At 36.8% G+C, this 72,089-nt stretch overlaps 3 protein-coding genes across 3 annotated transcripts in view; all 3 read left to right on the top strand.

Moving 5' to 3' along the window:
* Nucleotides 1-753, top strand: part of LOC130630039 (uncharacterized) — a 1,865-nt gene extending 1,112 nt beyond the window's left edge. The window contains exon 3 of the mRNA XM_057443438.1: nt 1-753. This exon is cut by the window's left edge and continues 291 nt beyond it. Within this exon, the coding sequence (XP_057299421.1) occupies nt 1-753 (753 nt within the window).
* Nucleotides 750-3,022, top strand: LOC130630038 (uncharacterized). Its single transcript, XM_057443437.1, has 5 exons — nt 750-1,104; nt 1,201-1,588; nt 1,671-1,761; nt 1,864-2,903; nt 2,989-3,022. The coding sequence occupies exons 1-5, from the start codon at nt 750-752 to the stop codon at nt 3,020-3,022; spliced, it is 1,908 nt and encodes a 635-aa protein (XP_057299420.1).
* A 38,457-nt stretch (nt 3,023-41,479) lies between these two features.
* On the top strand, nt 41,480-44,879 carry LOC130630037 (uncharacterized protein K02A2.6-like). The gene is made up of 4 exons (XM_057443436.1): nt 41,480-43,587; nt 43,635-44,039; nt 44,206-44,339; nt 44,695-44,879. The coding sequence occupies exons 1-4, from the start codon at nt 41,480-41,482 to the stop codon at nt 44,877-44,879; spliced, it is 2,832 nt and encodes a 943-aa protein (XP_057299419.1).
* Nucleotides 44,880-72,089: the final 27,210 nt, after the last annotated feature.

The following is a 72,089-nucleotide window of genomic DNA, read 5'->3' as shown; positions in this document are numbered from 1 at the left end:
CCTACTTTGACTGAGCCGCTACTAGGAGTTTTATTGCGTTTTCGAGCCGAAAGAATTGCTTTTATCGCCGACATCGAAAAGGCCTTTCTAAAGATTGAGTTAGACTCAGAATTTCGCGAGTTCGTTAGATTCATTTATTTTGAAGATATTGACAGTGTAACTCCGAGTAACATCATGGACGCTCAACTTTGCAGCTATCGCATTTGTCGTTTAGCTTTCGGATTAACATCGTCGCCGTTTTTATTATCGAGCACTCTGATTATTCACGCTCATTCGTACGATAATTCTGACCCGGATTTCGCTTCATCGTTTTTGAAATCGTTACACGTGGATGATTTAACTAGTGGTGCAGATAACGATAGTCAAGCTTATAAATTTTTCAACACATGCAAATCACGATTGGCCGAGGCGTCATTTCATTTACGCAAATTTGAATCAAATTCCGAATCTTTAGAGTTTATGGTTAACAATCGACCATCATCCAATCATGTTACGAAAGTGTTAGGATTGACCTGGCACAAAGATACCGACATTATAAACCTCTCTATGGAGGAGCTTTTATCTTCAGTGTCCAGCATACCAACCAAGAGAGAATTATCACGATATACAGCCTCGATATACGATACAGTAGGCATCAATAATCCAGTTATATCTAGGTCTTGTTTCAACGTGTTTGTTAAGCTAAACTTTCGTGGGAGGACAGGTTGTCGGCAGACTTGTTGGTTGAATGGGAAGCCATTATTAAGGATATGAGGGGTAGTTTGGAGGTGTGTGTCTCAAGATGGTATGGTGATTTTCGAAATGCGTCATTGGTTGAACTCCATGGATTTTGTGATGCTAGCCAGAAGGGTTACGGTTGTTGCACATACTTGCGTTTGATTGATGCGTTGGGTCATTGTCGTGTCATATTGGTATCATCACAATCTCGAATCGCTCCTTTCAAACCGCCAACCATACCTCGTCTCGAGTTACAAGCATGCTGGTTATTAAGTACCCACATCGATGTTATTTTTAACCACTTGTCATCGCTTCTACCGATATCTAAAGTTTACTGTTGGTCTGACTCAACGATTGTTTTGTCATGGATCACAAATCACCAGAAGCGTTATGAGCCATATATTCAGCGCCGTGTTGATAAAATTCGCTAAGTGGTTTGTATTTCCTCTTGGTATCATGTTACGTCCACTGAAAACCCTGCAGATATCATCTCAAGAGGTTGTTTGTTGTCAGAGTTAAAGGACAGTAATTTGTGGTTCGGTGGTCCGGTTTTTTTGTCAAATGCTGATGTTGATTTTCGCGGGTTTGAAGTTGGTCGTGTTGTTGGATGTAGTGATATTGATTGGGTTTGTAGAGATTCTAGTGATTCTTCGACGGGGGTACTCCATTTAGTAAGTCACACTACACAGGTAAGCCCAATTGAACTGATTTGCGTTAATGTTGTTAAGTTTAGATCTTTAAGAAGACTGATTCGTGTCACCGCCTACGCACTTCGATTTATTGACAATATCAAGAAGAAGAAAGAGGATCGCCAACTCTCCTTAACCATCACTAACGATGAATTCGCCTACGCTGAACGATTATGGATCCGGTATACGCAACAGTCCTTGGTGCAACAAACGGATTTTGACCAACTGTCACGAGATCTACGTGTATTCCAAGACGATCTATAGATGTAAGGGACGACTGAAAAATGCACCGATTTCCTACAACGCTAAATTTCCGATTTTGCTACCTCCCGACCATCCGTTCACTGCGTTGTTAGTATATTTTTGTCATGCAACGGTTGCACATAATGGTTTACGCGAAACACTTAACGAATTACGATCACGATTTTGAATTCCTAAATGTCGAAATTACATCAAGCTCCTCCTTCGTAAATGCGTACTTTGTAAATTTGTCGATGGACAACCGTATTCTTATCCAGCTTTACCTGATCTTCCATCTGCACGAGTTAACGACATTTTTGCCTTCACTTGCACTGGCCTGGACTACGCTGGTCCCGTTTATGTTCGAAGTATCTACGCTCCTGTTGACGCGGCCACCCTTATGTATAAATCATGGATATTTTTATTTACTTGTGCCTCGACAAGAGCTATTTACTTGGACTTAGTTCCTGATTATTCCGCGACTACATGCATCCGTGGCTTATCTCGATTTTTTAGTGCACGTGGCGTTCCCAATGTTATTATATCTGATGATGGTTCGCCATTTATCTCAGAAGAAACACAGCTCTTTGCTGCAGAGAAAAAGATTTTATGGAAATTCAACTTGCCAGCTGCCCCGTGGTGGGGTGGGATGTTTGAGAGAATGGTGCGATCAACTACGAGATGTCTTAAAAAATATTTGCAACATAAAAGAGTTGATTACGAGCAATTGTTAACAATTCTCAAGGAAATCGAAGTGGTAATCAACAATCGTCCATTAACATTTTTATACAACGAACCAGGAGTCGAAGTGTTGACACCAAATCACTTACTCTTTGGTAGGAAATTAAACACACAAGCTTATACGATCGAAGAATCTGTTGATATCTCAAAAAACTTACGTTATTTTTGGGAATCGTGGTACAACGAATATCTGCTAAATCTACGCGAATCGCAAAAACGATCCAAGTTTCAACGAAGTGGTGAAACCATCCGAGTGAAAAATATGGTGTTAATAAACGACGAAAAACGGCCACGAACGTTATGGAAAGTCGGAATTGTGGAAAATATCAAGCCTTCCTCAGATGGAAAGATTCGAGTTGCTAGAGTTCGATACGCACGCAATGGAAAAACGTTATTCGTCAACCGACCTATCAACAAACTCGTTCCACTCGAAGTGAAATCGAACGAAGATTTTCAGCAATCCAAGGTAGACGTTTCCTTTGTTGACGATGCAAACATTTCAAGGGTCAAGAACATGTAAATATTTGTGGACATTTGTTTTAAACTTTTTATTTTATTTTATAGTTTATAGGTTTTTTTTATGCTTTACGGTTTATTTTAGGCTTTTTCTTTTGCCTGGCGGGGGAGGATGTTAGGTTTTCTTTAGTTTTTAGATTCGCTTCTGTTAGTCCCCAGTCCTCTTCACGTTTCTTGCGCCTTCGGCCTTCTTGTGGCAGTTCGTTTATAACTCTTATCGCAATCAGTCGTTCTTTCTGTGTACGAGACAGAAAAGATTGACCTTAACTTGGCCATATCTTCTAAAAGGTTTTGCAAGTTGCTTTTCGCAACTGGGTTTGATGTGTTCTTAAGAGTTCGGAGTAGGTCGTTCTCCTCGTTCACCAAACTGATACGTTGTGCTGGGGAAGTGATCTTACACCAAACATGTTAGACGTATGGTAGTAAATTGTTGATTCAGACCATTTAGTGAGAGCCGTGTGATCGCACGCGCACGTCCCAACACACGCGCAGATTTGTTCAGGCGTGCGAATCATCGCACGCGCAAAACGTTTATTTAATTAAAAATTATGGTTTATAACAAAAAATGCAAACCTTGAAAATAAACTATCATTCTTTTATTGAACTTACAATAGATCGCACGTGAGCGGTCTTTCATAAATGTTGATAACGTGAATTTAATTGCTACCGTTCGCTTTTTTTTTCTTTTTTTTGGGAGTGGTAACCATGGGGTATTATGCACAACAGATATAGGTCGCTAACGACCTAGCGTGTGGCCGCTATCTTTTGAACAATTTTGTTTCTTTTTTCTTTCAAATTTTGCGAACCAATGAAAACATTGAGTTAATGGTGAAAATGTCGATATTCTCTTTTGATTGTTCAGTTTAGGTAAATGTGGAAATTGTATCTGACTTTACCCATGGCTCAATTATAAGTATATTAACAGATGGTCTCCAAGCAAGGGAAACTGGTAGCGACAAAGAAATAGTTCTGACAAGAGCAGGATGAAACAGTATGTATTAAGTAATCACAACCTTGTTAGCAGTAAACCTCATTCTTAGGGCCATTTGTCTCTTTTATATCTGGTACATTTGTCTCGCCATTTCAATTTATATAAAAAAGACTAGTGGAAGCGCTGTTTTGTTTGGAATACGAACTAAACGATCAGTAATTAATTTTTTATTGGATTAGGAATCCCAGTTTATTTTGAAGCACAGCTATTAGAAATTTTAGAGTTTGATGGAACTGACGCATTTCTCGTTAAAAAATGGTATTCACAGCATCTTTGATGAAACAAATAGTCAATAAAACTCGATCAGGAAGTTACCACACAAAAATATTGGATCCGATGGTGTTGGTGTAAATTCTGGCAGAAAGTCTGGCCTAATGACTAGGGTGGCCTGTACTCGTCCCTGGCTTATCAAAATACATTGTGCCTATTACCGTATTGAAAATTCTGTTAAGGATGCAGTCAATGGGACTGATTTTACTAGCATTGATGATTTTTTTATAGCAATTTTTTAAAAAATTCTGGAAAGATAAAAAGCTAAATGAAGCAAGCAGCTAAGGCAATCGAAAATGAGGTGACAAAACAGCTAGCTGTAATGATAATTCTTCTCTAATAACAGCTGGTTCTACTATAGTTAGAAGGTGCAACCCTCTAAAGATTTTTCAAAAAAGCAAAATACCCCTTTTTGCAAGGATTTCCTAAAAACATTGACCGCAAAGAGGCAGAAAAATACAACAGCGACAGAACACAACAGAGAACAATAAATATTAAAGCAATTCGAAATGAATTAAATAGGTACAAATGAGATAAATAAAACTTATCATAACGTGAATATCCTTAAACAGCTAAATTTAAAATCTTTCTTAACGAAACGTGTTTAAGTTAAAGCGAACAACTATCTGTGCGCCAGGACTTGGGACCCTGGGTGTAGCTTTCCACATGCGTTACGGAGCTCCAACACTCAGCCTTACACAGGTAATTGTTGCTGTGGACCTGCCTAATGACAGTACCAGCCTGTCGTAACTGGGGTAATATGCGTTGGCGTAACACGATGAAGACCAGATAAGAAAATCTAACCCCATTGCAAAGCTTCTTCTAAAATTACCAAGGGCAGCAGGATTGTCAATCCTGAAAGCAAAAGGAGCAAACTCTGTCTTCCTACTGGACTGGGGTATTAAGTGGGATCATCAAGCCCGAAGACAAGATATGGTGTCAAGCCCCCTTGCTGTGCTCCTTAGTGTCTCTATACAAAGAGAGGAGTGAGCAAACCCGGCTTCATGGTGCACTGAGCAACCTAATCATAATAATCAGCTGGGGCAAATAAAATCGCTAGGGTCATGGATTCCCTCCCCCATTTGTTATGTGACATACAAATAAGTTAACCTTTGGAGAAGAAAAGTATGTATGACGAAGAATTATTCAAGTGGAATGTGTCTGCTTGAGAAATACAGCGATCGTTGCATTTGAACCAGGTGTTTTGTTGGTCCTTCATGAAGGCCCAATGTACCTGAGTGGTTAATGGTAGCAACCAAGTTGTACTTGTTGTTGAAAGACACATCGTCAGTTGGGTGAGATGGTACCTTTAGGACATGATGTTTTTTAAGCAAGCAATTGACAACTTGTTGTCTTTAAAAGAAGACTTATTTACTGATGTGATCTTAACAATTGTACGGCAAGGAAGTTACCGCAATTAGAAATCTGAGTTTCAATTGCGGCTTCTTGATGCGATGAACACTGGGGGCAGAACCACTTGTTGTCACCTAGAAGTTAGAGGGATTAGATTTGTAGGCCATCGCAGAACTGTGTTTACTCGACTTCTTTCACGGTGGCCTGCAATCATAACCGCGTGAGATAATGTTTCCTCAATCGTTAGTGAAGTAGCTTTAAACATCCAAGACACTATTGACGAAGATACGCTTTCAAGTCACCCCGTGCCTCATTCCGTGTCATTGACGGAGAGCTATCTTCATCATTTTTAAAAAAGTGGAGGACAAACATCGTTCGAATAGTGATAAAGAGAGAATAACTATACCATTCTTGGTTATGACGGGATTAGACAAAAAAGCAATAGAGGTCTCGTTTAAAAAAAATGCCTTAGCCAACTTAAAAACAATATTTCTACACAAATTTGACGATTTTGAAAACCCCGTCTTTAAAAACATGCTATGGATTGATATAAAAAACTGGTCAGCCAATGCTTCATATGGTGTTGACCAAATCGAGGAGTTAGCAAAATATTCTGAGGAATCGGCTCATTTTGGCAAATGTGTTCTTGAAGCCGCTGTAAAAGAGTTCAAGCCTTTGAACGTGTAAACTACACAGGTTGGGAAGCTGAAGCTATTTGAAAAAAAATTTTGACTTATAGGAGAAAAGAATACCATACTCAACGGTGGAGAGCTTTCAGCTTGTTAACAGAACTTTTGTGTGATAAGCGTTTATCGATGAAACACGCTACAAGGGAACAATTGTTGTTGATAAACATCAAATTGGGCACAAAAAGAGCGAGAAGAAGTAATTAACTCAGTAGAAAATAGTTTTTTGTGTAAGCGCCGCAGTAAAAACATGTACGAACCACCAACAAATGTAGATTGAATTTAAGAGCAAAGTTGTAAAGCCACTGCGAACACTTCTTCTGAAGGTGAAGATGGTGACGACCACTCAGTCATTATTTGTTCAGACTCGGATAATTTAAGTGATTAATATGTTTTACTTTTGAAGACTGATATTTCTGTAAATATCTAACACGACATGCAACTTTACTTTAGGATGTCTTTTTTCCCTTGTCTCTTCCCAAATGTTTCTAAAATAGTAATTAAAAGCAGCAGAACAAGTCCTTATTACACACAAGGCTATATTTAGGCTTTGCGAGTTTCATTTTAATGATATTATCAAAAAATGCAACAATATTTTAATCTTTGTATGGTCGCCTTTTAAAGAATTTAAAAAAATTACAGCGTTATTTAGCTTAAGTAACTAAAAAATAAAGGGAAAACAACTCGTCAATAACGAAATATTCTTTTAGGTAATAATTTTTATTATTTATCGAACATAAGGTTTATTGAATATCATTATTAAGGATACTGTAATGGTATAAATATAATTTTAATACAATTTTTTTTTAATTATGTTGAGTTTGATATTCTCTACCAACTTCTGAATTATTTTTTTTCAAAATGTCAATTGGAAGTAGGTTAAAAAAGGATTTACTTCTTATGGTCGGGAAGCTTCAAACACATTTTTTTTTAAAAAGCGAACTAAATATATGTGTTAATCTCACTTTGAACATTCTATAAGTTCTGACGATCACGGTGTGCATATTATTATCTAAACAAGCTAAATTATTCAGCATAGTTCATAAGCTTTCTTCGAGATGGGTAGATTTAATGTCGCAAAAGAACTTTTTAAGGGAAAAAAAAGAAATCGAAGTCGCATGTTGAAAACTAAAGAGTTCAACATAGAATTGAAACATCAACTTCATAATTATAACAAAGCGTCATGGTAAGTAAACGTGATGATAGAAAACGAATAGTCAAACCTAAGTTACCGTAAAATTGTTCTCCCAGAGGAGGATATTTGAGATGAAAATGACGATGATTTTGATTTTGACCATAGCGAAGGAAGTGAAGGTGATTGCAATGACAAGGATGAACGCTCCAAAAGATTTTTAATTAAGGACATGGCAATATTAGAATAAGCTGTAAAAGAGTATCTTGGCTGGAAAAATTGCGTTGGAAAAAATAAAAATACAAGAAACGAAATTATTTCAACAAGGGTTGGGAACAAAATGGGCATTCCAATGCTGTGAAAAATCGTGCAGTTCAAAAGATTCTGATCACAGTTTTTTTTCAACCAGAAAAGTTTGTCTGAAAAAAAATTTTCATATCAACCCTGCTACGTTAACTTTTCGTATTATTGGCGGAGAAAAAGCGGCAGTTGCGAAATTGCTTGCGATCTTGAACCTCGGACGGATGTACCGCTCTTCATGGCGAAATAATACGGAAATATTGAAGCCAAGCGTGGAAAAGATTTCTGAGAAAAATATGTCAAAAAGCTGTGAAAGATGTAAAAAAAATTGTGTTGCGATAACTCGGCTGACTATGTTCGAGTTGGAGTGAGCTTTGACACTAGCTGGAGCAGCCGTAGATGGCAGGCTAAAAAAGGCGTAGTCACCGCAATCAACCAGGATTACAAAAAAACTATCGACATTGCCCACAAATATCCTCTTCTTGCGCAGAGTAAATAATAAAACAAAATAAAAGAGGCAAAGAGACAATAACCTCTCTCGATTATATGGAATGGTTTATAAAGCATAAAATTTCTTGCCCAGTTAATCATACAGGTAGTTCTCAGGTAAAATTATTTTTTTGTAAGGTTAAAGTTAGAAAAGTAGATGGCACCAAAGTTGCTATTACATAATCGAGAGATAGGAGATGCAAGCAAGGAATCAAGAAAAAACAGACCTTAACCCTGTTTGAGAGGGAAGAACTCACAAGAGAAGGAGAACATTGGACTAGAATGGTCAAAAGAGCGGATAAACCAGAATTAAAGCAAAACATCAAGGAAAAATTCAGAAGCTAACTAAATTAACCTAGAGAATAACTGAAAAAGGTTGACTGAACATAAAAATGAAGTTCGAAACGTCAAAAAACTACGGGATAATTCAAAACTAAATAACGAATTGGACAAAGTAAAGAAAAACAAAGCTGAAAAAGATTTGAAATAAAGGAGTTACTAACAAGAAATAAGAAAGGAAGAATAAAAATTATAAAGTGCAAGCACAATGATAAACTCGACCAGTTAATTCTTAGATTTAAAGTCTAGAGGCTTTGCTTCTCTTAAGAATGTGCTCCAAGAGACACAATTCTTCCTTTTTCCAAGGAGTTAATTGTCACATACGAACAAAACTTTGACAAGCAGAGAGCAGGACATGACTTCTGTAAAAGGTACAAGGGTTTACAAGTTTAGAAATTACCGCGGAAAGATTGATACACGAATTAAAGCTTAAAGCTAAAGAGTTAGACAAATGAGAGACACCAATTAAAGTAAAGACTACAGATAAGTACCGACGCCGGCATCAACACCAGCAACACTGCCAGCAACTTTAACTTTTCGGGCAAGTAGAACACTGACAATTTAATAAAAAGTCGACTGCAATGCTCAAAAAGCAGACGAAACTCTTAACGATTCAAAGAAGTCAGGAAGAATCGAAAAAAAACTTGTCAAAAAAAAAGATGACAGAAAAAAGCATACTGGTATTTGAAGGGAGAAGACCTAAGGAAGAACACAATACAATAAATTACTGCACTACAACGAATGAAATGGGCATTCCAAATGCGGTACTTAACAATAAAAATTGGGGCAAAGTAGCTAATTTAGGAGACAAAGGAATGTAAAACATGAATGTAAATGATTTTGAAGCCTCTGATTAATTTATAAATCTAACGGAAGAGGAAGATGAAGGCTCACAATTTTGTTTCCCAATTAAGGATAAGATTATGAACTTATTTTTAAAGCAGGTGTCAAGGCGGAAAACAGGTATTGAAAGTGAAATGAATAGAGTTGACCTTGAAATGTGACTGTCGACTGAGCATATATTTAAGTCTGGAAAGTCTATTGGTTATTAACGGAAAAATGACAATGAATCTATTAGCTATTATCAGGAATATGACAATGCTTTTGTTCATCAGTGAAGCCTTGTTTTATTGTTTTGATCGATTTTTGTCAAATTGTTCAGTGGCGCCTTTGACAAATTGCGTGGCAATCATCTGAAGGAGAAACTCACATAAGGATGTAAAATTAATATATGTGGATAACTTTTGTGATGAACTTTACCACTTCTATTTTCCCTATGATGATATAAAGTTAAAGCCTTAAAGTTTTATTGGCAAAGTTTTCGCTCACATCTTATTACAGAGAACTACCATCGGAAGCCGGGTATCGTGAAGGTAGAAATACTATCGACAGTAATAACTGATGGAACAAGATTGACAGCAGGAATATTTACATTATGTACATCGTGGATTTCAACAAGGCATATGAAATATTGAACAGGGATCTTCTCTCTAAAACATTGCGCAGACTCAGTTGCTCATTAAAAGTTTGCACAATTAATAAAAAAGTCGTACTCGAATTTCTACACACAAATATTTGTAGGAATATTAGATCAGCATTGTCTAGGATGAATAATGGTTGACAAGTTTAAATGCTTTTAGATGGTGACGTTGATAACGGGACTGGTCGGTTGGTATTCCAGAATCATGATACAGAGATACATGTAAAAGCGTGTTGAAATATGGTATTGTTTTGGATTAACGTGCTTTATTATAGAGTTCTTTGGAGGTCCACCATTAAGGATATTTGTAAAAAACTTAATGTAGCAAGAGTTGGCAATATAGACTAAGCACAGAACATAAAGCTTGTACGAAAATGAATTTAAGAGAGTGCTAATATTTTTTAACATTATATTAATTACTTATTTCATTCTATTACAGGTGTTTCGCCTGTATCAGCGTAGGCGTATTATTACTACTTTTTTATTTAACTTGTTTTAAAGTATTTCTTGTTATCTTGAGGATAAATAGGACATTTGTAGACAACAAGCTTCCGTTTTGTTGACATCATAGCTTTAACCACTTTGTCCTAAGTTCATCGTTACAGGTACTTTAAAACTTTCAAAAAACTAGTCTGAATTGACTCAAACTTGGTACACTTCCATACGCCATGAAAGAAACAAAAAAGAGTTGGAAAAAAAACGGAAGGCGCCTCGGAAACTGCACGATGGTAAAGAACACATATCTTGAGACGAGAAATCTTAGCGCATTGTTGCGATCTTTTAAACTGGAAGCAAATAAATCTTTTCGTTTTCTGTCACCAAGGACTTAAATTGACATCCTAAAAGCAACACCACTAGCTGTAGCAGTACCAGTAGTATGGCAAGTAGCTATAATTAAAGTGAAAACAGTGTTACAAATGAACCAAACCTTACGCAACCAAGAAAGGAGATACGAAGATGGTGGGCAAGTATATGTTTGCAGACGATGGATAGGCATACAAGGTCGCGGACAAGGGACAGGCATATTACGTAGGCGAAGAGGTGAACAATGTGGTCATGGTCAAAGTGGTCGTGGTCAACGTAAACTGGGAAAAGGTGAACTGCTTGTTACTTTTTTAAGAAAGCGACGGCATAAAAAAACAGAATGTTCCATAAAAATTATTTACATTGTTTTATAGTAGTTTCATTATGTTTTTTATTATATGATTGTAAGTTAAGTTCATTTTTATCAATTCATTGGCGATTAAATTAAGTTTGTTTTCAAACAATTAATTGCAAAATCATTCTGTGAGCAATATATTTTGCGAAAGCAGGTGAAAGTCATTCCAGGTGTTGCACAAAAACACAGGGAATGTAGTTCCATACTTATTATATATTTTGCCATCAATTCCTTTTGAATTTTAAAGAACATCCAGAGCTCCTTTTAGCCAGCCGATTTCAAGCAGTTATAACATGTGACCGATCGTCCAATTACCATATCGTTTCGATTTACTGCAACAAACAGATTATGGAATGTGTGAAGGAGGAAGTACAGGGCCAAATGCAACCTGAACAAGGTGCATTAACATTTCTGCATTATGCTGATTAATAACATACCGAGCCAAATGCAACCTGAACAAGGTTGCATTTGGCTCGGCATTTGGCCAAGGCATTTACATTACCGCATTTAGCTGATTTCACGATTTTTTTATAAGCAACTTAGGATTTTGGTCAGATCTCGAGATACTTTTTAGGAAATTTTCTTAGTGTAATGAACGCGATAAGACAGAGAGAAATAAGGTTGAGGACGTAAGTACCTTTTTTTATCGATTTAGTGCTAACAATAGCAAGGCATTGCCAGGATGCAAAATTTTAAAAAATGCAAAATCTTACCCTTTGTCCAAGCCACTGATTCATTTAATTAATATCCGAACAAATGGAAGATTGCCAAAGTGCCTCCAATTCACGAAGGTGGAGCTGTCAGTGATAACAACAGCTTTCGCCTGATATCAGTGTTAAACGTATGTTCAAAACTCCTCGAGAAAACAGTACACAAGCAACTTACCACCTATCTTGAACAAAATAATACCTTATCAAAAAAACAGTTTGGATACCGAAAACAAAGATCAACGGAATTGGCAACCGTCCCGTTAACTGACAACTTCCGCAAGGCTGTATATAAATCAATTTTAATATATTTATGAATGATTTATTTTATTTTATTGTAAATAGTGACCTACATAATTACGCAGACGATAATACGATATCAGCTTATTCAAACACTATTAAAAATCTCATTAAGACTTTAGAAAGGGAATCCGAAATTGCCCTTTCTTGGTTAAATAATAACAAAATGATAGCAAATCCAAACAAATTTCATTCGATCCTTCTATCAAGAGCCAAAATTGATAACTCGAAGCTTGAAATAAACATTGGCGATAGAGTCATACAATCAGAAAGGTCCGTAAAACTTTTAGGAGTAACAATTGATGATAAATTAAATTTCAACTTGCACATTAGTAATCTTTGTCGAAAAGCCTCAGCCCAGCTGAATGCATTATTTAGATTTAAAAATGTAGAATCTTCGCAAACAAGATCTATTTTAGCACAAAGCTTCGTGTATGCAAATTTTAATTATTGTCCCTTAGTTTGGCATTTCTCTTCTTCGAAATCTCTTTTAAAATTGAAAAACTCCACAACAGGGCTTTAAGTTTTATTCATGATGACCCAAGACCAGTTGATTGCCTCCCAAATAAACATTATATGGAATTACTAAGGCACAGATATTTATGCATAGAAATATTGAAAATTCGGAGAAACATTAGTCCTTCTTTCATGAAAGATATTTTCCTTCTTGAGGAAACTGATAGGCCAGTAAGAAGTCAAAACATGAACAACCTAAAAACCATCAGTGTAAAAACAAGCACCTTTGGTCTAAACAGTTTGCGATGTTTAGCCCCAAAAGTTTGGAATAAACTTCCTTTTCATACGAAGAGTTGCGAAGATCTAGTTAAATTTAAGCAAATGATTAAAAAATGGAATGGCTCTCACTGTTCACGCACAGAGTGTCGGCAATTGATTCCATAACTTGCGTAATCAATACGAAAATGGGAGAGGGGGAATGTTTATCTTTTATTTATTATTTATCCATTATTTATTTATTATAGTTTTCATCTAAATTGTAAATATATAAAAATATTTGGTCGGTTTTGATTAGTTTTTTGCAAAATATTATTTTTTTAAGTTGTTGGAGTGCTTTATATTGATTTGTCAAAAGCTTTTGACACTTTGAGTCATTTAATTCTTCTACACAAACTACGAAATGTGGGCATAAATGGTACTACTCTTGACTCGTTTGACTTGACTAGATTATGTATTCAATAGGAAACAATTTTGTATGGTTGAGAAATCCAAATCTGATTGTATGAATATCGTTTGTGGGGTGCTCCAAGGGTCAACTTTGGGGCACATACTATTTTTGTTTTATTTTAATGACTTTGAACATTGTTTAATTAATTCAAAATCTTTGAACTTTGCTGACGATACAGTAATTTATGTGAAAGATAAAAACTAACACTTGAGAGTGAAGATCAATTAAATGAAGATCTACAGTGTATTGCTTCATATTTACTTAATAACGAATCAGTGATCAATCTGAAAAAAAAAAGAGAAGCGATGATCTTTGGTACGGCTAAATGATTGACTAAATGTGGAAAAGATTTCTTGTTACATTACAATGGTGAAGAAACACAGAATGCAAAATCGTAAAGTACTTAGGGACAATCTTGGATAGTTCTCTATCAATGTCCACCAACTTACTGGTAATTTCAATTTGAGTGGCAGACAGTCGCAGAAACTTCGATCTATTGACAAACTGGCGATCAAGTTAACCGGTACAAAACATCAGTCGCGAATGAGATTAAAAAGCAATCTATTTTACTTGTTCGAAAGTGCTTAGAGAAAGAAAAAAATTCACAAAGAGGTGGCAAGCCACCACAATGATGAACTCAACCTGTTAGGTCTTTGGAAATAAGCTAGAGGTTGTACTCCTCTAGAGAAAATGTCTCTAAAAGCACAACTCTCCCTTTTTACAAGGATTATATTAAAAAATACAAAAAGATAAGAAGGACACAACACATTTGAAAAGATGAACAGAACTTTAACCAAGGGCAGGTAGGTTTCGACCCATATTTCTGAACCTAAGTACCCTGGATGTCTAGCTGGGTCACCTCGAAGAGTTCCGCGGACGGTCATCAGCAGAAACTAGACATCCCTATCTTCCTAAAATTAACTTTGACCACTTTCTGTTCAACTGTGCTATTCTTTGTTTTTAACTCAGGTAATAAGTGGAGTCGTTACTCTCCAAAGACAAGATCATGTGTGATCAAACCCCCCTGCTAATATTTTTTTTATTTTTCATTTATTTTTTTATTTATTTATTTTTTAACTGGGGTAATAAGTGGAGTCGTCACTCTCCAAAGACAAGACCTAGTATGATCAAACCCCCTTGCTAACTTAATTTTTATTTGATTTTGTTTTATTTTTGACTGGGGTAATAAGTGGAGTCGTCACTTTCCAAAGACAAGACTGAGTGTAGTCAAGCCCCCTTGCTGACTCATTCCAGTTAAAATATTCTATCTCAGCTCTTCTAAAAAGAAAACATATGACTCGTGACTGTTAATAAGGCGGTCATCACAGAAAATTACTGCTCTATCGTTGCAACGTATCCACCTGTGTACCATTTGGTCGAAGGCTATGGTTGTGTAGTGACCATTATTTAAGTTGCCGCAATGGTTGATAATAGCCCTTAATTGGAAATGTTTACGAAATTTCACTTCTCCATCTACGGTTAAAGGTATGGAAAAGGTACCAGGGTAAGCAGTAATACGAGAGGCAATTTTTGACACAAGGCCGTTGGCACTGGCAAAACGTTTTAGCTGTAAAATGAGATGGGAACCGCACAACACTACTTCTTTTTCAACTAGAGCAGTTTGATGAGCGTTGCAAACATGGCAGAAGTAGGCATTGGTGTCTGACAACTCCTCGCTTTCGAAGAAATTATCTAAGGAAGATTGTGACGTAGGGTGCAAAGAAAGTTGGATGCATGGTGATATAACTTCTGAGGAGCTGGTAATATGACATGAATTGCAAGTGGTTGATGTCTTGATGCCAATACTAAAAAGACTTCCAAGAAATGGAAAGTCTAATGACAGACCAGGTAGGAGATATTCAAGAACCTCGGGGACGTCGTGCTGAGCAAAGATATTAAATGCACTTCCCTTCGCAGCTGAGATATGATGTTTCATAGGACGCAAAAAATGGGAGGGATCAACTGGACTTCTAGAAACAGCCAAACTTTGAAGAACACCTACAAATGCTTCGCCTAACTTTGAGGTTGTTTTGCTGACAGAAAGTCTACAGAATAAATAAATAAAAAAAAAATGTTTACACAAAGAGAAAACGTAAAGTTATATTGTTGTTCATTAGCCTTTTATTAAATTAACAACCCACTTGTTCACAGATTCGTGCGCAGGATTTATGTCAGAAATAACGACAACTTCTCAGGACTATTTGTCTTCTTGGGTGCTGGTTATAGACAAAAAGTATTGGAAGATAGGTTTGTATAACAGTGGGTAGGAAGATTACAAAGTGAAAGCAGTTTTTATGGCGTTAGGTTCCAACAATTTTATGCTCTGTTGGTCTAACGGCTATGACTTTTATGCAAAAGAGAATCCTGGACAGAGCTGGGGGAAAAATTATCATGCACACGACCAGATAATCCGTGAGTCATTATGATATATAGCTATATTGAGAATATAATCTTTATGTTGTAGAAGAGAGAGTTTCTATTAAGGTGCATGCCCATGCCATGCCTTTTGCAGTGCCTGCCTTGCCTGGTTAGTTCCTCTTACTCCTGCCTTAGGTTGATAATCCCTCTTCTTGTTTCCTTGCCGTGCTTAAAACCTTTGCCTGGCAACCTCTTCGCAACCCTTTCGATATTGATTTGAAGCAGATCGAATCTTGTAGAAAAAATTAAAGCTACCACAACACCACATATAGTTATCCTCTACTTAGTTTTTTCTTGACTCTATTCAATCATAAGTGTATCATATTGACAGAGGATGACATTAGTGACACACATATTCATATAGATTTTAAAAAACTTACAAAAAAGCAGAATTTTGAAACCGTTGTAGAAAGAATGCTTCCATCAGTCCCATTGAAACTCAAAGCTGATATGCCAAACCCAACTGATTTAACTGATTGGTCGAAATTCTTTAAAGAAAAGCAAAATTTTGCAGTTGAACATATTCAATTAATTGATTGTGAGATAACAAAACAGCAAGCTGCAATGATGGAACTCGTCTACTGACTCTTTTTTTGAATTATAGAGGTTACACAGATCTATATTTAATGCAAGATCTCCCATTTTACAAGGATAGTCTGCAGAATCAAGGTAACTAAACTAAAGACCCTCTCTACACAATGCATAACAAACACCTTCTGACAGTTACATAGTAGTATACAACATAGAAAGAACAAAAAAGTATAACTATAAATAAGAGCAGACAGCCACCCATGCGCCGGGACTTGTAAACCTGGCAGTAGCTTTCCATGTGTTACGGGAGCTTAACACTCAGCCTTACACAGATGATTGACGCTTGGGAACAGCCCTATATGTCAGGACCAGCCTGAAGTTACTGGGGTAAAATGGGAGACCTGAAGACCTGAAAAAGACATTTTAAATCCCCTTGCAAAGCTTCTTCTAACAATAACTGTGGGTACATTAGGATCGTTAACACTGTAGACAAAGTGAGAAAACTTGGCCTCCTCACTGCACTGGGGTTAAAGTGGGGCCGTCATACCCAAAGACAAGACTTCTTTTGATTAATTAAGGTAGGCTGCCGGTGAAAATAACAGCTAAGGTAATAAAACTGCTAAGAAAACAAATCCTCCCCCTTTTGCAAAGCGAAACTTGCGTTTTCACAGCTTGAGAAAGAACAACACATACACTGTTTGATATTTATCTCACATGGCTTAACCTAAACTACTGCCCTGTCGTTTACATTCCGATCTTTAATAAATTCCCAATAATGACCTGCTGCTAGTGTGCCTAAATGATTTATAGTTGCCACTAGTTTGTATTACCTTATCGGTAAAAAAAAAAAGTCGGTGTAAAAAAAAGTCGGCAAAAAATTTAGTCGGCAAAAAAGTTAGTCACTTAGCAAAAATTAGTCACTTTTTACCGGTTAATTTTTTTAATATTGGTCACTTATTGCCGACTTTTTTGACACCGCTGAATTAAAAGAGAACAAAGATTTTACAACAATCTAATCTATTTCAATAACATCTGTATTAATGATTTTAATCAATAATATTTTGGACATCTCCCGGCTCCTTCGCATTATCTTCTTCTTCATTTTCATCATTTTTCTCTTCTTCAACACTCCCTTCTGCCTTATCATTGTTAATAACAATATCAATTTCGTCGTCGTCACTCTCGCCGTCGTCATCACTTCCGTCGTTTTTTTTGTCTTCCTTCTCGCCAGTGTAATCATAGTCGTATAGGTTGTTGATAGTCTTTCATTAGAAAAAAAATTCTGTCTTCTTTCACTGTAAAAGTAAGTAAAAGCGGTACTTCAAGTCCTCCTGCAGGGATCGGGGACACTTTGTAGTTGGTGGAGAGCAATTCACCAGAAATACTTCCACCTTCTTTGATGAAATAAAAACAGTGGCGTGAAATTTCCCTTGGAATGTGCCCAACAGTCATCCAGTTGTCAAAGAAATTATTCTTTATTTTAATGGCACATATAAGGATCACATTCTTTGGACGATTTGTTAGTCTCAATTTGTACTTGGACTTTTTGACCTGCTTCAGCATTTTTCCACGTTGTGTTCTTGTAAACATGATAACCTCTGGCTGCAATCTTTCTGTCGAATGAAGGCATATTTCTACGAACATGAATCAACGAACTTGCCTTGTGAAAAAAATGAGTGCAAAAAAACACGTTCGAACATTCGAATGCTTTCGAAATCTATCGTGACATAATAAGTTGCTCTCCACCTTTGTTGTTACGTTATAAAAACAAAAGACGATCGATTTCAATTAAGGCGCGAAGGAGTTAAATCAAATTATGTAACTTTTCTGTTTCATCACTTTATCAATAAAAACATTGATAAAAAAGAATAGCAAAATGGCTAAAGTACGAGATTTGAGAGATTTTTATAAATCTTCATCGAGAAGCTGTAATGGGAAATCTCCTGAAAAAGTACCAACGTTTTTAACTTCTGCATCTGGCACTGTTAATGGAGCAGAAATCAACGCGATTAATAAAGAGATGAAAGCGTTTGTTCAATCAAAAACCAAAAAGAAATACTCATCAGTTCCAAGCAACATAAAGAATGAAGTTGGAGAATACGCTCTTTTGAATGGCACCAAATCAGCACTGGAGAAATTCAAGAAAAAGTATCCAAAATATACTTTCTTCCGAACGTCAGTGAATAATTGGAAAAAAAAGATTCAGAAGAACAAAAATCACTCTGTTTCATCTACTGTACACGAGAAGAAAGGTGGGCCCAACCTCTTAACAGACGAACTTATGCTTAAAGTGAGATATGTGATAACTGGAGTACGTCAGGCTGGAGGTGCTATTTCAAGAAAAATGGTCATAGCAATTGGTAATGGAGTCGTCAAGGCAAACTGTCCATCAAAACTTAAAGAATTCGGTGGTCATATTGTAGTTACAGAAGGCTGGGCTAGAAATGTATTGAAATCAATGGCATGGTCTAAACGAAAAGGAACGACCGGCAAAATCGAGCCAAGTGAACAATTTTTACTTGAAGAAAAGCTCACATTTCAACGTTGTCAGCGACGATGATATTCCTAAGGATCTTATATTAAATTTGGACCAAACTCCTTTATCTTATGTGTCTCCTGGAAAATACACTTTCAATTCAAAAGGAGCAAAAACTGTTCCAATTAAAGGCATCGATGATAAGAGACAAATAACAGCTACTTTTGTTATCAACATGACTGGTAAGTTTCTCCCGATTCAACTTATCTATGAAGGCAAAACAAAAAGATGCCTCCCAAAGTTTGATTTTCCAACTGGCTTTAATGTTACATTTTCCAGCAATCATTGGTCAAATACTGAAAAATCAATGGAGCTATTTGAAGATATTATTTTTCCGTACCTGGATAAAGTCAAGGTAAATCTGAATTATCCAAAGGAGCAACTATCGTTAATAATCATGGATACATTCAAGGGGCAGGATAACGAAGCTCTTCAACTTTGCCGAAAGAATTCTTGCAGAGTTATAATAGTGCCCCACAACCTAACAAATAAGTTTCAACCACTGGATATAACCTTGAACAAGCCAGCAAAATCGTTCATTTCCAATTGTTACAATGAATGGTTTTCTCATCAAGTTTCCCAGCAGTTGGAGAAAGGCATAAGACCTGCAGATATTAAGTGTCGCTTAATCTAACCGAATTAAAGGTGATGCATGCTAAATGGATTTCAAAACTTTATGAATTCTTATGTGCTCAAGATAAAATGATATTAAATGGCTTCAAAGCTGCTGGTATAACAGAAGCAGTGGAATCTGCTAATGCTGTCTTGGAAAGAATTGAAAACCCTTTTCGTTGTTAAAATATTTACTTATTTTTCTCTGCTATTTGTATGAACAGTTTGTTATTGTTGATTATGTTGTTTTTGATGTTTATATTACAAAGATACCATTGTTAGCATTAAATTAAACAGTAGGAATTCAAAAGAACTTCTTTAATTTTCTTTCTCCTTTACCAGGTTTGGTTTTACAGGATCATTATACACTAACTCTGTGAAAAAGCTCTCCACCAAATATGGTCATAAATAATTGAACCAATCATTAACCGAGAAATTATTTCCTTTTATCATCTCACGTGGGTTTAAGAGCAAGCTATTGGTTCAATTGGTTCAAACTTAGTGTATACAAAGACATAATATAGCGGAGCTCCGCTATTTGGTGTATACTCCGTATAATATTGCGGATGAGGCTTCATAAAACGACAAAGTCTAAATTTGATTAGAATCCCTGGAATCACTTTGGAAAGTCAAAACACTAAAAAATTGGAGGTTAAAAAGTAATTCAAAAAATCGGCAAATATTACTAGTCGGTAAAAAAAGTCGGTAAAAATTTTCGGTCGGCAAAAAAAATGTCGGTAAAAAAATTGGTCGGTAAAAAATTTAGTCACCTAGCCAAAATTTGGTCACTTTTTGCCGACTTTTTTTTTACCAATAAGGTAGTTGGTAAAGAATACATGGTCTGCAGGATGTGAAGGTACATCCAATATGTTGCCAGAGTGATACGTACAATTAACAAATTGGTTGTTTTTCACTGATCTTCCCTCGAGACAGGTAAGTCTTTTTAGTTAGAGAATTAACAAATCTCTCTTGTACTATCCTGGAGGGAAGAACACTGTGGACAAAGCCACACGTATTGCCAGTCAGGTCTTGGGGTTGGAAAAACAAGTGAAAGGAGTAACGCTACTTGAGGTAGCAAGTGGCAAAATAGTCATCCTCTCCTCTCAACTAGATGAAAAGAGATACGACTTGCATGACATGGTTCTTGTTAAAGTATTAGTAATGCTATTGTTTGCAATAACTGACGGTCCTGTTAATTCATTCAAACTGTGTAAAAGGATATCTGGAACGTCCTGTTGGGTGTTAGCATTAAATGAAGCATCCCTAATGCTTCACATCTTACACTGCAAAGCTCTGAGAAAGTTGGACGGCTCTATATCAGAGCGAGATGTATACAGCAGAGATAAGTTCAGTAAAACAGACTTGGAGAGAGAAGCAACATAAGAGGACTCAGATGCACATTCTGACCAAAGTGTAGGAGTTACAGTTAAAGCTTGCAAAATAGAATTTGGCGTAGCACGTACTACCCTTATTTATAAGCTCTACATGCAAAGTTGTTGATGCAGTCTTGCGGGTAGGCAAATCTGGGAAAGGCTTTTCAGACGAGTTGCTGTTACAGAACTCAAAATATCGGTCTGGGCTAGCTGAATAAGCTTCCTTAACCTTGACATTTGGACTTTTTTGGTACCTTACAATAAATCTAAAACTATTACATATTTGCCCTGGCACAACGGCGTAGTCAGATTGCAAAATCGAGTATTTTATTTGTCATTTTTCACTTTGGTATATGAAATGATCGCCAGCTACTTATTTCTTTGCAAATACTAAAGCAAGTTCTCATTCACGTAAAACAATATGTTGACAAACTTTCTACCCCATTATTTTTTGCACTTTTCTTTAAAAAAATTGAGCCCCATCCCAAAATCTTCAACACATAAACAAAACTTGTTCAAAACTCGAAGCGCCTGATCCTGAAAATTTCACTGACAGCCATTATGTTTTTTACGACAAAACAAATAAAGATGAACCAATCAGACAGCAGATGTTTCGCAATCGGTAGCAAATCGCGGGAAACTAAATATTTTTATCAAAACAAAAAGTTTGAATAGGATTATTTTTGGCTTTATTTAATTAAGAAAATTTGGGCAACACATTGGCCAACATTTATAAATTTTAACAATACATAATTCTTACTTTTGGATGTTGTAAATGAACACTGTATAATCAAGATATAGGTCCAATTTTAAAAAATGAGCACCACCCCCCCCCCAATGAAGCCTAGCCAATATTTAACGATGCTTATAATGAAAGGAGGAAGAAAGAAAGTACATATGTATAGAGAACATAAAACTACGGGGTCCCCATTTCATAGAATTCACTGATAAAATGACTGAAAGTATACCATAAAATAACATCTTATTTTGAACCGAGGGGAGCCAAGTAAGCAGCACCATTCTCGTTTCCATAGCCCTGGGGACGAGGTTAAAGGCAATTTTTTATACTGAGAAAATATGAACTACGGGGTCTCCAATTCATAGAATTCACTGAGTAGATGACTTAAAAGAATACCACATTATAAAACCTCTTTTGAACCGAGAAAAGCCAAGGAAGGAGTACCATTCTCATTTTCAGAGCCCTGGGGACGAGGTTGACGGCAATTTTTATAGAATTTGCTGATTTAAATGATTAAAACAGTGTTTACAATAACATGATATCTTATTGAGACATGACCCAAGACAATTATATATATATAATATATATATAAAATATATATATAAAATACTGTTGTTTGAGGCCATTTTTACAAAAATTACACTTTTTTATAAAAACAATTTTATAAGAACATTGAGGCTGGGAATGGCTGATAAATGAGAATAAGAACAATTGCAAGGCTGATTTTTACTGGTTTTCTATTTTGGAACAAAAAAGACACACACACAACAAATATGAAAATACGCCTTTTAGCGATGTAGACACTTTCGCAGAATCAATTTTATAATAAGAACAATTTCAGGTTAAACATTTTTATGGTTATTTTTAAAAAAGTGTATATATGTGAAATTGGCATAGAATTCTGACTATCAAATCAAAAGCCTTTTTTAATAAAACTAATAATTTTACACATTTATTAGTATTAATAATATATATATATACATATATATGTAACAATGCTACAAACATGAATCAGATGACGAAAAGTCAGAAAAAGAATTTTTTTAACAAAATACACGTATTTTTTAACAAGAAACTGGTTAATAAGAAACTTTTGGTTTAAAATCTCTGCTATGGCGGAATATTTCATGTGGAGGGAAAAGTTCAAAGATTCTAATTGGCTGTCAGAAATTTACACCATTCAAAAGGTGCCTATCAAAATTATTGATATTTAACTTAGTAAAAACGAGCCTTAAAAAAGCGACAAGAAGTGAAGAAACCTTTCGAAATAGAGCCTTTGCTAGGTTTCTTATATATAAAAAATGTGTATTCTGCAATTTTGGTATTTGAACTTATCCTAACAAAAGGTCATCTCTTTTACATGTTATTCATTCTGTTATTTGCAGTATATATACATTATACATAAATCATGTCTATTTTGGATCCTGTCGCATGTGGTTATGCGAAAATATTAGCGTACAATTTATTTGTTGATCCTCCAAAACTTGAAAAAGAACCTGGTGAACACGATAAGCACTACAAAAGGCGCATCCTTCAACAACAATATGCAACATTCAACAAGACTTTTGAAATGGGTAATAACGGTTATAAATCCTTTAGGACACACTTTCCATCAATTGTCACAACCATTCGAGGATTAAGAAAACGTCATTCTGAAAAAGTAAATACAATTTTAGAAACATTTTCAAGCGAGAGTTGGAATAAACTCACTGGGACACAAAATAAGTGTCATTCTTTAGTAAATTGCAAAGGTTGTTTACAAGATGATTCAAAAAAATCAGTTTTAGGCATGCTACCAACCAAAAGTTTTGCTGCTAAGGCCAAAGCTGAAAAGTTTGACTTACACAACACAAAAGAAACAAGAGTGAAGGACGCTGTAGATTCCGCTGTTAACAAGTTAAACAGTGATTTTAAAGAAAAGTATGGTGTTAGTTTTAGTCAACAGCCGACCAAGATACAAAAAAAAAAAAATACCTTAGAAAAATCAAAACAGCTGGTCAAATCAATGAAAGAAAATATTGCAACTCAATGGAAAGAAACATCTATTCAAAGGTAGCCATGACTTTTATCAAATTCATAAAAATACGTTTGGCAAACAATTCACAAAAAACAAACAAACAAAAATTTATTACATAAGTTAACTAAAGATTAAACTAACTTTTTAGAGCATATGGATTGCCACAATAGTTGAGAATGCGAAAGAAGTTACGTTTAACTCAAGGCTTTAAACCAATAGCTGCAGCTGGAAAACGAACCAAAGAGACCATCCTAAAAATTAAAGAGGTATGAATAAACTATATTAAACTTTTCCCATAGAAGTCCTAAAATTGGTAAAACTACAACCTGTTGATAATACTTAAAATAACTTTTGATGCCTTAACATTTACAGGGGAAAAAAAGACCACACGATCATGTTGGTAAAAGAGAAAACTACACTTGGGCTAAAGATGAATGTATAAGAGAGGTTTTGAGTTATAATGATGGTAGTTATAAATTGCAGTGACTTAGCAAGAAGATTTCAATTGAAAAATGGAAAAGGTACAATGATTAAAATTTTAAAAACATTCTTGTTTTCCCATGAAAATTTTGAAGAAAGTTCTGGAACCTTTTTGCTAATAACAGGGTTAAATAAATAACCTGTGAATCATATTTTTGCGATCAAGTTTTTTTGCCAAAATGTGTAACTTATTTTTGCGATTTGAAAGCTTTCGTGAAAAAAAATATGGAACTGATTTTGAGTTTTCCAACAAGTGCTTTTTTCAAGAAAAAAAGTGGAACATTGTAGCAAGGTTATACGTCAATTAAAATTTTTTATGTCTGAAGTGTTTTCAATATTAATTATCTTTACTATATAGGAATGGTACCCAAAAATGCTGGCCAAATAGTCAAAGTGCTACTACAGGAAAGTGGATGCCAGTTATCAAAATTTAAATCATGTTTAAATAACAGCACAATATATTGCTACAATGAACACGAAAAATTTGGAATTCCTCGTGTACGTAGAAAAAAAAGAAGGTGACGGCTGTTTTATGAAGCTATAATCTTGTTTCACAAGCATTTTAAGTAGCCAAATATTAATATAAAAATAGTACCACAAACTCCTTCAAAGTAACCTCTGATAAACTCTTATAACTTATATATTTACATTTATAGGTTGAATTTGCCAGGTTTAACAGATACCTCGATACCTATTGAGGAAACAAATGAAGAGCTCAACAAAAGACTTCACCAGCAGATAAAGGATGGTGTGTACTCTTTGGGTGAATTAATAGTGCCTCAAAAGTTTGATAGAGTGCAGATTGTCAACAATAAAACTTGTATAGAAGAAATCAGTGTTCCAGGTCGCAAACTAGAGTTATACAAAATTCGAAAAGAATCATTAATTACACAAAAAAAATATATGAAATCTTATTCTGACGATTATTTGAACAACACGACCAGAGACACAGTTATTCACGAATTAACAAAAATTAATGAGTTACCGTATGATCTAATGAATTATAAAGATAAAGAACTGATTGAAATATTGAAACACTTCAATAGAAGAAGACATCTAATGTTTTGGCATGATGGTTCCTCATTGGCTAGTCATAGTCACATTCTTATGATGGTCTTAACACTTTATGATACTGCAATTCACTTAACAGATGATGAATACTACGAAAAATTTAAAGTCAAAACAAATGTTCAAGCCATCATAGAAGAACCCCAGTTGTATATCCTAGCACGTTGCCCAGCCACCGATCAACAATTGCTCTATACAGAAGATCGTGTTGATGACCTTAAAGATCTCAAAACAAAAGTGAAAGTGGAAGATATTGAAATTACTGACATAGTCCGTATATTCAAAGAAGATTCCCCAGCTGCTCAATTCGAGACTGGTCAACAAAAGGGAGGGAACTACTTTTGTCATTCGTGTCCTCTGCACGCATCTATGTCGAAGTCAATTACGCGATCTTTTAAAACTCGTTATATCACCTTGCAACAAAGAATTGACAAAGTTTTGAAATCTGTGGGTGCTCAGCAACGAATCAAACAAGGAAAAGTGAAATTACTTAACAATCTACAGAAATCCGATGTTATTGATGAACTGCATGAAAGGAATGTTAAATTTTCATGCCAGATGCCTGTGAAGCAGTTGCAATTGCTATTGGAAGATGAGATGCGAGGAATGCAGAGATTGCCAGCACTTCTGTATGCCAATCCATTCACAACTCTGGACGACCTGAACCTTGGTCAATATGAAATTCTCCAAAATGAACCTTTGCATGATGTATCAAACCACATTAAGAACTTATATTCTGAACTTCCACAACAAGTGAATAATAAGATTAAAAAAGAAATCACGGAAAGAAGATAAGTTGTTATTATATTTGTGTCAGAAAATAAGTTATAATATTTTCTGTCATTGGAGGAAATTAAAATAAAAAGGAAGGATTTTATTCAAAAATTGCCAATGTGAAATAAACTTAATTAGAACGGCCGAATTATACCTCACCCAGTAAAGCAAATGAGAATTCTTTTTCAATAGCCCATTAGTATTTATAGGGCAATAATATGGCAAGATTGAATAAAATAGAAGGAAAATAACAAAGTACGTGAGTGTCCCGTACGAATGAAAAGAAAATAATAAAGTACACGAATGTTACGTACAAATAGAAAAAAATATAAAGTATGTGAGAGTCACGTACGAAAAGAAAAAAAATTAAAGTACGGTCACGTACAACGTATGAATAGCCACTGAGTAAATAATATATATACTGATAAATTTTTCGTCGGAGAAAATTTATACCTCAGCCAGTAAAGCAAATGAGAATTCTTTTTCAATAGCCCATTAGTATTTATAGGGCAGTGTTTATAAAAGTAAAAAGATCATCAATATATATAAATATAGCTAGCTAGCTATAAATATAACATATTCTTTTAAGTTACTTTCTAGCCTAGCTTAGCTAGCCATAGGTTATAGCTACACATGTTCTATTATATTTCGCAGCATATAGCTATAGCTTTATATTTTATTTTTGTGGTGAAAAACAATCTTTATTTATTAAGAAAAGAAAGCATCCAGAAGACAAAATGTGGGGATCGCCTAAAAGCTACTTGAAAAGTCTTAACCAGTTACTTACACCTATCTAGTTCCAAGTTGTATTTCCTAGTATTTTTTACACATATAATTATGAGTAGAGAGTTCCAAATAAATAAATATTTACTTACTTCGTACTTGCTAATATTATTCGACCATCCATCCCATTTCGTTGACTTGCTTGCGTTAAAAAGGAGCATGCTACCAGCTGCCATTTACGGCAAAACGCCACGTTAGGCACGCAAAAATCCAGACCAGATAAGGCGAGTAAAAACTCGCAGCTACGCGGCGCGCGAGTTAATTTAATTCCCGGGAAATGAAATTTCCTTAATATCGACGAGTAGTTGAAACTAAAGGATGTACTTCAAAGTCCTGTGTCTGGAATGTTCTGCTATCCAGAGATAGAATAGAAAAGGTTCCTGACCTTAAAATGATGATCAAGTGTCCTTCATCGAAAAAAAACAAAAAACACAACGATGTTCAAGTCAAAAAGGGTATTATCTCATCTCTTTACAAACCTCGAATAATTAAAAACATTTGATGATAGATAATATTGATGAGACGATATTAATTTTCTCATAAGACATATGAAACATAAAACACGAACAGATATGTGCACCAAATTAAGTAATCCCGATCCAGTTCAACAGAGCCAGACAAAATTTATGAACTTTACCATCAGGATCATACCTCACGTATCTGTGTCCAGTTTTGCCGCCCGATTTCACAGCATACTGTAGCATTGACAGACAGGATGAAAAAGAGTTCCTATTGTATTATCTACAATTTCCATTCCAATCATCGGGCAATGTTATAAACACTTTCACTAAGGATCTCACTCTAAAGGTGTTAACTTGATTAAAACAAATACAAAAAATCAACCTGGTAATCCGAACTGGTTTTTAGATCGCAAAAATAAATTTACAGCATCTTTATGCACCAAATTGGGTAAAATTGGACGAAAAACTAAAAAAAACTTCGAAGATATTAGCCAATATGAAGTTGAACAATTTAAACATAACTGTAGAACAATTAGGTTAAGTCTCCATCAATTTTGTGTTGGGTGCTACACTTGATGGTAAAGCTATATGGGATGGTTGTTTTGGTATATTGGAGTTTAAATGCAGGAAACAGTACAGGGATGTGAATACAAAAACTATTTCCCTTATTTCACCAAACCCGTGTATAGTTTATAACAAAAAAAGAATCAAATTACCATAAATAAAAACGACACGTATTATGACCAATTATTAACTGATAGCTACTTTTAACCAGTTAATATGGGAAATCCGTAGCGCTGATTGGCTTTATAACTTTTAACCTCTTAGAAACCATAATGGTAGCTATAAATGCAAACAAATCACATTGCCAGAGAATCGTAAAAACCTAGCTACATACAAGTCTTGAAACTTTAATAACTATAATTTTACAAAAGAGCTTTTTTAAAGCTCCAAAAAAAACATGATCGATTCAAGTATCATTAAAATAATGGCTTCAAGTAAACAGCCAAAGCACATGTCAAACCTAATCAGTTTGAACAAAATATCGCAAACACTACATCCATCTCATCATCAAGAAATGTTCATAATTTTAAATCCATGTTCGATGGTGCACATATAAATAACTGCGTTTCTAACATAAACATTGATCAGCACAATGAGCAATAAGCAAAAAGACGTAGAATTTGTGTGATGGACTCTTCTTCTGATGAAGAATAAACTTTGGTTCAAAAAACGTTTAAAAAAATTCTAAATGTTTTGTTTTCTCTTTGTATATGTAATTGAAAAATTGAAACAATGAATTCTAATCGCACGTTTTCTTTTTTTAACAAAACCTGGTTTTTATGTCGCAATTAAATCTTTAAGGAAATCATCCTGATTTCCACGTACATTCGGAAAATAGCATCAGTTAATAAATACAATATAAACTGTCGCAAGCTCGGTCTATACTTTTGACCTCGGGTAATATTTCTCGGTATAGATAGGCAAAACAGTTTATATTGTATTAGTACAAATGCAACTTGCTATAACACATGCACATGGCGTGACTTCATATTTAGCACATCAAAAGGATTAGCCATTCACAGAGTTTCCTTCGACACAAAATATTAGGACACATTGCAGAACGAATCTTGAAATTTCATGTTATCCGAAACTGTGAAATTGGAGGAATGAACATATCTATACATTTTCAGATACTTTACATATAAAAAAATTCTTGAAACATATCATAACCTCGTAAGTTATGAAATATACCTTAAAGGAAGGATTGATTTTTACGTGATTGGGATATTATGACAAAAAGAAGCTGTACAAAAAATTAATTTCTTAAGGTATATCTTATAATTGTGTGCGTAGCAGTAAAAACGTTTTAGATATTTTTATGCATATAATTGTTAAGATTTTCTTCTTCGAAACATTCTATATCTTTAAAATTGGTTCTTGAAAATTTGCTTGCTAACATTGCACAAACATTGTTGATCTTGGTAAGAAAGTCTAGCATGCTAACAGAAATAACTGGATCAAAAATGTGAAGTTTCCACTCTGTATCATTCCTTTGACACATATTCTTTCATAGCAATTTGTTGGCTTTTAATAACTTCCCTTTCACTGAACTGGTTTCGTCCTTTTAAAAAAGATGGTATTATTAGCTCCACAACAAATTGATTCACATATTCTGCTATAAAAAAAAAACTCAATCTGCTATGATCGCATCACCAGGCTCTCAGAGTTCTGGGAATAATAATTCATTATTCACTACTATATTGCTATGAGATATGCTCCTAGGGTGGCTGATAATATAAAATTGAAGCCACCTCCTGGTGCAATTTCAACCAGAACTTTCACTGCAGTGTGACTTTTGTAATCTGAATACATTAATTTACGGACAACAAGTGAAGCAGAAAGGTAGACTTTGAACCCAGCGGCGGCAACCCAGAAAACCATTACATATCGTCTCGAACTTAAACAAGGAATTCACTTGACCACCCAGTCAACTTTAATAGTTCGAAATCTGCCACACTCCATTCTTTGGAAGGTGTTATCAATCGTCCCGAGATTGCCATTGAAAACTCATCCAAACCAATGAAGAACACATACTCTTCAGTCACCAAAAACAAAAATATTGAAGTTTCTTTTAATGCCTAACAGGGTCAACAAAAAACTTACTAAAGGGGATAGCCTTTGGGGCCTCCCTCTCAGTTAATCACCTTTTACCTTGTGGTTGTTGTATAATGCCCCATTTTCTCCATTGTCACCAGTATTCAAAAAATCTTAGTATGCCTTTGAAAACTCTAGCATTTGGTAAACCAATGGAGTGGTTACATGCGCCGTTCTGACAAAAGCTCATGTTCAACAAATTTACATTTTGTAGACATTTTTAGGTTGTTCATTTTCCTTCCGCAACGCTTCGATTTTGCTTTGTGTGTCAGAAAAGCCTTCTTCTGTTTTGTTTGACATATCACAACATCTGGCATATTTATCATAAATGGCTCTGTCGGAGGTTTATAATCTGACACAGAGTTTTTAATTTTTTTGCAGGGAGAGTGTCTGTTGACAGGAGGTTTCCTTTACTACGTGGCTTCAAACATTATACTTTTCGCTCCTTTTTTAATCTTCTTACTGTGCTACCAATTGGACGACTTTTATCACATTTTTGAAAATGTTTTTCGTATCATTATAATTTGTTTTTTATTCACTCTTTGTATAAGATTAAACCACACTATTCTAAGACCAGGATCTTTTAAAAACTTAAACCAATTGCGATACGTTTCTCCTCGAATGCAACTAAACCTTTGCTATCACATCCCAGGCAGCGCAGAGTCACTACGGTGTACCATCTTAAATATACAAATGTGTTTAGTAAGCCTTAATGTTTTTATAGGGAGGACTTTTAAAAACTGAAACCTGTTTCAAAATGAGACAGCCTTTTTTTGTCCGATCGTCTTATTTTTTACTAATTGATACTTTTTTGAACTAGTGTTTTAGATTATTTTCCCTATCTGAAACAAAGAAATTTTTTGCGGTACCTTACCGTTACGGCACCTTACCGTGAACAGTTTTTGTTTATATTAAGTTCAAATATTTTAAGTATAATTAAGTAGAGGATGACGAGTCATTAGCATTAGTCGTAACACCTTGGAACAGTTTCCCACTTTTTGATCAATTTTTACATTGGTCGACTAGTCCGAATGCAAGGGCAACTCGCTCCAAGCTTGACAGCATGAACACCAAGTAACCATCATTCTAAGAGACAGTGGTAACGATACATATGAGTTAGTTTCACATTTTGACAGAAAAAAGATTCGTGTTCATGGGCTGATCAGTTTTGAAACAAAATATAAATCGGTTACTGTTAAGAGTTGCATCAGCTCTGCGAATATTTTACCACTTAATTACTACAACTAACTGGATCTCCGGTTATCGTAAAAAAGTTAAAAAATGCTGATGGGAAAGAAATATGGTGCAACTCATGCCATTGTTTAAATCATTAGAAATTAAACAATATAATAATTCAGAGCTAATATCATACTGTAAATCAGCCCTGAAATGTTTCCATTGCCAAGAAAATCAGCCAGCACTATGGCAATTTAAAAACGTGAGAGATTTCATCCTCATGAGCTTTTGTTTGGACAATGCATCACAGACAGGATCATTAGCCACTGTGAAGGAGCTTGAAAGGGCAGTGGATAGTTATGGGTGTTACAGAATACAGGTGTTAGAGCATAAAACAGAACAAAACACCCGAGGAGAACACAAAAGTCACCAGTAAAGAATGAAAATTACAAAGTGCACGCACAATGATAAACTCGACCAGTTAAGTCTTAAAATTTAAATTCTAAAGGTTTTGCTCATCTAAAGAATATGCTCATATAAAGGAACACAATTCTTCCGTTTTCCAAGGAGATAATTGGCACAAAAATTGAACAAACACAGAGAGAGAGAGAGAGAGAGTAGGACAGGACTTCTGTAAAGGGTACAAGTGTTTCGACTCATTCCTGAACCAAGGTACCCAAAATGTCTAGCTGAGTCACCTCAAAAGAGGTCTGCGAACAGTCTTCAGCAGGAACTAGACCTTTCTTTCATCCATAACTTTACATGTCCTACTCTGACTGGGGTAAGAAGTGAAGTCGTCACTATCCAAAGATAAAACCAGTGTAGTCAAACCCCCTTGCTGACATAATTTTTATTTTGTTTTTTTGTTTTTTTATTTTTGACTGGGGTAATAAGTGGAGTCGTCACTCTCCAAAGATAGGACCTGGTACAGTCAAACCCACTTGCTGGCGTAATTTTTTGTTTTTCGCTTTTATTTTGACTGGGGTAATAAGTGGAGTCGTCCCTCTCCAAAGACAAAACTACAAAAAAAAATATATAAAAAAATAAAATAAAAAAATAAGAATAGTCAAACCCCCTTGCTGACATAAGCCGGAAGTTGTGGCGCTGACTGCAATCTACCTAAGCTCTTCAAGGAAAAGCATGTAAGGTTGTACACCATTGAGCAAGCTTTGTTTGCAAGGGACCACTGCTCTGTCGTTGCAATGGAACCACTTACCATCCACTTGGTTATAAGTAACAGTAGTGTAATGGCCATTGTTCAAATTTCTAGAGTGGTTAATTATAGCCCTTAGTTGTAGTGCTTGCGACCAGAGACTTCACTGTCTACAGTGATAGGTATGGAAACAGTGCCCGGGTAAGATGTGACAGGAGAACAAACCTTAGACACAAGACCTTAGTTATAGGCAAAGCGCTTTAATTGCAGAACCAAAATTGAACTGCACTCTGCGACCTCTTTTCAACTGTTGCAGTAGTGACAGAAGTACGAGTGGACACCTGACAATTCTTCGCTCTCCAAAAAGTTATCTATTGAAGATTGTACAGTCGATGTCAAGGGAAGTTGAAGAAATGGACTTACTTGCTCAGAGGTGCTAATATTATTGCAAGCGCTGCAAGTAGTGTAGATTTTCACACGAGTGTGGAATAATCTACCAAAGCAAGGAAAGACTAAGGATAACTCTGGTATGAGATACTCAAGAATCTCTAGGGCATCTTGCTGAGAAAACGGATTAAAAGCAGCACCCCTTGCATAAGAAACGTGGCCTTTTAATGCATTTAGAAATGAAGAACTGTTTACTGGAACCTAGGAGGAGGATAGTTTGCGTAGAATACTCACAAAACTTTTGCCTATCGCCATATTGGAATCATTTGCAGAGATGGCTGTGGCGACTGCGGGTAACACATACAAACATTGCAAGATGGAATTGATGTAACATGTGTTGCCTAAATTTAACAAGCCGCTGTTGCTGCCTAGTGATTCCTGTGCAGGCAAGGTAGTGGAGCTCTTTGTTATGCCCTGCGGATTCGTGTCCTTAAAGCTAGTGGTCAGAGTTGCTTATGACTTGGATAAATTCTTTGAAACAGTTGGTATCAATTGAGTGGTATGCTGTGGATCCCTACCAGGATGAATCTAAGACAAAGAATCTCGAGATAGCCAGATGTAAAACGACTATCGCATAGATGACTCAGTAAGAGATTTCAGAGTGGAACGCACAGACATGTTAGAAAAGCCGAGGCGACGGAGGCAGATTCTAACTGTTTCGGAACAAAATCCCCTACTCCTACTTCAACAGCAAAGAAATGCACAGACCAATTGTTTAATCTCATGACGGAATAAAGTGACGAGTATTTATCAACCTTAACTCCATGCCAAGTCTCCAAGTTTTCTTCGCATGGGCAAGTTAATTCAAGGATAATTACAGTTTTGGTCATGGCAGAAGTTAAAAGTATGTCCGGACGAAGTTACAGCAACATAAGGTGGTACTATTAAGGTCGAATCTAAGTCTGACAATAATCTCCAATCAGAGGCCAGGTGAAGGATTCCCTGAATTTTTGAACGCTTTTTGGTGGGAAGACGTGTACCAGCTGGAAAAAAGCATATTTTATGACGTCTAGATGGTTTTGCTGGCTCATAATCAGATAAGAACTTCTTAATGGCTGTCACTAACACACGTAGAACAGTATCGTGGCGGTACGTAAATCTACCTTGTGAAAGGCCTAATTTACAAGCGCCTAAAAGGTGGGACACGTTACAAGAGGGTTTTTTACATAGGGTGCAACTTTTGTTATTTTGAATTCCCCACCTGACAAGATTTGTAGGAGAAGGAAGCGTGTCATAGGTTGCGCCGATGCAAAACGAAGATAAACTTTGCGGCAGAGACAGTAAGGAGTCCGATATTGACATAAGCGTTGGTACAGTTAAAATGGGCTCCTTTTGGGTTCTTGAACATGAATAAAAGCAAAAAATACAGGACGTTGTTGTAGTCAATGTTACCGAGAGAATGTCATCCAACAAAGATCCGATCGGCTTATCAATAACAACTTGTAAAATTTCAGGGATATCTTGTTGGCTGTTGTAAAAGAGCCTGATTATATGAGGCGGGTTGGCTCGCCACATGCTCAGCATGATAAAATTAAACAACTCGGCATAATTATATGAGGTAAGTCAACCCGCCTAGGCGAGTTCGCTGGTTTTTCCAACCCGAGACAAGGTGAGTTGACTCGGTTCATATATCACATTGCCGAGCCAGGGCCGGGTTGGAAAAGACAAGCATGCGCATTGCCATCCAAAACAGAAGAAAACAATAATGGCGAGCGAAGCAGCAGACAAGAAGTTTAAATGGACTTCAGAACTTGTAGAGCAGCTAATAATTTCCCTAAAGGAATACAAAGTCACTATGACATTTAATAATAGTGATGCTGATAAACATAAGCAGTATGAGGAAATTCGCGCAATGATGGCTCGAAAGAATATAGAGGACGTTAATCTTTTTGGCCCAGAAAAAACTACAATGATAACAAACGATATGTGCAAACAGGACAGGAGCAACATTATAGCTGCCATAAAAATCGAAAAAGGACGAATTAAAAAGGGATACAATCGTGTTATGGAGAAGATTAAAAAAATTAGGCAAGCATTTTCAAGTGCTGTATTAAGTGGTTCTAGAAGTGGGTCTGGAAAATTAATGGTGGAGTATTACTATGAACTTGTTAGTATTTATGGTGGTTCAGCTTCCACACAGCCATTACGCTTTGGTTGTCAATTTGTAAATGTGAAACAATTTGTAAACAGTTTTGAATAAAGGAAAGCAAAAGAGACCTCATGCAAAGGACCCTTTCCAACTAATTGACGACAAAAGGCAACATCTGGAAAAAAGTTTGTCGGCCAAACAGCGGGATCAGTTATTAAAAGAAAGTAGGGAAGATGCAATGTTCCGTAAAGAGTTTTGTGATTCGATCAAGCAATCTAATGAAATGTTTGCAGGAGCAATACGTGCAATGAGTACCTCTTTCATTGAAGTAACCGAAAGTATAAGAAGATCAGTTGAGGCTTTATCAAACTCTCCAAGAAGAGAAACTTCACATAATATGGTTTACCCGCACCTCACTTTTTTAAGTCAATCTAATAGTAATAACAATGCCCCCAATAAGACAAATAGCCAAAGCACACAATCCAGTACCACATACTTGGATTTTTTAAATTCCTAGACATTACAAACTTAACTTTTTAATGTTTTGCCATGTATATTTATTAACATAAAGTTTTTGTTTTGTTTTTACATCATTAAAGCACCACATTAGTTAAGTTAAAGTAGTGAACTACTAATATATATTATATAGTTAAAGTCCCAAATTTTGTTAAATGTGTTTTGTTTTACGAATAGAGTTTTCTTTGACTTGTAAGATATTACTGCATACTGGAATTTCCTTTTCGAGTTTGTTTTTCTATACAACCACAGGAAACTTCAGTTTTAGTGTTTATTTGAAATTGCAACTTTTTAAAAAACTTAAAACATGCATAAACACAAACTTTAAATAACAAAAATTTCCTAATATAGATATATCAATTATATAGTTCAGCAACAAGTCACTATCACTTAGTATGAGACCGGCAGGTTTTCATTGATATATTCAGTCAATAATAACCTTATCTCGTGTCCTTCAGAAGTATTGCTTGAGTATATTGGGTCTGGAATGTTTTTGGTTAAGCTTTCATCATTCTTATGTTTTTCAATGTTAGCTTTGACTAGCTCTTCATCTATAACTGTTGTATTTATTTAACAGAAATTATGTAAAGTGAAACATGTCATAACAATCAGTGGTACAATGTTCAAATCAAGGTCTATTTTTTTTTTTGTTGTTGTTAAAATTCCCCATCGTCCTTTCAGTCTTCCAAAAGCACTCATCACCAACAATATAACCACTATGACGTCATGTAATGCATGCTTCTTATCAACTAGCAGGGAGAAAAGTATGCCTATTGTGCCACTCCCTATCTCAAACAGCAATACAGGTTCAATTAATTGTTTTTTGCAGCCCAAAAATTTGTCTGGAAATGACAGGTGGCTTTGCCCGCAGTAGTCTTCTTATCAAGACAGTACAAGCGAAACAGTTTTCACCCAGTGTGGAGACATTCTAATTATCCCACTGAAGAGGTTTACGTTTCTTGATGGAAGAACCCTAAAATATAACAAATTTGTTACCTTCCTTGCTTCAAATTACGACATTTTTAGAGTTCGCTCTCAGCCAACGGATGACATATCATTTCACAACAAATATTCGTTGCTGCCACTATTAATCATTCGGGCACCCTAGGAGCAGGTCACTATTGGGCATTCATTAAAGATCGCAGCTGTGGCTCATGGTTAAGATGTGACGAAAAAGCAGTTGTTAGAGTTGCAATATCTGATTTAAATAAATCTTCTGTGTATGTGTTGTTTTTTGTGAAAATGTAAAAATCGTCTGACTAACATTCACATAAAAGGATAAGGGTTATCTTCCCAAGCGGTTTTGTGTTACCCCAACAGAGATGAGCGACAGAAAAGCTTGGAAGCAATCGAAAAAGCTCTCAATGATCAAAGCATCACGTCTACTACAAAGCAAATTAGTAAGAAGTTAACTGATCTGAAGAATTACTATGGTGCTCAAAGGAGAATGTGTGAAAGTTCCAAAGCAAGTGGCTGTGGTACGGATGATGTTCACGTTAGTCAATTGAAGTTTTTCGAAAGCCTTTCTTTTCTGAATGATGCATTCACACCACAGCGAACCCATAGTAATGCAGATGGTTAAGGACCCTATGAAGAAAATAAGAAAATAATTTACAAAGAGGTGGCAAGCCACCACAATGATGAACTCAACCTGTTAGGTCTTTGGAAATAAGCTAGAGGTTGTACTCCTCTAGAGAAAATGCATCGCAATTGACTAACTTGTTGTCTTTAAAAGAAGACCCATTTACTGATGGTATCTTAACAATTGTACAACAAGGAAGTCGCCGCAATTGGAAATCTGAGTTTCAATTGTGGCCTCTTGATGCGATGAACACTGGGGGCAGAACCACTTGTTGTCACCTAGAAGTTCTTGAGGTTGTAAAAATTTGTTAAAAGAGTTATTGACTTACACGTTGGTAAAATTAAAATTGAATTCTTTTGTTCGCTGGAAGTGGAGAAACAACAGGAGTTGCATGACGTTGTTGTGGTCACAGTTACAGACAGTAGATTGTCAACCAAAGGGGAAGATCCAATAATTTCGTCAAAAACAACTTGAAGGATCTCGGGCACATCTTGTTGGTGATTGTGATAAAACGCGTTATTGTTAAGAGCATGCATTCTGTTTTGCAGTGCTCGTAAGAAATTGGAAGGATCAATTGGTGAACGAGAACGATTCAGTAGTGACATATTTAGGACTATAGACTTTACTAGAGGAGATGACAAAGAGGACTCTGATGGTAATTGAGACCAAAGTCTTGGAAGAACCGTTAATGCTTGCAAGATGGAGTTTGTGTAGCATGTGTTCCCCTTGTTTATCAAACCAGCGTGAACGATGCTTACCTTTTGTTTAAGTTCCTGGCTAAGGTTATGGTGTTCCGTGGGTTTTGGCATGTAAGAGATGGCTGAAGATGGACTTTTAATGGATTTGGTAACAGACGAGGATTTTTCATGAGGTATACTATCCTTTGGTCGTAGCAATGTTGGCGAACTGCAGTGGGTAAGATCTTGTGACCAATGTGGTGAGTCTCGTGCAATCCAAATGCAAAAGGATGCTTTCATGCTTATATCGCCAAGCTTGTGGGCGGTTAAAAACGCAGATTTGCTAGCGAAACCGAGGCTTTTTAGACAGCAAGTTAGAGACCTTGAAGAGTAGCCCCTAGCACCCACTTCTACTGCAAAAAGATGCGGAAACCACCCGTTGCTACGTATTACCTCGACCAAAGGGAAGTATTTTGGAAAGCTTGGTGGAATGCCAGGATCCCATGTTTTCCTCACAAGGACAAGTAAGTTCAATAATGATGATGCGCTTAGAACAATTTGAGTATATTACAATGTCTGGCCTGAGGGATGTGATTGCAATATGGCCAGGAAACACAAATCCTTCATTCAGATCTGCTAACATCACCCAGTCACTAGCATGGTGGAATAGACCAGTTGGTTTTGATCTTTTAGCGGACGAATAGCTACCTGCTTTTACAAATGACACTTTAAGGTGCTTTTTCGTTTCCGGGACAACTTCAGATGAAAAACGCTCTAGACTTAACAGGAGCCCGCGAAGCACAGCATCGTGTCGGAAAGTGAACCTTCCTTGTGATAGAGCAACCTTGCAAGCGCCTAAAACATGCGCTGTTGTACATACTTGTTTGGAACATAAGGAACAAGCAGATTCAGTACAAACGTTCCAGCGCTTTAAATTGCTAGGTGAGGGAAGAACATCGTAAGTAGAAGCAAGACAGAAGGAAAGCAAGTGTGGGGACATGGCAAAAATGGACTTCCAAGATAGATCGTTTTTTGTGTAATTTTCCCATCTCGTCCACTGACCCTGCACTTGCAACTGCAATGCTCTACCCATGTTGCCTTCCTCATCAATATCTTTAGCTGTGTTCGATATTAATTTACGATACGCATAGCACTGTTTTGTAATCGGAATTTTGAAAGATTTGTTGATCCCTAGGCCTGCTTTGCCATACTGGGGAGTTCACACGACTGACTTTATTTTCACCTCTGCCTCTGCTGTTCTTACTGCGTTGCCCACTTTCCACATGCCAACTTTCAAAGTAGGTGCACTGTTAGACACAAGAGGATCTTTGGAATCGCGTAAAAGTAAATGACCACTTATTTTAGAGCATGTAAGCAATGACGTCAAGCTCTTAATTGGCATTGGACAAGGCGAGCAGGAGCTATATAGGCAAATATTTGACGTGGAATTGTGCAGAGATAGCCATTTTCTAATGAAAGTTGATATCTTCTGCTCCAGCCTTGTAACCCGAGATATTGGAACTTCATAAATAAGAATTGGCCATTGGATTCGACGAATTAGAACGTTTTGCAAAATCCATAGTTTTTGGGTCCCTTTGAAACACGAACCGTTTATGATTGTAAGACCGGTTATTAGCTTATTATCTAGCTCGTCGATTGCTTTAGCATCTGAAATCGTACCATCAATAATGCGACCGAGGAAACGAACTGGCGATGAATGGATTGACGGGATGAATGAATAGAAGTCGGTTTGTGACGAGATGTGAGACACAGAAAAAGGTGTGGAGTTTACAGATCTACCTTTTATAAGGATTATGCTCCTTGACTTACGAGGGCAAAAACTCATGCCAGCCCATTTTAAAGCAGTGACGCACCTGGAAAGGAGACTTTGAGCTCCACAGGCAGAGGATGACATTAGGTTGATATCATCCATAAAAGCTCTGACTAAAGGAAGGGGCACGTTTTTAGAAGTAATATAATTTGGGGCCGGTGCCACAATAGTGTATTCAAGAATAATGTTTATACCAGCAAGAAACAAAATGATGGAAAGAGTGCAACCTGCAAAAATACCTCGCATATGCTTGTGCCAGTTGCTTGGTGCAGACAAAGAAAACGATTTGGTATATAAACCAACGCAGTATGACTTAATGAATGATACCAACTCTGAGGGACTCCATACCTTTCCAGTGCAAAAAATATAAGCTTGTGTGGAATTGAAGGATACGCATTTGCAATATTGTGATATCTGTGTTGCCTCTCGCGCACGCGGAGCTTACATGCCTTCCGACATCGCCTTTGCTTTTATATTTTGTTACGGATCTGTAGGTCATTGTTTAGGAGATCGTAAGATGGACCTAGAAAGTAAACATATGTTTTGAATCATCACACTGGCGCTGCGAGTTTATCTTTGTTAATCCTGACGAATCTCCCTACATACAGGACAATTTTACTTTTCTACTTCCTTTGTGATATCTAGAACGATATTATTCAATTATTTCTGCTTACCCACTTCGAGAGCTAGCCACAGAGACGTGTTGTGTTTACATTATGGCTAGGGCAGTGGACATCAGTTGTCCTCCACACTTTGATACAAATGGCGACGTTACTAGTCTAGGCACCCGCTGGAAGAGGTGGAGAAATGGGTTCGACCTGTATTTAGTAGCTGCAGGTATTACCGATAACACCCAGAAGAAAGCTCTTCTGTTACACTGTGCGGGTGAAGATTTACGTGAACTTTTTGACACGTTACCTGAGCCAGAGGCCGCAGATGGCCAAAATGATTATGTTAAAGCATGTACTGCATTAGATACATATTTTCTTCCGAAGAAAAACAAACGCTACGAACGTCATGTATTTCGTACATGTGCCCAAAAGGAGTCAGAATCTATCTCACAATATGTCACACGTTTGCGAACACTGGCGAAAACATGTGAGTTCAGAGACATAGATGACGAGATAGTTGATCAAGTTATTGAAAAATGTACATCACGTAAACTCCGAAAACGCCTTTTAAAGGAGAGTGAGTTAACTTTGGTAAAACTATGCGACATTTCAACAATAATGGAAGCTGCTGATCACCAAGTGGCACAGTATACCAAATCGACCCTTAGTCGCAACCAAGAAGATGAAGATTCTGAGCAAGATGATGTAAATTTTATCTCAAGAAAGATAAAACGCACCGGTCTAAGAAAAAGTGGAATTGCTAAAACACCACCTACAATTCACACAGGACCGTCGCAGAATAATCAACCGTACTGTTACCGGTGTGGTAAAAAAGATCATCGTGCAGACAAATGCATTGTTACAAAAGGAAAGTCTTGTCACAAATGCGGAATACAGGGACATTTTAGCAATGTATGTCGATCAACTAAGGCAACTGTTCGCTATGTCACTGCTGATACCTCCTCCTCGGATGATGATTTTGTGTTAGCCATCGACAATGACCCTAACTGTCCCAACCATAAAAATTCCATGTACCCAGTAGATGTAGATGGACAACGTGTCAATGTGCTCTTGGACAGTGGAAGTACCATCAATGTAATCAGCAAAAGCACCCTTAGTGCACTAAAATTAAAGTCACCTATCCTTCCATACCACAAGAAAGTTTTTGCTTTTGGTGCGTCGTCACCGCTCAAAGTTAATGGCTGCATATGGGTTGTCGTTGGTGCTGGAGAGAAAGTCGTGTCTACCAGATTTGTTGTTGTACCACAATCTTCTGTCACCATATTGGGTGTGGAAACTGCTTGCAAATTGGACCTACTCCGAGTTGGCCCAGGTGGAACCATGAACGACAAGGTGAACCACATCTCTACCTCCGAGGACGGTGTATTAAAACAACTGCTTTGCAATTATGGTGACAGGTTTGAGGGCCTTTGAAAACTGAAAGATGTCAACCTCAAAATCCAAATAGATCCCACGGTAACTCTAGTCGCACAGAAAGCCAGACGTCTACCGATCCTAATGCAGCAACAACTGGACATGGAATTAGAAAAACTCTTAGAACTCGGTGTCATCGAGCCCATAGAATCACCACCATCATGGGTTAATCCCCTTGTAATCGTACCTAAGAAAACACCTGATGGCATACGTGTGTTGACATGCGTGTTGCAAACACCGCAGTCATAAGAGAACCGTATCAGATACCAACTCTGGAAGAAGTGCTGCATGAGTTCAACGGGTGCACAGTGTTCACAAAGCTGGACCTGAACAAGGGATACCACCAAATTGCTCTAGACGAGGCTAGCAGAGACCTTACGGCCTTTGCAACACACCGTGGTATATTCAGATTCACAAGGCTGATATATGGAATCGCCTCTGCCGCTGAACAGTATCAACGAGAATTGGAACTTGCACTATCAGGACTATCTAAAGTACGTAACATCTCAGATGATATCATTATTGGTGGCACTAGTAATCAAGATCTACTGGATCGCATGCAATGCGTATTTGAGCGTCTCCGAGAGAAAAATCTCACAGTAAACCTAAAGAAATGCGAGTTTCTGAAGACTGAGCTTATCTACATGGGTTACAAGTTGTCAAAAGATGGAATTGTACCGGATGAGAGGAAAGTACAAGCTATAGCTGACCTCAAACCACCAACTAATGTGAAAGAATTGCAATCCTTTCTCGGCATGGTGACATACTGCTCCAAATTCTCACCACACTTCTCAACTGTGACTGCACCATTGCGTCAACTACTCAGCAAAGACACCAAATGGAGCTGGGGTGATGCGCAACGACAAGCGTTCAATGATCTTAAGATCATGCTGTTATCCAGTGCGACACTTGCTTACTATCAACCTGACGCATACACCGAAATCTTTACTGATGCATCCCCTGTTGGGCTTGGCGCAGTTATAATGCAACGTCAGCCAGATGGTATCTTAAAACCAATTGGATATGCCAGTCGCTCACTACTAAATGCAGAAACAAGATATAGCCAGATTGAAAAGGAGTGCTTGGCTATCCTATTTGCAATAGAGCGGTTTCGAATCTATCTTTATGGTATAGAATTTGTTGTTAAAACCGACCACAAGCCGCTAGTGACAATGCTCTCCCCTCGTAGGAAACAGCTTCCACCACGCATTGAACGCTGGGTTATGAGACTCATGCCATACGCATTCAAGGTTGAGTATCACCCACGCAGAACCAATGGAGCAGATTACCTGTCACGGTCAAACCCGATGCAAGACAATACACCATCGCACCGAATGACTGAGGAATTTGTCAACTTTATTCAAAGTAAACAACTACCAGTTGCCATACCAAAGAAAGACATTCGTGATGCACAGAATGATGATCCTGCCATTGCCCTCATTAAGAAACACCTTGCATCTGGAACCATTCCAAAATTGGATGTTATTAAAGAGTATTATCCCTCACGTTTGCAACTATCCATTGTCAATGACATTCTCATGTTTGCCAACAAAATTGTCATCCCGCCAACCCTGCGAGAAAGCATCATCTCCATTGTACATGAAGGACATCAGGGACAAGTACGCACAAAACAACGTCTGCGGAAAAAAGTATGGTGGCCACGCATGGGCTCCTCGGTTGAAGCCCACATTAAGTCATGTCATGGATGTCAAGTCACCGCTGGTGCACAAATCAAAACTCCAGTAGTAATGACAGAAATACCTGATTCAGCTTGGTTGATGTTGGGTTGTGACCTTTGCGGTCCGTTCCCTACTGGTGAACACCTGCTAGTATGCATTGATTATTACAATGCTGCTAATATCGTTGACAAACTTCGTAAAATGTTTTGTCGTTATGGTGCGCTAGAGATAATAGTGACCGACAATGGACCACAATTCCGGAGCAATACAGATTTCGCTACTTTGATGAAAGAATTTGGGGTGGAGCACCGCAAAGTTACCCCATACCAACCCGAGGCAAATGGTGAGGTTGAAAGGATCAACAGAAATCTGAAGAAAACCATCCAAGCTGCAATTGCTGAAAATCAGAACTGGCGAACTGCCCTCCAGAATTACCTATTAGCATACCGTACCACACCGCACGCAACCACTGGTGCCACTCCTGCAGAGCTTCTGTTTAACAGACCGGTTAAAGACAAGCTACCAGCCTCAACCACAAGTTCCAAAAACACCATGTCTGTCGTTAAAACCGCATCCAAAAAGAGAGAATCGCGAAATATGCAGACAAACGCAACAATGCTCGCAGTCATGTCATCCAACCTGGGCAAAAGGTTCTCGTGGCCAATCAGTCAACACATCGCAACAAATTTACCCCTAGATGGCGCGATGAACCTTGTACTGTTACTGCTGTAAAAGGAAATGCAATTTTCATTGAAGACGGTACAAAAACTATGATGCGCACTTCCTCTCACGTCAAACCCTACTTCATGCGAAATAACCAGCGGTCAAATAAACGACATCTTCAACAACCGACAGTGACAACCGATTCTGCAACAGAAAGCTCTGATGACGATTTTGACCTGCCACCAACTGTAAACGACCCTGGGAACGAAACCGACTTGACGTCATCTGGTGATACCGTTGTCACAGAAAGCCCATCCAGTGACGAGACCATTGCGTATGGCGAGGAAGAGGTGAATGATGAAGAACTCTTCGTTCCAAATAGAAACACACGTACTCGAAACGTTAAACCACCACCTCGTTTCAAAGATTTCGTTACTGCGTAACTACGAACACATGAACTTTATTTTGGAACTGCAAGACTTTTATGTTTGTAGCTTGGTGTAGTTGGGCAGCGTCGCTATGCCTCAACTAGCCAGTTGTTGTGCTTTGCTGGTGCACATAGTCTTATGTTGATATTTAATTCTACTAGGAACCATTTTGTTAAGTTGGGAGAGATGTGATATCTGTTTTGCCTCTCGCGCACGCGGAGCTTACATGCCTTCCGACATCGCCTTTGCTTTTATATTTTGTTACGGATCTGTAGGTCATTGTTTAGGAGATCGTAAGATGGACCTGAAAAGTAAACATATGTTTTGAATCATCACAAATATCCAGCCATATATTTGCAAGGTGTGATTTTTTGGCCCGGGCCTCTTTAAGTGCAGACCAAACCATTGACATGTGTTCCCAGCATCCTGGGACTTTCTCCATACAACCCTTCTGAACCGAAGTGTTAATGAATTTGTTATTATGTATAATGTGAGCTTCTAATCGCCTTGATACAAGGCTAAATAAAAGCTTGCCTTCGACATTTAATAATGCGATAGGTCGAAAGTCTTTAATATTAGACTCCATAGGAGTTTTTGATTTGGGAATATAAACTTCACGAGCACAACGCCATTTGTATATGTATCTCGTTTATATTTATCTGATAGTTAACCCGATCCGATTTGTATTTTATCTTAGTATGTTAGGTCAGAGAATAACATTCAGTTATCAACGAATATACATGGTGTCAGAAGTGAGCCTTCGACTCCTGGATATTTTTCCATCAATTGGTGAGATTGCACGCAAGCAAGCACTCTCTTATCAACAAAAAAACATCGTAAGTAGAAACTGAACACATCAGAAACAGACATTCAACACATTCGTTTACACGTTCAACAACAAAAACATAACAAACATTCTATATCTTCTAAACGAAGTCTCTTCGCGTCACATCGAACGCACCTTGAATATTCCATTAATTATTGAAACTTTGTATATTGTATAAAACACTCAAACTCACTTCAGCATACTTTTCATATCTTTTTTGCTCATAATTGTTGCAAAGGGGTTACAAAACATTCTAAATCGTTTTCATCCGATTTTCATCCGTGGTCACACCGCCATTTTGTTTTGACCATGTCACAAGATAACAGCATACCGCCCACCGCCCCGTTGCCCGCCGCTCCGTCCCCTAGTCAAGCCGAGATGATCATTCAAATGCAGCAGCAACACCTCGAGATGCAAAAAAAAATGACCACCCTGTTCGCCCAACTCCCGTCCCTGCTACCCGCCGCCAACCCATCTGTCGGAGGAAGATCACGTGCAAAGCTTACGAGACCCATCATTGACGCCGATTCCACCGATAACCGTTGGATCATCTTCAAGGACGAATGGAGCCGCTATAAGGAGATGGCCGGCTTGTCGAGTGGGCAGGACATCAGAAACGAACTCAGAGCTGCATGCTCTCTAAAGGTAAACGAGATGTTGTTTAATTTTATCGGCCCTGACACTCTGCTTACTGCGTCTGAGAATGACTTGCTTGGATTCATCAAGTCAGTATCCGTAAAAGCCGTACACCCCGAAGTTTATCGCCAACACTTTTACAAATTAAAACAAAGTGATGGTGAAACAGTTACCTCATTTATTTCCCGTTTGAAAGCCCAAGCTATGCTTTGTAGATTTAGTTGCTCTGGAACCTGTGGAGACAACGGATGCAACCCTTCATACGCTGACGAAATGATTCGATCTCAGCTGATTGCCGGTCTCCGAAATTCGTCCCATCAATCGAAGTACTTTCTGAAATGGAAATATTAACAACATTGAGCCAGCTTACAACCCGTCTTTTGACATTGGAATCAACTGAACGCGCTTCATCCGAATTTCAATCACCACACCAGTCGACATCTGACGTATCTGCCTTGAAATCAAAGCCATCATCCCGTCCACCCACCACCAACAACAACAACAAAACTTGCATCGGATGCGGAAAGCCCTTCCACCCAAAGGGTCGTTCAACTTGCCCTGCCTCGGTAGGACTTGTAGAAACTGTAATAAGTTGAACCACTTCGCTAACGTCTGCCGTAGCCCCAAGACCTCGGCGATTGAAGTCCCACCCGATGAATCTGCCGAATTCCTATTGTCAGCAGTAGATACCGCATCCCCATTGTGACTAGATGGACTCCCACATGGTGATCTAGTCGATAATCGTTTTATCCCAAGCACACCAGAAAAATCACCTACGTTAGATATTGAAATTAAGATAAACAAGAAAGCTTATATGAACCTACGGCCTAATGAACACTGGCCTGAAATCCCACATCTAGTCAACGAGAAAGCTGTTGCTGACACCGGTGCACAGATATGCACTACCAGACAACATATACTCAAGAACATTACGCAAGCCAAGCGATGGCTTCTACCTACAAAAAATCGCCTGAGGGGAGTGGGTAATAACAAACTAACAATTATCGGAACCCTCCTCGTCGTTATTATCACAGCCAACGGCGAAACTACAGAACTATTATACATATGTGAGGGGGTTAGCACCACCTACCTCTCACAAACCGCCCTGAAACGCTTAGACATTTTACGTGATTCGTTTCCCAACGATCCTTCCGTTAACGCCGCTATAACTAAACCCAGCACACCAGACACCTCCATCGCACCGTGTGGTTGTAAGATTAGAACAGAATGCCCGCCATTACCTGACAAACTACCATTTCCGCCAACAAATGACCACCGAATGGATGTTGAGAAATGGATTAAAGACTATTACGCCAGTAGCGCGTTTAATGTATGTAAACACCAGAAGCTCCAAGTAATGGCTGGTGAACCTCTTCGCATATCGTTCCTACCAGACCATCCACCCAAGGCCATACACACCCCAATCCCGATTCCACATCATTGGAAATACACCGTGAAATCCCAACTCGATTCCGACGTGGCGCTTGGGATCATTGAACCCATTCCTCCTGGTCACCCAACAACATGGTGTTCTCGTATGGTCGTTGTCCCCAAAAAGGACGGAACACCCAGGCGAACCGTCGACCTCCAGGAGCTGAATAAAGCTACTCGTCGAGAGACGCACCACACCCAAACGCCGTTCAATATTGTCAGCGCCATACCCCCAAGAGTCAAGAAAACCGTCCTAGACGCTTGGAACGGATATCACAGTGTCGCCTTGTCCGAAGAAGCCCGTGATGCAACAACGTTCATCACCGAGTGGGGACGCTATAGATACCTTCGCGCACCTCAAGGTTTCCATGCTTCCGGGGACGGATACACCAAGCGCTTTGATGATATCACCAAAGACTTTCCTAGAGTAGCTCGATGTATTGACGATTCCATCCTTTGGGATAATGACATTACCAAATCGTTTTGGCATTGCGTTAGATACATCAACCTGTGTGCCACAAACGGTATCATCTTTAATCCAGAAAAATTTCACTTTGCTGGGGACGTTGTAGAGTTTGCGGGTTTTGATATAACTGAGGATGGTTACCGACCACCAGCTCGAATATTACAAGCCATCCAAGAATTCCCAACACCGAAAAACATTAAAGATATACGTTCCTGGTTCGGCTTAATCAACCAAACTACATACGCCTTTGCCCAAGCCCCAGTAATGGCACCCTTTCGAGAATTATTGGAGAAGGGTAAGAAATTTTATTGGGACGATACCCTAGAAACTGTATTCCAACGATTGAAGGTAGCAATCATTGACGCTATCAAAGACGGGGTTAAATCTTTTCAGCTCAACCGCCAGACCTGGTTATCAACAGATTGGTCAAAAACCGGTATAGGTTTCACCCTGTTTCAAAAACATTGCCACTGCCCAAATAAAGAAGACGTCTTCTGTGGCCCCGATCATTGGAAAACAATTTACGCTGGTTCCCAATTCACGAGAGACTCGGAAAGCCGATACGCCCCTATCGAGGGTGAAGCATTAGCCCTTATGTTCGGACTTCACAGCTGCAGAATGTTCGTCCTAGGCTGCCCTTCATTAATCGTAACAGTCGACCATAAACCCCTCGCTCCTATTTTCAACAGTCGCGCTCTAGAGAAAATCGAAAATCCTAGAGTGTTTAAGTTCCGTGAAAAAACGCTTATGTACAATTTCAAAGTTATCCCATACCTGGAGAACTAAATCCTGCGTCTGACGCAACGTCACGAATGAAACCCATCGCATCTGTTGACCTCAACAATCATATCGCCTACATTGAAGAGGAAATTACCCTCGAACGACCCACTGACACTATTCGTCTTGAAACTATCCGTAAACACGCACAAACGGACAAAAATTGCCAGAGGGATTCCCAACGAATAAAGAATCAGTTCCACCAAACCTACGCGAGTTCTGGTCTCTACGTGAACGCCTGTATACCAGTAATGATTTAATCTTCTCCAAGGGGATACCACTCGTACCGAAATCTCTTCGACAACGTCTTCTCGATGAGCTCCATGTCGGTCACCAAGGAGTTTCCTCAATGAAAAGCAACGCTAGACAACGTTTCTTTTGGTCAGGTATGAACTCGGACATTCAAAACAAACGTCTCAACTGCCGAAGATGCAACGAGACCGCCCCATCACAATCGAAAGAACCAGCCGAACAGCCACCTCAACCGTCCTACCCGTTTCAGCTAGCCGTCACGGACATCTTTAATATGGTAGGGCAAAGATACCTGATTTACACTGACCGCTTCTCTGGTTGGACCGAAGTCGCCTGTCTACGAGCCTCATCGAATGCAGCAACCGTCAAAAACATTCTGCGTCGATACTTCAGCACCTTTGGTATTCCAGAAGAAATTGCATCTGATGGAGGTCCGCCATACGAATCAAACGAGTTCAACGCGTTCCTCAACAACTGGGGAATACGTCACAGATTATCGTCAGCATACCTACCGGAAAGTAACGGAAGAGCCGAGGTAGCTGTAAAAACCATGAAACGCATCCTCACATCGAACGTCAGTCCAACTGGTTCTCTCAATACCGAAGCAGTCACCAAAGCACTCCTACTTCACCGGAACACGCCTGCACCAGACATGGGAATTTCTCCAGCCGAGTTACTGTTTGGAAGAAACCTCCCTGACCATCTACCACAACCAATCACTTTCAGAAGGGAGTGGTCTGACCTTGCTGACGCACGTGAAATGACACACGCTCGTCGATTTGAACTGTCAAACAAGGGGGATCGACACTCGCTACAACCCCTACAGGTCGGTGATTCGGTCGCGATCCAAAACCAACACAGCAACCATCCCAATAAATGGGACAAGACTGGCTGCATTGCTGAAGCATTACCTCACAAACAATACAGGGTTATTATGGATGGAAGCCGGAGGTTAACATTAAGAAACCGCCGGTTCCTTCGCAAAATTCCACAAGAATGCACCAAAGATGTTCTTATTCCCGATTTTGAATGTCAAAGAAACTAAAAATGGTGAACACACGATTGTTCCCCCACATATACAAGAACAGCAGGAAGAAATAATGAACACAACAGACACAAATAACGATGAAAGCAATGAACATTCAACTGAGCAGGGATCAACTCCTCCACCTGCTCCCTTACCAAGACGCTCAACACGAGAGACGGTTACCGTCTCGATACAACGATTTTATTATGAAATAGGAATGAAGGATTTATATATTTTCCTTCACTTGTTTCTTTTATTTTTCCTAGGACAAAAAAAAAAAAAAAAAAAAAAAAAAAAACAGTAGGAAGGGACGTGTATATGTATCCCGTTTATATTTATCCAATAGTTAACCCGATCCGATTTGTATTTTATCTTAGTATGTTAGGTCAGAGAATAACATTCAGTTATCAACGAATATACACCATTGAATAGGGACAACACAATTTTTGAAACAAGACTTAAAAACATTAAACAAAACAGTATTTACTTTATTACATTTTTTATAAACTTTATAAGGTATCCCATTGATACCTGGGGAAGAGTCATTTCGCGGAGTGACAAGAACTTTCATAAAATCTTCATATTTAAAGAGAGAAACTGGAAACGATTTCAAAAGAGGTGGAGTGGATGATAACCCATCCAGATTACCTAATTGTTACTTATTGTATATTTTAACGCTGGAAAAAGCCTTAACAAGGTGATAAATTTTGTTACTATTAGGTCCGCCCATTCGGCGTATTTTAACGCCCATTCTGGGCGGTAATCTCCCAAAAAATTTTTTTGCTTAGTTACATAAAAAACCTGGATCCGACCCTGCTCCTTGGTGTTTGGCTGTAACAGAGCTGTTTGAAATTTGCTTACAAGTTACGAAATGTTTCGCAACCTCTCCTGGCTAATGAACGACAAGTTTGCTACACGATTTTGTTAAACATAACCCCGAATAAATAATGCACTAGAGACCATAAGACCGATATACACAGAAGAAAATTCACAAGGAATATTCACTTTTAAATATTGTTTCAATATTCTTCTGGTACTTTTTTGGTAAATACACGTAAAAATATTAAAAGAATATTGTAAAACCTGCCTACTAATTTCATATTCTTTCGTTATTTCTCAAACATATACAAGGGCGATTATTACAGTCAGAGTGCAACTATGGATAACTTTGAGGAAGAAGCGGCTTTTCTCATTATTACTATCATTGCTACTTGTAATAGCGTTATAAAAAATAGTAAAACAAAAAAGCCTCGTTAAAAGCGCACAATGAATACTACAGCTTTCAGATGCATAGTACTTCTTTTTTGAACCTCAAATCCATGTTCCTCTGTTCTATTATGGGTATGCGTGTAGTTGGGCAACCTAGAGCCCAGGGATGTGTGGCTCTTGGAGGACCCTGGGAACGAAGTTACATTGTGTGTTTCAAGGGGAGGAAAAAATGTTCCCTGCAGGGAGGTAAAATGAGATAAAATCGCTATGCTATAATTCTATCTATGCTATAACTAGCAGACATTTCCACCCTCTTCTAGAAACTTGTGGAATTGGTTGGGCCAAGTTGGTCAAGCAAGCAACAATGATGTGAACGCCAATTTCCCCTGAAGAAATAATAGCTATTGCTCTTTGTTTCTTGGCCACTGGCGAGTCGCGTGAAAGCCTAATATATCAATTTCGGATTCATAAAACTACTATTTCACAGTTTATACCTGTTGTTTGTGCAGAGATATATAACACGTTGAGAGAAATCTACGTTAAAGTTCCAAGTACAGGAGAACAGTGGGAAGAGTACGAACATGAAACAAGGCGACGCTGGCAGTTTCCAAATTGCTTTGGCGCAGCTGACAGCAAGCATGTTGCTATTATTCATCCAGCTGACAGTGGATCAGATTTTTTTTAACTACAAAGGTTTTTTTTCTATAGGCACTTATTGGCACTTGCAGTTTATGATTACAAATTCATATTCGTTGATGTTGGTTGCCAAGGTCGCATCAGTGATGGTGGTGTATACAGATGTAGCGCATTTTAGAGTGCTTTGGAAAGAAACCAGCTTAATCTTCCAGGACCAAAGATGTTGCCATTATCAAGTATAGTATATTAGTTAGTATATTTTAACCAGAATGAGTCAGCAAGTGCCATCTAACCCTGATTTTAGGAATAGCGGTCTAAAAAACTTGGGAAACACATGTTATGCAAACTCCATCTTACAATGTTTTTATAACCTTCCAAAAGTTAAAGAAGCCATTTCTGTCAGCAAAACAACCTCAAAGTTAAGCGAAGCATTTGTAGGTGTTCTTCAAAGTTTGGCTGTTTCTAGAAGTCCAGTTGATCCCTCCCATTTTTTGCGTGCTATGAAACATCATATCTCAGCTATCTTTGCTCAGCACGACGTCCCCCAGGTTCTTGAATATCTCCTACCTGGTCTGTCATTACACTTTCCATTTCTTGGAAGTCTTTTTAGTATTGGCATCAAGACATCAACCACTTGCAATTCATGTCATATTACCAGCTCCTCAGAAGTTATAGCACCATGCATCTAACTTTCTCTGCACCCTATGTTACAATCTTCCTTAGATAATTTCTTCGAAAGCGAGGAGTTGTCAGACACCAATGCCTACTTCTGCCATGTTTGCAACGCTCATCAAACTGCTCTAGTTGAAAAAGAAGTAGTGTTGTGCGGTTCCCATCTCATTTTACAGCTAAAACGTTGTGCCAGCGCCAACGGCCTTGTGTCAAAAATTGCCTCATGTATTACTGCTTACCCTGGTACCCTTTCCATACCTTTAACCGTAGATGGAAAAGTGAAATTTCGTAAAAATTTTCAATTAAGGGCTATTATCAACCATTGCGGCAACTTAAATAATGGTCACTACACAACCATAGCCTTCGACCAAATGGTACACAGGTGGATACATTGCAACGATAGAGCAGTAATTTTCTGTGATGACCGCCTTATTAACAGTCACGAGTCATATGTTTTTTTTTTTAGAAGAGCTGAGATAAGAATATTTTAACCAGAATGATTCAGCAAGGGGGCTTGACTACACTCAGTCTTGTCTTTGGAGAGTGACGACTCCACTTATTACCCCAGTCAAAAATAAAACAAAATCAAATAAAAATTAAGTTAGCAAGGGGGTTTGATCATACTAGGACTTGTCTTTGGACAGTGACGACTTCACTTATTACCCCAGTTAAAAAAAAATTAAAAATAAAAAAATAAAAAAGTTAATTTTAGGAAGATAGGGATGTTTAGTTTCTGCTGATGACCGTCCGCAGACCTCTTCGTAGGTTCAGAAATATGGGTCGAAACCTACCTGCCCTTGGTTAAAGTTCTGATCATCTTTTCGAATGTGTTGTGTCCTTTTTATTTTTTTTATATTTTTTTTAATTAATTCCTTGTAAAAATGGAGAATTGTGCTTTTAGAGGCATTTTCTCTAGAGGAGTACAACCTCTAGCTTATTTCCAAAGACCTAACAGGTTGAGTTCATCATTGCGGTGGCTTGCCACCTCTTTGTAAATTATTTTCCTTTTTCTCTTGACTACACTCAGTCTTTTCTTTGGAGAGTGACATCTCCACTTATTACCCCAGCCAAAAATAAAAAAAATCAAATAAAAATAACTCCAGCAAGAGGGTTTGATTACCAGGTTTGACTATCTTTGAAGGGTCACGACTCTACGTTGACCGCTGGTCATTATTGGGCTTATGTTGAGGATCCTGCCACAAATTCTCGGTACCACTGCAACAATAGAACAGTTTGCAAATGCTCTCCACCTATCCTCACCAACAATTCATGTTATATTCTTTGTTACGTTCGCTGTTGATCCGCTTTTTCTTTCTTTCTTTGCATTTATCATTACGTTTATAAAACATGTACTTCCAGGGTCATTGCGGAGGAAAACGTAAATCTGGGCGGTTTTGTATTACCCCAGCTAGTTCATTCGAACCAGTTTACCATTAATACCCAGAGGGTAAAGAGTTCAGCTCACTCTTCTCTGGTAACTTAAAAGAAGCCTAGCAAGGGTTTGCTTTCAGCTTGTCTTTGGGTGTAACGAAACCACTTATTACCCTAATTATCTCCTTGAAAAAAGGAAGAATTGTGTGCTTTTTATATGAGCAGGAGGAAAACCTCTTAAATTTAAATTTGGAGACTAACTAGTCGAGTTTATCATTGTGCGTGCACTTTGTAACTTTCATTCTTACCCCATTAGTATAACTTTTGTAAGAAGACCAGCCTGCCAAATCTTTACACCTAACTGATTTGTTTTCTCTGTTTACATTGTCATGATCTGAAAAAGGACACAACAACGTTTTATTTACCAAAAGAGGTTTCAAATGAAAAGGACTAGAAAAGAAAAATTCTTTAAAAACCATTTATTCAGCTTTAAGAAATTTATTTAATTTTTGATTATTACTTGAATAACATATAAGTCAGTTACAGACCTTTAGCTGCTTTTTCATTTTTATGGATTTTAAGAAGTTGTATTTTTTTAAACGGCTGTGTTTGCCCCATGACATTAATTTTTTACAACCTTCAACAGGATAGTCAACTTCTAATTCCAACTTACAAGACCCTTGCCTTGGTTTTTGTTTCTCGTTTTCTGAATCAAAAAATGCAACACGGTTATCCATTTCGTTTCCAAAATGGTTTAAAAAATTTGCAGGCTTTATATAACAATTGTATGGTAAGCTATATTTAATTTCAACTTATGATTAAGTTATAACTGGCGCAACGACAGTCTGGATATAAAATTGTAGACATTATCAGCTGTCTAAATGGCTAGTTATATCTGCATTTCGATGTAGTTACTCCTATTCTCTTAGTATACTAACAGGCTAAAAGTGCTGAAGTTTTGTATTTGTGCCTAATTAGGCGCGTCAGAAAGAATATTACTTTAATTGCACTAATTTTAGGATCTTTTAAATTTGGAGCTTGGGAAAAAAGAAAAAAATATTAGCAGGGGGGTTTGATCACACATGATCTTGTCTTTGGAGAGTAACGACTCCACTTATTACCCGAGTTAAAAAAAAGAATAGCACAGTTGAACAGAAAGTGGTCAAAGTTTACTTTAGGAAGATAGGATGTCTAGTTTCTGCTGATGACCGTCCGTGGACCTCTTCCAGGTGACCCAGCTAGACATCCAGGGTACTTAGGTTCAGAAATATGGGTCGAAACCTACCTGCCCTTGGTTAAAGTTCTGTTCATCTTTTCAAATGTGTTGTGTCCTTTTTATTTTTTTTTATTTTTTAATTAAATACTTGTAAAAGGGAGAATTGTGCTTTTAGAGGCATTTTCTCTAGAGGAGTACAACCTCTAGCTTATTTCCAAAGACCTAACAGGTTGAGTTCATCATTGTGGTGGCTTGCCACCTCTTTGTAAATTATTTTCTTATTAAATGCCAAGTATTAATCGAAGAATGAGCTAAAGAATTTTTGCGGAAACAATATGCTAATATAGAATTTAATTTACGGTACAACTACATCCTCTGTGTCTTGGCGGCAAGTTGTTTCTCTCTTTAGGTAATTCTTTCGGTGGAAATAGATGGAAAACTTTCATACAGACACCTGGTTTTAAAATTACAAAGCTGATCTCCATTGCACAAGCAAACTGGCGCAAATATACATCACTCAGATAATTTGTTATAACCACACTGGCGACATCAAAAACATATGAAACAAACGGCTTTTCAAAATTCTGTTTGATTTTACCAAAGCGCATAAAATGGGAATCAATTTTGTCATGCAAATTTGTAATCGCTATCCAACAAAATTTGCGTTTACCAATGTTATTTTTATTTGGTCGCTAAAGTTTTCCATTGTTTATGGCATTTGAATCTTTTCAACAGTCAACTATTTCGTTGATGATATTTGTAACCTGGTTGTTTACAGCCTCATAAATTTACACCGAAAATATGACATTTACGGGGGACTTTAGAAAATGTAGCTCTATGTAGCACCGATTAGCAAAGTAGAATGAATAGGAACATAGAATGTTTTGACTATTTGCAGTCCTCTTACCGATTTCTGCGTAAAATATTTTATCCTGTAGTTGCTTCTCTGTTCCCTTGCATCGGTCAGATGGTGCTGCTGCTGAAAAAACGGATTTTTATTATAGCTTTGTCATTAATACTCCTCTTAATAATCAAATCTTTATTGTTCTGGCACGTAAAACTTAAATCACATTGTGGTTTTTGTATTATAATATATGGTTCCACCTCATTACAGAATAATTTGTATGATATCACTATTTTTTCCTCACAAGTGCGGTGAAAGAACGCCATTGCGTGATGTGTTGGTAGCAGTGTTACTTCTTCATCTCGCTGACCGGCTACACTTCAATGAAAAAGTAGCCTAAACACTGATGGTTTTGGAGGTTCTGCCGAAAGTCGACGTATAGTCATATTGAATTTGCGTGAATCAGCTGACTACCAATTTTGCACTGCCATCAAGACTTTTTTGCTTCATCACCTGAGATCTTTTTGAATTTTTTTTTTCTTTTTACACAAATAATATGTGCCATCAAAGCGTTTATTATAAATGACACACCATGCAGTTGATATAGCATATGCTATCAAAGCATTTATTATAAATAACACCATGCATTTAATTCATTATGAATAAAAATCATACCTCGATGATCTATTGATTATTTTTGCATCAGCATTATATCCTGATAAACGAACAATGCTTTTTACTCGCCACAAGGATTCATTGACTGGTTAAAAAAATCAGAGGATGGCATTACATGGGTGATAATTTAAAGAATTATGTAAACTCCAGCCTTGGCAGTTTGCCATGACTAATAATTTACATTCATCGTATAAAAAAACTAAACTAATGTTTTACTTATATTTTTATTCAACAAAAGTAGCTAATACAGTCAGTGATGTAACTTTTTTAACCTTCCATAGTTATATCTCGTATTCTTATTATTACTTACAAGGCTCCTTTGACATACGATATTTATACAGCTTGCTCAGATATGGACCGAATACTTCATATTCATAAATTCGATTGCGCAATAACTGTTCCGCGTGAAATCGAGGCTAAGGCTGCATAAACAAATAAGATGGCGGACGAGAACCTAAAGAAAAAGGCAAACAAATCTGTAGGTCGTGAATGTGCTGCTTATGGCTGCTCAACTCACGAGTATTCTGTGTTAAATGAAGAAAGACAGAAATAATGTTAGTTTTTTCAATTTTCCCCGTGATACTTTTTCAAAGAGATCGTGGTGCTTTTTTCTTAAACGACAGGATGGCCTAGATGGTTTTAACATTACAAACAGCACTCGCTTATGCTAGAAGCGCTTTGACATTAGTGTGACTTATAAACCATCAAGAGGGACACGTAAAAGACTGGTTTCTTTAAAAAAATAAAAAATAAGTGTACAAGCTAAGTGTGAACAACTTGAACAAACAGTTAATAGTTTACATCAGGAAATAAAACATGTATCATCAGTTAAATGTAACTTTGTTGCACATTGCTTAAGCAGTGATAGTATCTGCAACTACTATACAGGATTTTCTACTTTGGCCTTATTTCGGTCAGTCTTGATAATTCTGGATGCAGGAGAGATTGGGGAAAACGTAATTCTCTTTAACAACCCAGAAGTAAAAGGGATTCAAATCGTTGGCGTAAACATATTTTTTCACCACTAGAAAGTTACCTGATCACAGTGATGAAGAAATTTTCCTGTTAAGCATCTGTTATACCTTTTCGATTCTTCTGAAGAGACAATAAGCAACACAGTCATAACATGGGTTGATTTTATATATCTAAAGTTGGGATCAATGTGCATCTGGCCAGACAGAAAAAAAAAATACAAATGCTAATGCCTAGTTCAATGAAGGAAAATTGATTGTGTGGAATTTAAAGTTGAAGTTCCGTCATTCCTTTAATGCTTGTAAGAAGCAAGAAATTGTGTTCAGCACTTTCTTATGGGAGCCGTATCCCAGTTTTTACAACCACCTCTCTGTAGACAAGATACTTCAGTGCAGCTTGCTGTATAGTAACCCTTTTTCATCATCAGAATGTTGTATTCAGATTATAAGAGCCACACCACAGTGAAAGTTTTGGTTGGAATAGCTCCTGGAGGTGGTTTCACTTTTATTTCTTCAGCGTATCCTGGAAGTATTTCAGATAAAAGTATTGTGATTAAAAGTGTATTTTTACATCCCGGTTTATGGGGAGAAAGGGGACAGTGTAATGGCAGACAGGTTTCACGATTGAAGAATATTTAAATCCATTGAATGTAAATTTAATAATACCAGTTTTTTTAAAAGGACGTGGACAATTCACCACAAAGAAGATTGTAAAAAGTCAACAAATTGCAAGAGAGCGAATACATGTGGAACGAATGATTCAGCGTTTAAAAAGTTACCATATATTTGATCAAGTAGCACCGGTCAGCATGATTGGATCCATAAATCAAATTATTACTGTTTGTCGATTGATGCCAAATTTTCAGAATCCTATTTTAAAAAATATAACGTGAAAATATGTACATACAATTATATATATCTATATATACGTGCTTGCAGTGAAGTAAAATATTTAATCCTTCATATACTTTTCAACCAACTCAGGTAACATTTTTGTAAAATAAAACTTTGCTCCTTCAGATTGAATATTTTTCCAAAATTCTGGATGGAAATAGACACGGTCAATCACAAGACCTTTAAAGGTGTATAAAACAAAATCGCACCATGTTTGTGTTGATAGAGCCAATTGCATTTGAATTTGATTATAGTGTGTGTGTGTTTTGTTAATTTTTATAGCATCATTTTCTTTGTCGTAAACAATGCATGGGTTTTTGGCTACAAAACAAATATCTTTTGGATCAAGATCTTTGTAATGCTAACTACACTTGACTTCCAGTATACAAAATTTATTTCCATGATTAATTTTCTCATCTAGTGTTGCACCAAAAATGTAATTAGCAGAATCGATTATTAATCCACAGTCCTCCACATTGATTGTTGCTTCTGTCGTTCTAAAATACCGTTCATACATCTGGATTGCAATTGGCTGGTAGAACTTCCCATAAGCCATTTTCATTTTAGCGATCCCTTGTGTTAATGAGGCAAGGCCTTTTCAGTTTTTTACTTAGGTCACCTATTTTGTTAAAAAGTGAAGCAGTAAATCTGTATTTCCTGTAGTGAAACCAATCAGGGTTATCGGCTTGCTCACGAGTACTTTTTTCAATGTTTTTGCTTTCCAATCCTTGTTCTATAAGGATATTCAAAAGTTTTAATGTTTTTTCACAGGAAATCTTATTGATGTAATCATCGAGAATACAATCATTTGGTTGAAAATTAGGAAATTAGGATAGTTTTTTATTTGAGGATTTTCTTCGTAGACCTTAAAGTATGGGGGCATTAAAGAGCATTGATAGCTTATACAGGAACCAACCAGGGCATATCCATACATAGATTATGTATGTAGATTCATTACATATTTATTAGGATTATTGTTTTTTTTATTTTTGAAAAGTTTTTGTTTGTTGACACTAATTGGTCCATATTATTCATTTGGGGTTTTTTTGTGTCCAAGCTTCAAATAGAGAAGACTTTATTCCCTTTTTTCTTGGCGTCTTTCCATTTAATAGTATGCGAAACAATATTGATATCAGCAATTTGTATTTTTTCTAGCCTGTCTCTAGAATAGACCACAAACATGAGTTGGAGTTACACGGCTTAGGTTCAGGAACAACCACAGATTTGTCGTATGCCCATTTAGCAAGAAGCTTCATCATTGCATATGTATGTGAGCATGTACCCACTTTTCCTCCAGGACACCGACAATGTGCATAACTGAAGCTATGATCTTTTTTTTCAAACTTGCCGCACACAAACCTTTAACACAAAATCTGTTTTCATTTTCTTTTGTGTGTACCGATAATTTATCCACATAATTTTCAGCAAGAAATTGGTTAACTCGAATAAATGGTTTTTTAATAGAAACTGCATTATCAACGATGTATTTATTAATTTTATTGTGATATGGTTCGATATGTGGCCTGGACTCCATAAGTGGGGGTCAAAATGAATGAGGCCCGCAATTTAACTTGAGACAACGAAGTATAAAAATCAGATATTCAACAATTAGAAAGTAATTAAAATTGATTATGACTTAATTAAAAAATAAGTTCGCAGACTCTTTTGAGGTGACTCAGCTAGACATTTTGGGTACCTTGGTTCAGGAATATGAGTCAAAACCATTGTACCCTTTAAAGAAGACCTGTCCTACTCTCTCTGTCTGTTTGTTTGTTCAATTTTTGTGCCAATTATCTCCTTGGAAAAAGGAAGAATTGTGTTCCTATATATAAGCATATTCTTTAGAGGAGCAAAACCTGTAGAATTTAAATTTTAAGACTTAACTGGTCGAGTTTATCATTCTGCGTGCACTTTGTAATTTTCAGTCTTCAAAAGTAGAAGAACTTAAGGATTACTTAAGAGTTCGAGAATGTTATTAAATGGAAGGAAAAAGGAACTTGTAGCACTAGTGATTCGGCTATGGAGAACAACATACAGCCTATAAAAACTGCAGCAGAAGTAGAGCATCAGCTTAGTATTGAATACAAGAGGAAATTAAAAATTGATGGTTTAGCTATTCCTGATCCCTATAAAATCCCACATGGGTGGTTTAATGAAGATGAAGGGATGTCATTTTGGCCAATGCTTATGTACCCAAACATTTTTAATTATCTTATGTTTTACCCAGCAGAATTAGGAAGCAAAGATTTGAATGATTATAAAAATTCCAAAGTATACAGCTATTACAAAAGTGATTGGCTAAAACCTTCACTATACCATGAGCTATCAGGAAGCAAGTTTTGTTTATTCAAAGAGAAAATCTCAGTCAATCCATGATCCTTATCATGCATTGTGGTTGGTGATTGAGAAAAAAATGTCAAAATCAGAGCCTGTCACTGCCCATGTATGGCAGGAATGGGTCAAAGCTGCAACCATGTTGCAGCTGCATTGTGTAGAATTAAGGCGGCTGTACGTTTAGGATTGACAAAACCATCGTGTACGAGTAAAGCAAATGAATGGTTACCAAGTCGTCAAGACGTCGCTCCAACAAACATAAGAAACTTGGACTTTTCACGTGAAAACTTTGAACAACGGGGTAAGCAAAAAAGGCCACTGGTGCACTGAACTAAAGAAAAGTATAACCCCCTGCCTTAACCCATATAAAGCAATTAACTTTAAATAATATTGCTGCCGCTATTGAAGATTTTGTACCAGAGAGTATTTTATTTACTGCAGTTCCTAAACCCGAAGTTGACTTCTTTCATGAATCAATTGAGACAGAGAATGAGCAAACGAAACCACAAGATTTAATCGGCATAGATGACATAATTCTTATGTCATCAAATAAATCAGAATTTATTGAACATATGAAAAACATGGTTAAAAGGAGTCAGTCAAAAGAAATTGAGAAAATAACACGTAAGTTGTTCTTGCTGCCAACAAGCATGCTTAGAAATCAAGTACCCTTATTCAATTAATCACATATCGCCAACTGCCCTGGATGCAAATTTACCATATTTGAGTAAAGATGAAAATGTAGTGTTTCACTTAAAAAAACACACAAATACTTTACGCACTGTCAGATACAAATGTCTTTAACTGGACTATAATTTTCTTACTTTGTTGTATGGACACCACATGGAAAAGTTGTTGACAAAATTGTTTTTGATGAGAATTTATGGAGTGATTGGAGAGAAAAGCTGATAGAGTACTATATATATAAAAAAAAACCAGGATTGTGTTTTCTTTTTATTAAGAACAGGCTTTAAATTACACAATGCAGCACACGATAAAAAAATATCATCAGCGTGCCGCAACATAGTTATTGGTAATGTTCTTTTTAGAATCCTGTAAAATTTAATTCGGTTTATTGTTTATTGAATTCTAAGGTTTGCAACTTCTTTTGTTTCACGACATTCTGCACTGGTCATTTGGCTCTTTAATCGTGCACCAGGAAGACCAACTAGCTCAATAATAATTCCTCCTGTATTTTAAAGACCGTATCTGCCATAACTTCATCGTCTCTCTCCAAAAGTTCATAAAAACTACTGTCCTTTGTTATAAATTTATCACTTGAACGACCACCATAGCAGTTTTCAAAAATGAAATAAAGCCAGTAGGTGATATACCAATCAAGAACTTTAGGGTGTTATGATGCTTATAATCAGACCAAGTACATGCGGTCGTTCAATAAAAACCTCTGCACAATCCAATATCACACGACATTTTGAATAGCCAGCCTTGACCACGGATACTTTCACTTGGTAACCAAACGACCAAAGCTCTGCCTAAAACCAAACTAATTACTTTGATCCATGTTGTAAAAACACTGGATGCCAATCCTGTGGAAATATCAAAACGGTCTGCAACATCTTCATTAGGAAGACCTAATCGAAGGCCCATTAATATCAATAACAATTCGTCACGGTGTGTCAATTTTTTTAATGCAGTTTTGTTTGGCTTTGTATGTTTGTATTTGTTAATTAGTTCTTCCTTTGGACCTCTCCAGTACCTCAAATTTGATAAATATGGCTTGAGAAAAATAAAGATTGCATTAAATAAAGCAATGGTGGTGAACCCTGTGTAAAAATTCATCTTCTTGCCACTTTATTTTTCGCCATGTGAATGTCGAACTTTTTACGCTTTTAACATCTTTTCTCCAGATAATGTTTGGTTTCGTAGTGTAAGGGAGTTTACTTTGGATACTAAAGAATTAGCTCTTGTGTACCAGTGCACCCACTACAGCTTATAGAAGTAGGAGTTTTAAAATAGCTGTTTTCGAATGGTGGAGTAAATAAGCCATCAGCATCACCATCAATATCAGATGTGGAAAAGTTACACTGATTTTCCATATCTGATGAACACAGTTTTAATTCTTTTAGAGGTAAAGGTTTTTGATATAATTCTCTTCTTGGTTTTCTAATTGGAGTTTCATAACCCAATTTAAGTGTAGGATATGGATTTGCAGCTGTTGGGACACCATCAACGAAGTGTATAGAGCACACACGATCACTTGATTTTGGTTCCCATTTTGATTTGTCACTTTTTTCTCGTTTCATTGCATTAGACCATTTATCCCTTTGCTCCTTGTATCGAATACTTGGGAAACAGTACATTTTAAAAGGTCGGTCACAACCACATTGTTCGTGTTTAACATTTTCATTTACCTCACATAACTGCTCCTTCGATTTCTTGATTTTCTTAGGGTTGTTAAAGCAACTTACAACAGCGCAATTTACGTTAGGCATACATAAATTAATTTTTATTTTATTTTGTTTTTAAAGAGTGTAAAAATGTGATGTCTATACTTCTTTTTCTCAAGTTAAGTGGCAGAATCCGTAAGGGAGCTCAATTACCGTTCCCCCTTTATGGTGCCCAGGCCCCTTCTCTAACGCAATTTCATAATGACGGGCTATATGTTGATATGGTGTATTTTGACTATGACTTTGACCGTCCAGCTGAATTTGTTGCATTGCATATTTTGTATTTTAAGATAGTTGGACATTCAATTTCAGGTTTCGACATAGCCATTGGTCTCAAAAGTATGTTCATTTTTTCAGCCTTTTTTTAACCCACTTCTTATCTTCAGTTAGGTTTACAAGGTTGTGTGTCTTTAACTTAAAGTACTTCAGCACTCTAAGAGAAAATTTTTTTGTGTGAGAAATTTTTCTTTGTTTTAGCTTTTTATAAATATTTATACGCACATTATAAATATACTCCAAACCTAAAAATTTATGCATACCTCACTTGTGCATCTTTTAATGTATCAATTTTCCTTAAACTATCCCCACGGTATAAAAGCCACTTTTTTAAATGTGATTGAGTGTAACGACTTATATTTTCTATATCAACATGCACACATTCATCATCAATATCGTCCTCTTCCAACAGTACTGAATCGGTATCTAAAGTTTCAGAATTTTAGCTAGCTAGCATTTATCAAGTTACACACAAACAAATTGTTATTATGTCCTAAAATAAATCTATTTACACAACCAAAAAAGACAAGACTATAGCAAAAAAAAAAACAAGTTGCTAGCTAGCCAAACAAACTTACCCACAAGTATTCAAAAAACTCTTCTACTACTAATTCTTGTTCCATAGCTAGTAGTATTAATACCACTAAAAGCCAAAAGTAAAATTTTAAAACGTTTAAGTATAACTGGCAAACTTGAAACTGATCAGGCAGAACATATTTCTCTTCTCTAGTTGAACAACTAACAATCGGCAATTTGAGCTATTTTAGTTGTCATGTCTTCGTTTTATTATGGGGTTTGTTATAAACACATGCAATATTATGGAGATATCATTAAATTATACGGCAAAATAGATATTCTCTATTATAGTGTATACCTGATAATTTCATTCAACTTTGTTGTGCCCGGCTTGAAAGAAAGAGTTTTTTAGCAGCCCTGGCCTCAATTCCATGCGTAGTCTTTTTTCATGAATAGGAGTATTGCTGTTGGCCACTTATAGGTGTTAATGGGGGAGAATTCCTTATTGGTGAGCTCGTCAAAGGTTGCACGTTTGACGTATCGTAATGGCCAATACTGTATCTGAAGACTGCTTCGCGGATATTACATTCTTGTAAAAGGGAGATCTTGCTTTGCTTAACCTCTACCACTTAAAATAAGAGTCATTAGACTAGTCGAATCACTACAGCTTGCTGTTTTGTTATCTCAAAATCATAGCTTTTAACTGATCAAACTTAGGTAACTCTGATGTCTGCACCTAGAGATTTTCAAAGAAGATCTACCATGTTCATCATCTTGTTTGTTTGTTGCACTTAGCTTTCTTTTTTTGGTGGCAGTTTTGTATCAGAAATTCTGCCGTTATCAATTTTTCTTTTTTGAGAAATTAACCCTTCATCATCCTCAACTGTTTTATGATTTCCACTGCCTTCTGGAGTGAATTTGTTGTCACATCTCTCATTCACTGTCAATCAGTGTCAGAGTTTCACTGTTACGTGTCAAAATTGATTTGCCTTCCCTGCGCGCCATGAAATTGTCCAACCAGCATAGATATTTATATGATTCTAGAGCATTTTCGGTTTTTTTGACTTAGTACAATGACGTCCCAGATTTTTTCGGTAATTTTAAGTCTTTTTTTGTTGTATTTCTTTTTAAGATCTTCAAATAATTGCCTAGGCTGAGACCTAAAAGAGATATAAACAAGAGAGTTTCATTTGGAAACGTTTCTTCTTCAGATCCAGATACAGTATACAAATTAACATCATTAATTCTAGGTTCTCGGCGACGGCTTCCCAAGTGTTTTGTATAACATCTCGTTACTTGTGAAATGGGTCGAATTTGTCGTATATTACCGGGTACAATCTTACTTGCCCAGCTAACCTTTCCTATTGTATTGGGAAGAGATTTTTACTTCCAGAACTTTTCTCTTTATTTTCGTCTGCATTTTAAAAGTCAACTAACTCATCTTTTAAAAAATCCTTTATAAAATTTACAAATCCGCACATTGTTTATGAAAGGTATTCTAGAATAAAATAAGTTTGCTCACTTGGTCTACAGGGTTAACGATCCTGCTGTACCCATAGTTATTCTTGTAAGAATCTCTGCAAGGGTGTGTGAAATTTCTCTTTCATATCTTCGTGGTTTTACGCCCACGCATATCACCCCAGTAACTTCAGGCTGGTCCTGACCAAGGCTGGTCCTAAGCAACCTGTGTAAGGCTGAGTGTCGGGATCCCGTAACACGTGTAAAGCTACAGTCAGGTTCACAAGTCCTGGCGCATTGGTAGTTGTTTGCCCCCTTTTTTATAGTTTTTATTTATCTGTATATATATACGTTTTATGTCAATATATGTTGTTGTTGTTTTTTTGTTTTGTTGCAATATTTGTATTGTCCAGAGGGTTGCTTTTTCAATTAACTTGGTTGTACAGACCACCCATGTAAAAGGGAGATCTTGCTTTGCATAGAGATCTTTAGAGGGTTTAACCTCTACCACTGAAAATAAGAGTCATTAGACTAGTCGAATCACTACAGCTTGCTGTTTTGTTATCTCATAATCATTAAATTCAAAAGTTTTTGTTTCTAAAAAATTTTGTAACACTGTTCTAAGACGACTTTTCATAAGTTTATCCAGTACTGTTGACGTTCCACAGAAACAAATTTATGAAAATTTATCATACGCAATATGATTAAAATAACTTTATCACTCGTGTGAACCATGCTTTAAGATTTGTATCTTATTTTAACGGAAAACTGTAAATTCTTCACCGGTGAAGGAAAGAAAAATGCTGGAATTTCATGGACAAACTTTTCTAGATGTTACCGACATTTGCTATACAGCAAATGTTTTTCTTTTGGCCAGCTTGAATGGCAATGTCTTTTCTCACTTTAAATTTTGGAGTTGTATCCTCATCTAGTTTTGAAGTAGATTGACAAATGCAGAATTTGTAGAGTTGAAATTGCATAGAGCTTCCGAAACAACTTCGAAAATGTTGTTGCTAGAGTTACATTTTAACAAAACTTTTAGTGCGTTAAACCCAACTATTGGGTATTGGATCTTTTCTGATGTGACAAGAAATTGTACTTCACCAAAACACTACTCATTTTCATGATACATAGCCGTCAAAGAGAATATCGTTGCTGTTTCCCTATTGGACACGTAAAGAATCGTGTTCATCCAGTATGGACGATAACGGTTTACATGTAGCATTTTAAAATTGTTTCTCCAATAGTGATTACTAACCAGTGAGATTTGTGCACCAGAATCTTACAGGACTATTGTAGGCTGATGACTTAACACGCAATTAATCAAACATCGACTTCTTACTAAATTGGTTACTTGCTTTTTCTGTTTAATGCTATGATTGTTATCATAGCTACAATTTTTTGTGGCTCTTTGCTTTTCCATTGCTTCCAATGTTGATATTGATTGGCACAAAACTTTGTGTGGACTTCTGTTCTGGGAATTCGTATTTCCTGCACTAAGATTATGCACACCTAACAAGATAAACAAAAATAATAAAATCATTAAACAGTTTGCCTCAAGAAAGAAACTAAACTTAGAAGAAGGAAAAAAAACTATCAAGCTCAAATCTACAGATATGTGATCACGTAGCATCTTTTGAGAATTTTGGCATACTCGCTCATGACAGTAATCGCTTCTCTCTTGAAATTAAGACGTTTATTCATACTACGAGGTTCCTTGCTTAACAACAATATCACATTAGCGGCATGGTATCTATTTAACTGAATAGTTAATTATTAGTTTGTTTAAAACATTGTATTTTTTACATAAATTTAAGACAAATTGTTACTAGACTTGAAAATGGATGTGCAAACATCCGAAACGTAGTCAAAACATTTTTTTTATTATTAATATTTCATCCAACTCTCCTATGATTGTTTTTTAAAATCCATCCGTTCAAGCACATTAAAGATTATGGCTTTATTTTTTTCATTTATCCTTGTTTAATTCAGTTTGAATTGCTGGTTTTTTTTTTACCGCATCTGTTGCTTATCGCTTTTTGGATGGATTGTTAATGTTTTGTTCATTCCTTGTGACAAGGAAGATTTGGTATGAATGCAAAGTCTTTAATATGTCAAACCTAGTATAACTACCATCTTAAGATAACTTTTATTATTACAGCTTGCTGTATAACCCACAAATAATTTTAATGTCAAGCAATATTTACTGAAAAGGAATGATGATCAATTTGATTTTCATTATGAGCCTACTCTTCATTATTGGCGTCATCGTACTGACTTATTGGAATTTGGTCGTTGTGCTCGTAAACGTGTTGGTGCTGGTACTCCTAGTTATCAAACATTTACTAACACTATTCGTTGTGATTATTTAGGAGGTTTATTAGATCCTCCTTCTCATGGTACTGGTTATGATGGTAATCAATATGAGACCCCGTTATGTGTTTATAATAAGAATCCTATTACTGGTACTTTGAAGACCTTATTGTCTCAAGATCATGGTAAGTTTGGTCAAGCCGGTAATATTACTAGTTACGAAACTGTTGCTAATATTCAACATGCTTGGGGTAATTTTTGTCAAGTCGCTACTGGTATGAAACCTGTTCCTGTTTATGATCCTCATCCTATGAAGCCTATTTTGTTTACATTCAGCCGTTTTATGAAGGGTGATAATGTTCAACCCTATCGTGTTTATGGTGAGATTCAGATTACTCACAAGATTGAGATTATTAAGAACGCTATGTTTCATTCGAATCATTCTGATAATTGGTGGCCTAACCAAACTGGTCAGGTTAACAATACACCTATTATGTTTGGCGAAGTTCCTATTTATTATACTTCTGGTGATTAGCTTGTTCTTAATCAAGGTGGTTTTGATCGTCGTCAAAATCTTCAATTTCACAGTATGCCTATATACAATCCGTTTGTTTACAGTACTACCGATGTTATTGTTGGTGAGTTGGATAAAGAAAGTGAATAAACATTTTATTTTTTGTATATATTATACTTAAAGGAAAGAATTTACAATCTTACTACAATACGATGTTGCTATTATTGCGTTTTCCTGTAAATTAAAGTGTCCGTACTTCTCATACAATACTTTTGCAATGTGTTTTCCGTGTTTCTTCATCAGTACAATACTCCCCTCTGTTATTCGATCTTTTAATGGTTCATTCATTGTTATAATAATTGATCTGTTTTTGATTGCGTCGTACTCTGCGCTTACATGTTTTGTTACATCTTTTGGTTTGTGTCCATTCATTGTTACTACCACCGGTCTTTTTGGTACTGGTATTGGTGATTTATATTTCACATCTGATTCCAAGTTTGCATTTCCTTCGAATAACGCTTTTAGTATTTGTACCACGTCTTCGGTTTCTAGCAGGCATTCTTCGCATCTGTATATATCTGTTCCCGGTAAGTTTTCCAGCTAGAATGTGTTGTTTGCGTTCTTTAACGGTGTTTTGAAGTTTCCGATTTCGTGTTGTTCATACGGTGTTAGTAGTAGATCCATCAATGTTGTTTTTCCACTATCGCTTGATCCAATGAATATCAATGTATTTTTCTTTCCTCCTCTTCCATCTAATATTGTGTAGATCATTTCCATTAGTTCCATGAAATCCATTTCGTTCTCTTTCGCTACTGATTCCAGGAACTGACACATCGATCCCGCTGCTATGATGATTTCTTCGTCGGTTATACAATCGTCGCATAATCTTACCTTTTTGCATTTGCATGTGAACGGTTCCATTCGTCCGATTGCTTGATGATATGTTAGTTGTTCCACTTTCTGTCGGTTGATTTGATATATATGTTTCTTTAGTGATTCCACTATTCCTGGTTGCATTTTTGTTATTGCGTTGACTAATCTGTCGCTTGTTGCTAATACTGTTTGGAAGTGTTTTTCATTTCTTACATTTTCTTCTGATAGTATTGTTACGAATTGTTGTTTTACGCTTTGGAAGGCTATGTTGCTGTTTGGCTCGCCGCTGCTGTCTGTTGGCGCAGTAAATATAGCATTATTCATCCATTCTAAATATATTTAATCTTTTAAGATATAGTGTACAAATCCTCTTATTATATATATAAGTTCAGGCGAATAATCAAAATCAAAAATATCATCAGTATCGTGTATTTCCTCACCATCATCTTGTTCGTTTTTCTTCTCAACTTCTACCGTCAGTGTTTGTCGTGCTGTTCGTTCTCGTTCGTCTCTTGAATCTTCATCTTCTGCGCATTCTTGTTGATCGAATTTTTGATTTCTTCCATTCCAATGTATTCCTTGCATGTCGCATCTGGTATAACAGTTTTTGCATCTAAATGTTCCATTTAAATCTTTGTAGACATTTTCTTCTGCCCATTCTTTGTCGTAGTACTTCGTTCGTAGTCTTTTCCACAATGATGATGCTTTGTTGCCTCTCTTTTCCCATTCGCTATGTCGTGTTTGGTGGTATCGTATTTTTTGCATCATATCTTTCATTCGATCTCTGTTTAGTTCTTCTTCAATTCGCAAATCTTCTTCCATCTCTTCTTCGTATGCTTCTCGTAATTCTTCTTCTGTTAGTTGCTTACATGTCGAGGAGTTCTTCTGTGCATCGTTTTTTGTAGCAGATGTCGCAGTTTTCTTCTTCTTCATCGTTTCTGTGTCTTTTAGTGCAGGATCGAAGATTATTTTCCTCTTTAACGAAATCTCTTTCTTCTTTTTCTGCTTCTCTTCGTTTGAGATATTTTCGCAAGTTGTCGAGGTGTTCTCTATTCTTGACCATGACTTGGTCGATTTTGCAGCCGCATGTTTTGCACTTATTGGTGTTACCAGTCTTGCGGTTTTGGTTGCATCCTTGACAGCACATACTTCCAAGTTTGTTGAAGAAGGCTCGATTGATAACTCTTCGGTCAATAAGTCTCTTACCCGATTCGTCACTTCTCCGCGAGATAACTGCGTGGGCGTGATATCGTTCGCTACTCTTACACCCTCTGTGGAATAGTGTGTCGGATGACTTTCCATATGCTTTGACCAAGTCGCGCACCTTATTTATTTATTTATTTATTTATTTATTTATTTATTTATTTATTTATTTATTTATTTATTTATTTATTTATTTATTTATTTATTTATTTATTTATTTATTTATTTATTTATTTATCATCAATATTTACCCAGGATATACATTTCAGAATAAATTTCTGCTTTTCAAATGTGTCCTGCTAAAATTAAAATCAAATACTCTACATTATATACAATTTAATATAAAATCGTCGATGTTCTAAAATCCAATAAAATGAAAAGGAATAGGCAAAACAAAAAGAAAAACGCTAAGCACATAGATGAAATGGTGAAAATACACTAAAGATAAGATTATAGGTGTCCATGAGTTAAGCGCTCAAATGGGAGATAATTGGTATAAATGGGTGAGGCAACAAAGCTAGTATAATATATGAAATATTGAAAATGCTATACTAAGAAACGAAAGATGAAACATGCCATATCACAAATGCTTCCTTCTGCTAAATGTCGAATGAATAATCGGCAAAAAACATTTTAATTCAAAACCGCGTATGTCATAAGCTTGCAGTATCTAAAAACATCGAGTAGAAAGGGTGAGAAACAGAGGTGAAAACATATAAATAAGGAAGACTAGACAAGGTTTAAGAGCTTCATATTGTGTTAGGGTCCAAAGTCCAAATAAAGTGTGTAAGTAGGCCAAACGATTAAAAAATATGGTTATCCAATTTATTTTTAAATTTCATATAACTAGGCTCCCTTCGTATATCTATTGGTAAAGAATTATATATACTGGCACCCATATAGTAAAAACCATTTCTTGCCATATCCAAACGTACTGCTGGTAACTTTAGCGAATAAGAATTGTTTCGAGTCAGTCTTTGATGGTTTAGCAGCTGAAAGTGGTTCCAATAATTTGAGCATGTTTTACGATCAATACATTTTCTGACAACATTACAAGCATTTCGTTGAATTTTGTCGTAAATGGGTTGTAAACTGTTGTTGTTAGTTACTACTCTGGCACGTCTATCCAAGGACTGCAGTTTGTTCAACTGGGTGTTATTCAGGTTCAAATTGATGATACTATTGAATGTAATGATTGGAGTTATCATTGTTTCGTAAATCTTTTTAGCAGTTGTATCGTCAACTTCGGATCGTAGTCTCGTCAGTAAACGGAGTCTTCCAGATGCTTTTTTGTATGTAGAGTCGAAGTTGTTATTTAGAGACAACTTAGGATCAATAATTGATCCCAAATACTTGTAGCTTTTCGTCTCATTAATCTCCACAAAATTACATGACAATGATATTTTTCCTTCAGCACTTTTCAACATTTTACTCGTCCCGAATATCATCCATTCTGTTTTCCCTTTGTTTAAATTAATAACAAGATCATTTTCTCGTAGATATGTCTCAACAGCAAGAAGTTCTTCATTTAATACATTTTCAAGGACGAGAAAGCTTTCACTTGAGAAGTAGATAACAGTGTCATCTGCAAATTTAATAACGCTAGCTTTAAGTAGGACATTATCAAAGTCATTAAAGAAAATTAAAAATAATAATGGCCCGAGTATGGACCCTTGCGGAACACCACAATTTACTGGTTGTGGGTCAGATTTGATGTTATTTACCACTACTTCCTGCTTTCTCCCAAACAAATAATCAGAAAACCATTCTAGTTCGTTACCACGTATACCATAAGCTGATAATTTCTCAATTAAAATACTATGACCAACCGTGTCGAAGGCTTTTGACAAGTCCATGAAAACTGCAGCAACGTATTTTTTCTTATCAACTTCCTTTCTAATGTCATCTAACAATAGATTAGCAGCCAAATCTGTTGATCTGAGACGACGATACCCAAATTGATACTGAGATAGTAAGTTGTTCTTCTCAAGATATTCGATAACTTGGTCATATACTGCCCTTTCGAGAATTTTTGAGATGACCGGCAATATAGATATAGGTCTATAGTTATTGTTATCGTCAGTCGAACCTTTTTTAAAAATTGGCTTAACTACAGCATGCTTCCATTCTCCAGGTATCATAGCCGTTTGTATCGATAAGTTTATTATGTGACAAAGTGGAGCAGCGATTTGACTGGAACAATCTTTGAGCAGTCCAGGTGGAAGATCGTCTACACCTGTGGCTTTACTTCTCTTTAATTTTT

Source organism: Hydractinia symbiolongicarpus, chromosome 2 (assembly GCF_029227915.1).
Source record: "Hydractinia symbiolongicarpus strain clone_291-10 chromosome 2, HSymV2.1, whole genome shotgun sequence".
Classification (NCBI taxonomy): domain Eukaryota; kingdom Metazoa; phylum Cnidaria; class Hydrozoa; order Anthoathecata; family Hydractiniidae; genus Hydractinia; species Hydractinia symbiolongicarpus.
This window is presented reverse-complemented; position numbering and strand designations above follow the sequence as displayed.

What these genes read in the sequence shown, in the direction of transcription:
- LOC130630038 (XM_057443437.1), top strand. Translation starts at nt 750, where the DNA reads ATGAGGGGTAGTTTGGAGGTGTGTGTCTCAAGATGGTATGGTGATTTT. An exon ending in GATCACAAATCACCAGAAGC is followed by an intron (nt 1,105 to 1,200) that starts GTTATGAGCCAT and finishes AAAACCCTGCAG; the next exon opens with ATATCATCTCAAGAGGTTGT. An exon ending in ATCCGTTCACTGCGTTGTTA is followed by an intron (nt 1,762 to 1,863) that starts GTATATTTTTGT and finishes AATTACATCAAG; the next exon opens with CTCCTCCTTCGTAAATGCGT.
- LOC130630037 (XM_057443436.1), top strand. Translation starts at nt 41,480, where the DNA reads ATGCGTGTTGCAAACACCGCAGTCATAAGAGAACCGTATCAGATACCA. An exon ending in TCATCCAACCTGGGCAAAAG is followed by an intron (nt 43,588 to 43,634) that starts GTTCTCGTGGCC and finishes ATTTACCCCTAG; the next exon opens with ATGGCGCGATGAACCTTGTA. An exon ending in TCGTAAGATGGACCTGAAAA is followed by an intron (nt 44,340 to 44,694) that starts GTAAACATATGT and finishes TTTATCTGATAG; the next exon opens with TTAACCCGATCCGATTTGTA.